Below are 60,948 nucleotides of genomic sequence, written 5' to 3' on the forward strand. Positions count from 1 at the left end.
CAGAGTTCAGGCTTTTCCTCATCAGTGAAAACGATTCCCATGTCCGCCATCCAGTGAAGGGCAGTGGAGATGAGAAGGCAGATTATGCTAAAAAATAAAGGAGAGGAGAGATTGTTTGCCGCTTTAAGGGTACGCTTCATTTCTCTTCATTTACTCTGAATTACTCCAAAGTCCCTCGGGAGGCTTGTCTTGCCGGTGCCCTTCAGTACATTCTACAAAAGCCTTGAGAAGTTCACACTTTCTTTACCTTGTAGGAAACTAAAATCTGGCTACAGCAAGCAGAGGTTAAGTTAAACAAATACGATCCCCAGCTCTTAACCTAGTAAAGGTGCGTGTGTAGTTCAGACAATAAAAGTGCATTTAATATATTTTTAATTAAATCTGCATTGCTGTTATACTCAAAATCAAATATTTGTCCAATATTTTACATTTTCTCCTAGATTATTTACAGAAAGCGTATATATTTTACCTTCAAGTGAGCACTGTTGCCATCAAGTCTATGACACCTTAAATACATCTCTTTGATGTGATCTGCCTTTGATCTTCTCTCTGCCTTCTTCTTTGAATCCTGGGATATTCACTTCTGATTCAATGCAATACATGAAAGTTTTACCATGAGTGCATACAGACTGAAAGGTCAGACAGTCACTCAATTACAGACATTTTAATTCAATGCTTGTGTATTCATAGACTTTCCCAAAGGGACTGTCACCAAAAGTTGTCACCTGAACTCAGCTTCTTCAAGATTCTACAGCGTTATGTATACCTATAATTGAATTTGTTCATGATGTCTTGCAGATTTGACTTTTTAGCCATGAACTGATGATTTAGACAGGAAGACAATATGCAGTTCTTGACATGGAAATGAATTGATTTGCTATTAAGCACATTAAACTAAATTAAATGTATTTGATGGCACTGCCCTGGCAATTATATTATTAGTTCTTCCTCAAAAGTGCTTAACCCTGTAAACATGATTTTGTTTACTACACTGTAAAAAATGATTTGTTGTTTTTTGTTGTTTCAACTTAAAAAAATAAGTTACCTTGTTGCCTTAAAATTTTAAGTTAGTTCAACTTAAAAATATTAGTCAACACAACGAGTTTGCAACAAATTCATTAAGTGAACTAATATTTTTAAGGCTACAAGGTAACTTATTTTTTTAAGTTGAAACAACAAAAAACAACAAATCATTTTTTACAGTGTATCGGACTGGTTCCTTTTCCAGCAGCTTTTGCCTTTGTATTTATTTATTTATTAATTAATTGCAAAACCCGCATCAGACGGTCTGTGGGAGCTGTTGTCTGAGGCTACAACAACTGCTCAAAGAGATGAGTAATGAACGGCAATATAAACAAAACATGCCATGACATGACAGACGTATAATAAAGATGTGAAATAGGCCTTCCACGTGTCATCATTTTATCTGCTTCATTTCCTTCTCGCTCCTAGAAAACTGAATTCAAGCGACATGGAAAGTGGCTGCTAACTGGATTTCTCCCACACACAGACCACTCAAACTTCGCAGCAGAAGAACTGTAGGTAAACTGTATTAATAAGAAAAGCAGATAGGTCTGTATGTGTGAGGAATAGAGAGGCAGCGTCTTGCCTCTGGAATAAAGATCAAACATGCCCTTCATATTTACATAGTCTGGATTACAGGGCACAATCTGTCCCTGTATTGCGTTGAAGGACAGAGTTTTCAAGCCTGTTTTCACGGGCACACACTAAGATTTTTAGCCCCGATTGGTGCACATTAACTATTCACTCCATGTAATGAAACACCTCTTTATGTTCCACAATGTCTTGTCAGCACATACTCAGCACCTGTCTATCAAAATGCGATATCTATGTGCTGTCAAAATAAATAACTGTCGTAGTGCTTCAAGAGGTTTTCGGGATTTGGAATGCGTTAGGGGGCACACTTACATTATTTCCACTTGCATTCTTAAATATAAGGTGTCCAAGAGCAACGTAGAATGCTTCTGACGAGAAAAACGTTCACTGATAGATTGAGACGCACCGAGAGAGAGAGAGAGAGAGAGAGAGAGAGAGAGAGAGAGAGAGAGAGAGAGAGAGAGAGAGAGAGAGCGAACGCGCACGCAAATGTTGGATCAGCCCTTCAGGAGGATCTGAGGAAAAGGCGGGAGGCGCGCGCTCATTTGTGGCTGCATCTCACTGTGGCGGGAGTCAGAACGCAACCTTTACGGGGCTTTTAACGGTTTTAACGGGTTTTCCCAAAGGCTGTAACGGAGGTACGTCAGAAGTATGGTGCGGAGTACTTTTCCAAACATGGGATTCCACAACTGCATCGGATTTTTTCTCCTCGCCACGTTGAGCGTATTAACTTCAGTGTTATCTGCGAGTAACTGTGAGTAGATTAATTTATTCTGCCTAATAATACTGTAAAGCAATATGTCACTTTAAACGTCCTGAGATAGGGAGACGTAAGATGCTGGTATTTAGCCATGCATCCTCGTTGAAAGTAACGTTAACGTTTAATTGCGCAATATCGACTGCTCAGGCTGCATATTGTGTCTTAATTTATAAATGTTTTTTTTAATCATACATGTGTTTATATGACTTTGGAGAATGATATACATATGAATAACTTTTTAGGCATATTTAAAATGGTATTTCTTAGGGAATGATGTTGTTTGGGGTTTTATAGGCTATAGGGAAAGTTTCTGGAAATGTCACTTTGTTTCGTATTTCGTGTGTTGCTGTTAATTTAGGCTGGTGTTATATAATTTAGGTTTAAGGCGTGTCCCTGTTCCCTCTTTAGCACTGGAAATATTTGTAGTGCAAAACTAAGTCATGAAAGTTTTCATACAGTAGTGTATACAATATTAATGTAAAATTAATATCATGCATTTACGTCATGCAGCCACACTTCAATGGGCATTTTAGTATATTATAACACTGTACAGTACACGTGGTGTTTAGGATATATGTACGGAACTCCGGTGGTCGGGACAGATTAGGCATAATGTTATTATCACAGTCGGACCTACACAGAAAAGGCAGAGGAACGAGACAGTTCTTCAATAAAGATTTTGGGGGGGGCGAGTAAAAATTATTATGTCAATTTTTTTTTACTTCACTGCTTGTGTCATTAAAGAGATTTATAGAACGTAATCCTCGTCTTTAATGTTTGAGCGCTCGTTCTCCCTCTCTCTGAACGTGACTTGTACGCTCTCTCGAGCACAAGCACACAAGGGCGTGCGCGCGCAGCAAACCACTTCTTCCTAGAAGTCACGCGCCGAGTTCCACAAGCTTGTTTCATGTGTTTAGAAGGCAGTGCGTGCGATGGGAGACTACTGGAGAAAAGTGCTAGCAAACCATATGTAGATCTGCACTAAGCGAAAAGATACGAACGTGGAAAGGTGCAGTACATGTGAATGCGGGATTGGTGCGCAAATTCACGCCAAAGCGTGTGTGTATGTGTGATTTTCTGGTGTACTGAAGAAATGTGTGAGGTTTTGGGTGCTTGTGGCGTGAAAAGTGTTATCCATGTTGTGGGTTGCAGTGGCGTTTAAATGTAGAACTAACTTTAGTTTGTAAACGCTTTAGTGTGCAGTACAAAAGTGTGCTTTAAGGTGCACTACAGGTTTTTCGAGGTTTAGTATGTTGTAGTGTAGTGCGTAAGTATGAATGGTGTGTGATTGTTTTGTGTGCATTAGAGGGTGTCCGCGTATTTGGGCGTTTAATAAAGGAGTGTGTTGGTATGAACGTGATTGATTTGTGAGTGTTGGGGTAGAATGACTGCTGTCTACAAGCAGTCAGCCCGTCCACTGTCAGGCAGAGGTGCTGCAGCTTTGCAAGATAGAGAAGTGGCGTTTAACTCACTCCCTGCTGAGAACAAAAGCCCTCTGCGGATTTCAATCTGTGTCTCACAGATTTCAGCGCCCAGGCCCCTCAAACAGGTGTGTGAGTGATTGAACTCTTGGGCCCTTGCCAGCAGAAAATAACTCTCCTTTAAACAAGTTTCACTTTCAAAAAGTGCTCTGAAATAGACAGCAGGATTGAGATCAGGGCTATATCAAGAATATCAGGCAAGCTTCTCAGTAAACAGACTTGATAATAGTTTTTTACTTTTAGAATCAAAATGGCAGACAGCAGTAGGGCTGTGACGGTGGCCGTGTTAACCGCACCACCGCGGTGGTAAAGTGCCATGACGGTGGCGAACTAGTGCACGTCACTCTGACAAATATAGGTGTAATAAATATGAGAGTTGCGATAACGATTGCTAGTTGTAGCCTTTCAGTTGTGGATGGTTTTATTTAAAAGATTTTACATTAACAGAAATTATTAGCATACGTTTCCATTGGTGCGTTCGAGCGCGGGCCTGCACGCCAAAACCCAGGTTATTCTGTGGGTTTTGCAATGGATCTTGTTGTGAAATGAACAGATACGTAAAATCAAAACTGTCTATGACCCGCTTGCTTAGTGTTGGAGCACGCGCAGGTTTTTCCGCGGTTGCGGAGTGACATCTTTTCATTTGCGCTCCTGTGCAGGGGCGTAGCCAGAACTTTTTTTTAGAGGTGGCCAGGTAAGACCCAGTGATTTTATTAGGGTGACCAAAAAATCCTTACAGACAGAAATTCTTTAACTTCTACTGTAATTTACACCAATTCTTCATTACACATAGTTTGCTGGTCAAAAACATACAAGAAGAACGTAAACAAATTATTTGCAATGCTTTCATGTGCTAGCATTATTTTAAAATAATTTGCTAGCTATCATTTGCAGTAAGTTAGCATTTTTTATAGAAAATAAACATTGCAGTACCCCAACTTAAACTTTCGCGAAAATATAATTAATGAATGAAATCCAGTTAAACAAGACTGATTTCATTACACTGGCTGCACCAGCTGTGTGTAAGTTACAACTTAGCCTACTGTAGTTTTGATTTAAACGGGCACTGTTACAGCTTACGCACTACAAAATATTTTTGAGTTGCACCATTCAACTTAGTTGAAGCATAATGTTACGTAAATATCTACGGAAGCCTCCTATCAGGAATAACTGTAGGAATAAAATAGCATACTCTCTGAACTAACGGAATAAGCTCTTGTTTCACTCGACATTGAAGAATGATTTACACATGATAAAACTGACATTTACAGCCACTTACCTTTTAAAATAGAGAACATTATGTGATGACATTTAATTTTTGTCCTAGCGTGCATCCGTGTTGTATATCTGCCTGTGTTGTGCACGTCAAAATGAAATGATTTTCTTTTTATTTAATTGGCGGTTGGCAGTAAAATGAAATCACCCATATTGCATGTCATATATTATTGCATTAAGTAGGCTGTATTGTTTTAAACAGCATTTGTTTATTAATCTACTTTTAAATATGTTATTCATGAAAGGTAGTCTATATACCGTTATTATGTGAGGTAAAATAAGTTTAAATCCAGAATGTTTTGAAATTCACAACATTTCAACACAACTTTTTCTCACGAATTTACAGGCTGCTATTGGAAAAACATCATATTATGCGACTACGCATTACTTTACAGAGAGCTTACGAACTAGCTCTGCCTTAAGACCAAATGGTGCAACCGAATAACATACAGATTTAGTTACAAACTAGCTAGTAGTAGTTACTAAGCCTCTAGTGCGGACTTTACGTTCACGTTTAAGAAAGAACTTACGAATGGCTGGTGCAACCCTACCCTGTTTGCGTCAGTGTGTAAGTGTATGACATCATATTAACGCGAGAGTGATATTCTCGCGTTACTTTCAGTGCATACTCTAAATGATCTGCACAGCACTTCGTAAACTCTGACACGCATCTTAAAACTGCTTCGCACAACAGAGGTGGCCAGATAGGTGGCCATCCATCATTCAGGGGTAGCCGTGGCCACCCATGGCCGCTACGTCCCTGCTCCTGTGCACATCTTCTGAACGCGCATTTAGTGCAGCTGTACACATTTTAATCTGGACAGTGTCAACAAGTAAGTTTCACATCAACGAGTCAGAAAAAGTAAAGTTTTTATGGCAATCTGAATAGGAAAGCCAATGTAGGTTTAAACAGTTTTTTTCAATTGGAATTGTTAAGGACTGTAAGGGTTAATACGCCACTGACTGAAGTTACTGCAACAAGAGCTTTTTTATTTAGTATTTAGCTTTCTTATATCATTTAAGTTTTCATTATTTACTCATGTTTATTTAAATGTTTTATATGCTGTAGTGTGCCGTTTCACTGATGGATTTGCGCATTAAACATTGACGGATGTTTCATCCTCATTTATTTAAGATATCATATTTAAATTTCAAGTATTTAACAATTTCAAGTATTTAAATAAGGTCTATATTTCTCTTCCACTCGTCATGTGGTTGCTACACGCAAATATAATAATATAAATATTATTTATATAAATAATATATATTTCTCAACCACCGCGGTCGATTTGTCTATTACCACCGCGGTGGTAAAAACTTTTTTAAATAGACTTTTTAAATAGAAAACATGCTTACATTGGCTTACAGCTGTTTATGTAAATTAAGGAATTTAGACAGCCAAATCAGACTGAATTATACCCTGTCTGTGCACTTCTGAGTCAACTCTACTAGTGAGCATTATGTGGGTCTTGTGGGTGTTTATGATGCTGTTTTCAGGAGGTTTTCGCAGCATTCATGATTCGCTGGAGGGATAGCATGCTATATAGCATGCAACTCAAATCAACAAAACTAGGAAGTGAAATATATAAACATATGCTGCAAAGAAATGGAGTGAACAAATACTTTCAACATAGGGCTGGGTGTGAATCATCTGGAATTAGACAGAGGTGAAATATTCCTAATCCCTGTGAGATATTTAATTGAAAGATGGCTTCACCCTTCATGCCAGGGCCTATTTTTTTATCCTTGCGCAGATCCAGCTCTCTGTGCTGGTGTGAATGAATATCAAAAAATCTGAAGTTACATAAAAGCTAAACAATAGACCTTCAACATAAGACAGGACTGTGGAAATGAAAAAGGCAGTTTTTATTTCCCTATACTTAATTAAATATAAATGTTAAATGTTAATAAATTAAACTCCATAAATCCACATCTCAAGGTTTGAAATGCCAGCAGCAGCAGAGTGCAAATAATCACAAAATGCCCTGTGAAATAACTCCTGAAATATTTGTTTTGGTGGTGCTGACAACACATGTAAAATAATGAAAATTCAGTATACGCCTGTGCGTAGGTCTGCAAGAGATCAGTGCAATTGTTTGATGCTGACCCTTAAGCTGTTGGTCCAATCAATAATTTCTGCTCAGATGGCTGACATTTGCTTAAATCCACAAGGATTTATTGTAAAACTCATACAGTTTGTGTTCAGGACATATTTGATCTCAAAATACCCAATGTGATTTTTTAATTTGACTGTCATTTATTTCCGTTTTTGCTTCTGGTGTATCATGATGAAGATAACTAGTATTATAAATAGAGATGCACTGATTGCAATTTTCTTTGCCTATTCCGGTTTCCGATTTTATTATAAGTGAAACCTGCCGATTCCGATTTTCTATCCACAAACTATAATTGACAGTATACTGTATATAAAACCATATTTACTTTTCTTAAATGCACATTTTTTTATTTTCATTACATAAATGATTGAACATTACAATTTCCCCAAATTTCCCTAAATGCCGTTCTCCAAGCTGCATTAAATTACAGAATCTTCTCTTTCCCAAACAACTCTTAAATTGAGTAACTCTGTGACTGAAAAGAAGTACAAATAATAAAATATAACTAAACATGTCACTTAATTTACCTTTTTCATTTTTGTACTCATCTCACAAAAGTCTAAGATAACAATAAAATACTTCAACTTTATTCTTGTCTGTTTCTGTTTATGAAGCTAACATTGCTTTATTTCATTTTTTCTGAAATGTAAAATAAATTGTCTTTATCTTGTGTCTGTAGTATTAAAAGAAGTGGGTTGATTTTTGCTGCAACTTCAATAAAGAAGTTAAAAATCTTATGAGTGAATTCTACTCTAAAGATGTATTTGTATTTGCAGTTTTTTTGTGTTAGTAAAGAACTCAATCAGATACATATCACATATATTGGTTGATTTATTCATTTTTTTATATTTTGGATTTTTAAAAACAAGTAGAAGTCGTGTTGAATGTCATTTTACCTAGGTGAAATTACCAGTTTTAACGTAAGACAAGGAATCAGGTTGAATGGAATTTATGTTTGTTTTACACAGAGTGAACGACTTCAATATGAGTTCAGCATGTGTCAGAGTTTAGCATCACTGTTAGCATACATACCCCATGTAGACGGAGCAGCGAGAGATGAACTACAGTGCACCTTTTTGTCTGTACAGTACATGATGCGTGTGCACGCGTGTGCAGTCAGCGGATATGAGAGATGCGCGTCAGTCAGCAGAGACTCGTGGTCCGGTGGACCCACATGCGAGTATAAACGAGCCGTGAAAGACAAGCTGTGCGCACGCACGTTTACATGTTTACTTGTGGCTTTGAGTGTACTGACGGCTGTGACGTTCTTGCCCGCATCACAGGCAACAGAAGATCGGCTTGGAATTGGTGAGACGTGCGACTAACCAGCCAGTCACCGGTCCGGCCGATCATACGAAAAACCGTCCGATTCCGGTCTCTGGCCGGTCGATCGGTGCACCTCTAATTATAAAGAAGGTTTATAAGGTTTTTTTAAGGAAAGGTTTTGTGTGTTTGATGATGATTATTTTTTGTGTATTAGGTGTATTTTGTGTATTTGTGTATTGTTTAGACTTATTGTTATTGTGAGGTATTACAATGCAGTATGAGTGACATCTTGAGAACATACCCCTGAGCAATAGAACTCATCTCATGATAGGACAGTATAATGTATGATTAAAAATGTGTATAGCCACATCTCAGCTTCCAGGTATTAAGAGTTGAGCATACGTCCCGCTGAGTCGAGGCAGACATGCTAAGTATTGCTCTTTCTTGATAGCTGGATTACCACTTGGGAGAAATCTTAGCCCACAATCTGCTGTTTACAGACTAGCCTCTTTCTGGTACAATGCCAGGATTACCCAAAGTTGTTACGTCACAGAAACTTTGACTCATAGGACAGTACTGTTCAACTCTGAACATTATAGAATGAAGGATGAATTACATCTCCTTTTTATAAGAGAGGACTGAAAATCTAAGTTTTGCTATTAAATTGTCAGTTAAACAGGCACAGAAGACAAGTTGTGTGCCTGAGCATTTCGTGTGCCTGAGCATTTCCTGGCCCACATCGCATTAGTAGAGTCAATATAAACGGCTCACAATTGCCTCATTATAAGTTGGCAGTGTTTATATTTAAAGTTCTTTGTTTGTACCAAACAACCAAGACCAGTACAGCCATATGTTGTTAAGCATGCAGTTTAATGCATTCGATTTTGACCACAGTCTCTTAAATTGCTCATCAGTGTCTATAACATCAGCTCTGTATAAAACCCTTTTTGTAATAGCCAAAGAGTTGTGGGAATTTTCTGTAGGTCAGTGAAGAGAATGGTGGTTCCTAACTGCTTACATTTACATTACATTTACGTATTTGGCAGACTGCTTAAAGAGACACGTTTATTGTCTTGTATGGAAGTATGGCTCATATCGATTGTTAGCATTGATATTTGATGTTTTAATATTCTATAAGTGGACAGTGACTCTTGTGTTATCTGAATATACAGTATACTGTATCTGAGACTTCATAAAGGGCGTTTCTTTGAAAAACCTCTTTAAACAAAGAGATCATAGCTACAGTATGATGTCGAAATAGAGTTTAACTCCTCCCACAGTAACACTGCATCTTCATACATGAAGATAAAGCTCGAAAGGTTTAGTCTGTCCACAGTGGACATGAAACTCCTGTGTGATACCACCCAGTCACACCCATCAGGAGATATTCTGTTTGATGTAGCATCATAAATAGGAGAATTTTAGACCAGTGATTATTTTTAGTGGGCCTTCTAAAGGGATGCTACAGAAATAGAAACCAGCCGATAAAAAAGAAAACTGATATTAGTCGTTTTAGTCGTTTTTTTACTTTAGATGGTATTGATAATGGGGATAAAAACATAAACAGGTGAGCTAAATGAAGTTTATCTATTTTATCTACCCATCCATCTTTGTGTTGATCTTAGAGGAATGTGCTAGATCAGTTTCTGCAAGAAACCACATTGATGATGAGAGGGGGATTTTGGCAAGAGCGACATCTTTGGGTCCTAAACCCAGTCAAACACAAATGAAGATCAAAGAAGGCAGGCAGGGATTTAACAGAGATTAAACGCAAAGTGAAGGACAAACAAAATCCTACCGAGTTTTGATGAGGAAATTAAGGCCACGGCTCAGCATCAGATGAATACAAACAAACAAGGCGGCTGCCAAACGACATCTTAGAAAGAGAAAAAAAACACACTCGCACACATTACTTATTGTCAGCTGCCCTGACAGATGAGCCTCTTAACATTTTTTTTCCTGTCAAAAGCCCAGAAGCAATGGGGTATATGCTTAGGGGTCGATGACGTACTTCCGCTAAAATCTCAGCCAGGCTGTTACATCCGGCGCCATAGGGGAACAATGACGTTTAGCTTCAAGATGCACATAGGATTACGATCAACAGCGTGCGTCTAATTATTCAAACACTTCGCCATACGTCGACAACCAAATAGGAGCTCTTCAGGCTATCCGTTTCAAGGTACATCTACAAATATGAAAAAAATAAAAGTGGACTTTTGTACTTACTAGAGGCATGATCACAGAGGCACTAAACAATGCTAACCCGTAGTGCTAGGTTCGCCGAAATTTTAATGTTTTCTTACTAAGCACATCATTATCACTTGGTGAAAAATCCCCTTAGTGCCATGAGAGCGGAAGTGACCTAGCTGGCTTAGATTTTAGTGGAAATACGTCATCATCCCGTGTGCATATAATATACCCCATTGTGAAAGGACAGAGTTTCATCACTAAAAAAACAAAAGGTAGTCGGTATAAAGGTATTTATATAGAGCTTTTCACAATGTGGATTGTTCCAAAGCAGCTTTACAGGAGAAAAAAAGAAAAACAGAAAAGGTAAAAAACAGCACAGTGCATGGTGTGTATAGAACAAGCAAGATCATTCTAGTAAATAATATCTAATAAAAGCAGTCTCCCGTTGATCAAGACAGCCAACAATGCCCTGTGGCGAGGAACCCAAACTCCAATGATAAATAAATGGATAAAAAAAACCTCGGGAGAAACCAGTCTCAGCCGAGAGAGCCAGGTCTCCTCTGACGTGTCACTGCTGCACTCAGTGACTTTGATTAAAAGTTACTGAGTAAATGTATATGAAGAATAGGAAGAGTTTATTAGTTGTGATTTAGGAAATTTCATTTGTTGAAACTGTTTGGGTCTAATTTTATATATCAGGCAACAGAGGAATGTTATAAGCAGGGAAATAATAATGGGATAATGTAACTGAGTGCAGCTATAACTTAAAACCGCTGTCATGTGATGTAAGTTTAGTATTTAATACTAATCATTGTAAATTTAGCATTAATGTGACAAGTAGTCCGTCTTTGCTCTTGGTTGGGGATGGAATTGCCTGAGCTGCAGCTGGGATGGTCAGATGGTCACTTTGCTCTTGGGTGGTGATGGAATTGCCTGAGATGGAGCTGGGATGGTCAGTCAGTCCGCAGGCTCTTGCAGGAGGATGGCACGGGATGTTCAGATGGGGCTGGCGTAAAATGGGGATGGGCATCCCGAGGCAGGGGAGGAGGGTGTTCCTTTGACCAATATCTTTTAACATGATTCTTAAGTGTTGGACGTTTTGTCTTGTGCATGATTTCTACAATTTCAGCATGACAAGCCCAAGCAGTGTTTGGAATATGGATTTTCCCCTTCTCATTTAAACATTTTCACGTACAAGCCCAACACGTAGATGCTTCCTCTGAGTTTTGTAACTCCTAAAAGTTACATCTTATCTGCTAAAACCTAAGCTAAAGGGAGTTATTTGTCAGGCAATCCCATGAAGGTTCCTATTTACACTGCAAGTACTGTCATTCTGTGGGGAGATGATTTAAACAATGTCTGGCGGAAACACTGTGGAAACCCGTTAATCTGCCATTAATCTCCCACCTTAATCAGCGCTATCGTGGCGGCCCATCAGATGGGTGATCGATCCCACAAGCTATAAATAGCTTCGAGCAGTGCGGTCTAAACAACTCTCTGACGTGATGTACGTTCATTAGACCTGGATGCTTGAGGTGTTAGCACATCTTGTTCTACCCGAGCAATCTCTGTGATATTCATATTTACTTACCCTCTTTCTTTTTAACCCTAAACTCCTCACTACTTCCTTGTTATCAACTGTTAAAGGCTAGTCCACCCAAAAATGAAAATTCTGTCATCATTTTCTCACCAATGAGCAAACCTGTATAAATGTATTTGTTCTGCTGAACACAAAGGAAGATATTTGGAAGAATGCAAACAAAACCAAACAGATCTCGTCCTCCACCATAGTAGGGAAAATACATACTATGGGAGTCAATGGGGGATGAGATCTGTTTGGTTACTGACATTCTTAAGAAGACAGAATCTTCATTTTTCAGTGAACTAGTGTATTCCTTTAGAGGTGGGGTGGTTGTTTTGGAAGGTGCTAACTTTAGCCTGCTAGCACTGAAATAATAAACCCACCCTCTATGCGATTCGCCGTCCAAGGCCACGCCTCCTCCAAACACATGAATGTATTTTGTAAATCCACATAACGAATTACAAACTAAATCCATTAAATTATTTTCAAAGCATGTACATACCTGTCCAAAAGAAAGAGAGCAACCATGGTATCGTCTTTCAGAATCTTTGCCTGCCGGAGCTGTCTCCGTGTAAAATCTGAACCGATGTTAATTCGATTGTTTCCTCTTTCATGATCCAGACGTTTTTTCGTCACTGCTTTTTCAAAAACTGACTTTCGTTTTGTAGATTTACTTGTTGTCAGTTCCACAGGAAAGTTTGATCGTTGTTTATTGTCCGCCATTCTCCCTACGTTGACACAGCGGACGTGAGCGCGCTGATGATGTATGATGTCTGCGTGAACAGGGTGCGCAGTGGTATGCAAAATACGTTGGCTGAAAATGTACACATGACCAGTCACAGCGTTCGGCCAGAACGTTTTGATTGGGCGAACGTTTTTTGGTCCAACGCCTTTCACAGATGATACATAATTATAAAAATATTATTTGACCACTATACTTCTTGATTGCTATCAGGATGTAAAGAGATTTCCAGCCAACATGACAAAAAATGTTTCTGGACAGGATCACACACCCTGCCTTTAAGCTGTTTTTTATAATATATATTTTGTGCCAATAAAATATAAAACGTAATGCATTATTTTTATAATACAGTAGACTGAAGTAACATCTGCTTTATAAATTATTGTTATAGGTGGAAAAATCAAGAAAACAAAGTGCATTTCTGCACTGCTTGGCCATGAATGGGAGTAGGACTATACGAGCCACAGGACAATGTACAGTACTTGCGGGACTCATTGTTGGTGATCCATTTTTTATGTGTTGGATTGTCTGTAGCAAACATCACTTTGCTCTCAACAGAACAGATCTGTTCTGTACTGTTCAGTGGGTCTTCCACGTAAATGGATCTGCTTTGTAGGTCTAGAAGCACGGTTTGGTTGCAGTTTCTTTAAAACGGAACAAACATAGGTGTTATTCAAAGTCTTAAGAAAAAACGAATATAAACTAAACATTTCTTTCTGTCTGATGTGTGAATGTTTAGTCTCCTGAGATGGGGACCCATGGTCTATACCAGGGTGTTCAACTACTTTTCTATGAGGGCCAGAATCCAAAAGTATAAATAGGATGCATTCCGTTATTTATTGCATTTTGTTCCTTTTATACTGTTTTTGTTGCTGTTACTTACAGGTCATATATTAAAGGAACAATACGGCATTTTTAGGAGGATCTATTGACAGAAATACAATATAATATACAAAACTATTTCTTCAGAGGTGTATAAAGACCTTACATAATGAACCATTAAGTTTGTAATACCTTAGAATAAGCTGTTTATATCTACATATAGAGCGGACCTTCCTACATTGAATTCGCCGCCATGTTTTGTACAGCAGCCCTAAACGGACAAACAACTCCACAACGCACGTTTTCTCTTCCTCTCCCCTGCGGTATCGTGGTGAAGTGGATTGCGGGAAGATCCGTGATCCGTACGAATCGTGCTCTCCGGTGCGGAATGCATCTGACCCGCGGATTAACTGAAAGTTTATTCATCATTGAGTAAATTAATAAAACGCGCTCTCGCTCGCTCTCCAGTTTCAGCTCCAACGCGCTCTCTCTCTCTCAAGTATCTGGACGAGTACAATATTAAAGCGGTTCCAGATAAACAATGATGCTCAAAACTATTCCGTCACACAGCTAATATTACAACAACAACATATGTTAGTATGTTACTCACATACTGATCTGAATCAAAGCAACCTCCTCGGAGGTCTCTCTCTGCTGGAAAGTATCTCCATAGATATCTATGAGAGTATCTCTGTTAAAAGCCTTAGTACCGCGGGTCTTAACGCGTCTCTGCTAGAAAGTCTTTATAATATTAACACATGTCCTAGCTCCTGCCTGACTTTTATCCTTCTTTTTAAACTTGAAATCCACAAACCTTTTATTTTATGTAATACATAAGACATCACTCTTTCTACAGTCTTTCTAATGCCCGCAAAATCTCTTCCCTGCGTCAACATGAGAACGACATCTTTTTGTACTGTGGTGGCCACCGTCGTGTTTGGACTGACCGATTCGTGGCAAATCTATAATACAACGCTAGTGGCCGCTGTTAATTAAGAACTGCGCCTTTAAAACATGCACACAAATATTTCATCCAGTACCTTTTCATGATATTTAATTAAATATCAATTTATATTCCCTTATACGTTGAATGAAATTGCTGTTAACTTACTCATCTCCAGTCCCCCAGTTCTTCCAAGTTTTTTTTCAAGAATATATTTATGAAGATATTGAATTAATGGAATGCATAAGCAATAGGACTGATCATGTGCTCATCAGCTCATTCTAGTTCGTCTTCATCCATTTCAAAACAAGTGCGTATTCCAAAAGTAAGGAAATGCTTGTTTTTCTTCACTGCTCAGTTGCTCGGATAATTTTGCAATGTAGCGAACCAACCCGGTGATGTCACATGCCGTGGCGCTGCAAGATGGTGGTGCCCTTGCTCCAAAAGGCATAACAAAACATCACGTTTTTTCTTAAATGGTTACATGTATCGAATCTGTTATATGTTTTTTTTTATTTAAGTGAAAGTAAGTTTACTCAGTAATGTACATTTGATTGAATGCTTCATTTCCGCTTTAAGGGCAGATCCTTTGAAGTGAAAGTTCTGGAGGGAGATGAACAGCTGTTTTCATAAATATAGCTGTTTAAATCATACATAATGAATGCAGTAATAAAAACAACATTGTTTTGTCCTTATCTGAGATGGCCGTCAGTTGACTAGCCCTGGTCTATACTCTTCTTCCTCTATCACTATTTCTTCACATTCTTGTCTTTTCTTTTCATTCTCCTCTGCTGTTTCCACTCTTTCTGTGACCACATGATTATAGCACTTCTGCTTTCCTCTTGGTACACCAGGCCTCAGTGAGGCAGCGCAGTAATAATAACTGACCTTTTGAACAATAGCCATGTGAACAGACTCGAGCAGGTCAAAATGAAGAGTCCTTCAGAGACACGGACCTGCCCAAGATGTCACAGACTCAAGACCACCTTTCTAACAGCTTATAATTCCATATAATGTCCGTCATTCAGCTAGTTCAAAATGGGCATGCTCCGTGCGTTGTTTGATGTTGGAAAAATATATATATTTTTGTTGCTAGATAAACACTTTACTTTGCTGACTTTGTGGTCTCTGTCTTCATGGTATGTGTGTGTGTGCATGCTTGTTTGCGTGTGTGTGTGTGTGTGTGTGTGCGTGTGTGTGCGTGTGTGTGTGTGTATGGGTGCATAAAAGATTTTTGGAAATGTAGAAAGGTCAATGAGATCCTCATACTGTAAAGTGGCTTGACTGTTGTGTTGATAAGAGAAGCTTTTGTTGTGGGCTGTAAATGTGTTTAACCGTGGAGGACTTTTTTTTTAAATGGCAGATCTAGAGCTGTGTGGTTGAAGTGTTCCTGGACAATGATTTTTTCTTTTTACTGTGTGAATAGTAAATCGCAGTAGAATTGCACTAGATGTCAAATACACCAAATCCAATGAATGTCTTATATTCACAGTGTCAGTAATCACTGTTAAGAATGTTTTTGAGTGACATATTTATTGTTGGGCTTAGAGCTAAATTCAGAGGAGACAGTTCAGTTTTTTTAAGTGAAACACAGTTACGTCAACAAGTGGCACACTTGCTCTGTCGGTACCTGTCAATACAATCCGTGAATGAGTTGTGATAAAACAAAAATGTTTTCTGCAGGGGTGATCTGCCTTGGGTTTGCATTCTAACATCTGTATTTGTTGGCAGAACAAAAAAGTAACCGAGTTTACGCAAGTATAGTCTGTGACTAAAATAAAACTACACTTGTAGCAGACTGCAGTACTCATTAATACCTTATGGAGATGTCAGTCATAGGTTATGAAATATAAAGCCAGGAACTTCCTGAAATGGGTTAAAGTAGTATTACATTATATTTGAAAGTATCTGTAAAAAATGAATATTTCTCAGGTTTTGTAGTCTTTTTGTGGTTTCACAATGATTATAACACCACCCTCAATGAATTTTTAGAGCTCTCAAAGTGGGTCAACAAGCAACACAAGTTGAATCATGCCCTATTCCGAGGCCTTGTTGTTTGTTTACTTCAAATATAATGTTTCAAAATATAATGTCTTGGTGGGATTATTATGAGTAAGTCCATCCCAAATCTGTGCTTATAGTAATTAAACATTAGTCCAATTTTATGTGCCCATATCATCTGTAACATCTTTAGGTCTAGACACTCCATTGGGAAATTAACTTTGCTTAATGAAAGAAATCTTGTTTGAAATATTACTAGAGCCAGTAAGAGTGTATTTAAAATCCTGACACTGCCTGTTTATGAATTTCCTACTGAAAAAAGGTTTTGCTTGATTAAATTCAGGGCACACAGAACTTTAAAACCTAAATTTAATAGGTCCTCCAGAACTTTCTCTCAGAAAATTCAGCTGTGAAATATTTTGGTGTCACCCTCAAATGATGTCAAAATGTTGTCACACCCTTGAGGGTGTCACAGAAACCTGGTTCATCATTTGCAGTCTCTGAGGCTGATTTTCAACCTCAAATGAACTCTGCAGAACCTCGAGGAACTGTTTTAATTTGACAAGTCATCACAGCTAATTTTTGCTCTGTGTAAAGATGAGAGAGGTGTTGTGTGTCATTTTTGCTCAGCTGAGAGAGAAAGACAGATGTTGCAGCTGTTCTGTGTGATGCAGTGAAGAGCATTGCTGACTCAGATTATAGCTCCCTTATGGTGACAATAACGCATGTGAGCCCCCTCACACCTGCCAGACTTCTCTGTTTTCTCATTAAGGTGAAGAGAAAGTGGGCGTGTGTATGTGTGAGTAGATTGAGAGGAGGAGAAATAAAGAAAGCGGGTGGAGGAAAACAGAAAAAGAAGAGTGGGTAAAGAGAGATAGAGAGAGAGAGAGAGGGTGGAAGAGATGGATGGGGAGTGCTGAGAGATATTAAAAAAATGGGGAGTAGGCAATTCAATGTCAAGTGAATGATTGTCAGGCAAAATGTTGCCACAAACGCAAAGGCCCACTAAATAAGAATATATTTTTACCCCGGTCCGTAGAGAGTGCAGCAAAGTGCTTACGCTGCTAAAACGGGAGAGAGCTTTAAAATGCTCCCTGGACGCAGCTAATGGCTCCCTAACCTGCTGTTCATTGTTTTGTTATTGTGACGATACATGCATATTTTGGAGGTTCGACACTAATGTGTTTAGGCTGCTGAGCTTTGGCTCATTAGAGTTCTTTAGATCTGCGTGTTTCCTTTGAAAAGACCAATGAAAGGTGCATGAAAAGCAAATGAAATGTTATATGATGTACAATGAATTTGTACTTCATTTAGACATGCATGTTATTCAGAATGTACATATCTGTTAAAAGCAGTCTGTAGTCACGAATCACGAAGGATTATCTGTAGAGTTATCTGTAAATGTATTTATATGGGTGATATGAAAAAGTAATTGGTTGTACATTCTTCTCTATAAAAGCATGCTGAAGAACACAGATGTTTTTTCTGTCTCTTTCATGCGAGCATTAAGGGCCTTGACCTTTCTCTAATGAAATTTTTTGTAGTCCGCATTGAGCAAATGTTGTCAAAAGACTAAATCATCATTGCTGTATTGGACAAGCAAGACTTGAATGGACTGACTGATTCAAACTTTGTACAGTCACATACTGTACTAGACATCAAAATTTCTCTTTGTCTGTTTTAAGAAACTCTTGGATTTGAATCTTTCATATTTTGATGCTCAACATATTAGAATAGTGTAACTTTACCTAGACATCTTTAAACTAAACTTTTAAGAAGTCTGAGGTCAGTGACATGCCGGCATTGAAAATACAGTCAGATGCAATACTACAAAAGACTGCGAGACTTTAATCAACTGTCACAAACTGTCCTTAGACAGAATGTAATTTCTTTACACTCCGTATTATCTTCACTATCACAATGCAAAGACAGTTTAACTTGTTTTATTTCAAGCACATTAAGTTTTAAACCCCATTAAGGAGCTTTCTAGTGAATTGTGTCCAACGGAAAATCCATAAATGCAAGCTCTGTGTTTACCCCACTAAGGATATGAGTTACTGTTTAGCTCTTGCAAACCTGTTTGAAGTGAACAAATGTTTCCTATTTCTGGTTGAGCCAATGATGATCTTTAATCTTTAATAATATTACTGAATCCTAAAATCCCATTAAACTGAATGGATTAGTTTAATCAATCTATTCCTTATCTGGTTTTCATTTCAAAGAAGGAATCACGTATGTTTGATATTTTTTCTTTTTTTTCTTTTCATCTAGATTACTGTGAAGAACCGCTGGTGGCATCACTACCCCCAACTTCTTTCCAGAGCTCATCAAAATCCTCTGACAAAGCGGCACCATACTTTGCTAAACTCAACAGACGAGATGGTATGAGCTTGTGTTTTTCTGCTTCCCTGTCCTGTTTGTACAAAATAACAACCTCTGTTGTCTGTGTTTATGTGACTAGAGAATTAAGCTGAAAGGAAATTTGTCCTTGTCAGAAAAGTGTCGACGGAAAGCTTTTTTATGAATACCTAACATAATGCGATTTAGGTTCTATAAACAGTGCTTGTCTGCAAAAAAAAGTATTAGTACATTTTATACTTTCATTTGAAATATGGAATATTGGAATATACCAGTCTGCTGGTGTCCGTCAGATGCTGTAAAAGCTCTGGTGATGGGAGTTGTCTCTGACATGATAATTTAAGACTGTAGACTCAATCCTCAAGTGTGACAGGAACATAAATACATTTCTAATGACAATGGACAACAAGAGTTATGCATATTGCAGTGAGAAGTGAAGGAACAAAGCAGTTCAGAAACTTAAACTTATCCGTTATTTAGAGTAAAATGGATATGCATTTAGCAGACATTTACATTTATGAATTTGGTAGATGCTTTTATCCAAAGTGACTCAATTCAGTCTGTACTTTTTTATTGTAATGTGTGTTTTCAAGGAACCCATGACATTGGAATGACAGGAATACACATAATTTACAAGATATGATTTTCCCTAATCTATTATTTCATTGAGCATTCAGATATTTATTATTGGCTGCATGTTGACAATGATAATGCGTTCACGGATTTTAAACAAAAAGGTAAAAAAGCCCTTTGTTGTAACTGCCTGCTTATTTCAGTGCTTTGAATAAAGAGGGTTTTATGCATTTCATTCTTCCTTGCTTAACAACAATTTTGACAATGCCACTTAATACTTTTGCTCTGAAGAGCACAGAAAGCATCATAAAACAAACTTAGAGGGTAATGTATTTAATGTCTGCTCTTTATTTGCTTAATGATCCTAAAACACCCAGGCTGAGCATTGTGCCTGGCGGAGCATCACCCAAGAATGGGGTGTAAAGAGAGGACCGTATAAATTATGACTAGGCAAACGTGTTGTGGTTTTTACTTCAGGGAGGTGGAGACCAGTTTGATTAATGCAACGGTACAATCAGCTGCTGATTACAGTCTGTAGAAGCACTTGAGAAATCCCCCCAGCCAATTATGCAGTTAAGCATAGATATGCCATAAATACCAGCTTATGCCGAGATGTTCGACCTCGTGGCGTGAGCACACACACACACCAAGCACTTCTTTATGATGCTGTGTGGGACTCGCCCTTGATTACAAAACCTAAAACAACTGTAGAATTGTCACTTTGGAATATTGGTGTCTTTAAGTACTCAGTAGGACAACAGTATGTCGGCTCGCCCCTGTCACCCCTCAAGGCATATCATTTTTCTTGTGATGCTTCTTGCTTAGTAACAGCAGGAGGTTTCCTTTGTGAGCTGTGAGATACAGACAGGCAGCCCGTTCCCAGTCACTGTCGTCCTGATCCAAACGTGAACAGACACCAAATGTTGTTGTCTTTAGATCCATCCACCTGTTTTATTCTCTAGTCATTAAATCATAAGTCTTGTAAGTCGTAAATTATGTCTGCGCCTGAAGTCAATTAGACATCACCTTATTACTTTGTTGCTCATGCTAGACTATATTTTCCAGATGCACGTATAAAAATGTGTTATATGCCTCGGTCTGATGGAGTCGGCAGTAGAATCTAATGAGCTTAGAGTGTTAGTTCTGACCTTTGTAATTTCTCTGAAGCCAAAGCCTTCACAGATGATATGCACCTTGTGGCTGAAAAGCATTGATGAAGCATTCATTATCTGACCGTCTTGTTCTGACTCGCCCTAGGGCAACCCTGTCACACATGACCTTGAGGGCTTTCTGTTTCTGCTCTGTGTTCTCTTTTAAAAGGGCTTTAGCTTGAGCCTTTTCCTTTAGTAGACTCGGCTTAAAGTTACTGGCTGCACTTGCTGAAGCTCTTCTCCAATCACATCAAGAATTAAGATAAAAGCCCAAACAAATCATGGCATTTGTAAATATCATGGCAACGTTCTTTATATTGTTGTTTAAAGAATATTTAATTGCTCATATGTCATTGCATCACTAATGCTCTGATGGAAGTTGCAGACGATCAAAACACCTTTAATGTACCACTTGCTCAAATCACTTTATTAGTTATTTATTCGTTTATTTTTGAGGGAAATAAACCTGTTTGAGTATGTGTGGGTGTCTAAATAGTGTTGCAGGTGAATGGACATAATGTTTGTTGTTAATTTTGTGTTTGTGGACAAACATATCCAAGGGTTTTGTGAAAATATTGTACAATAGATCACTGATGGGAAACAGAAAATAAGAGTGTTTCAGGACACCAATGTGTCTGCTTTTATTTCCAGCCATTTATACAACCGTAAAGCCATTTAACAAGGAAAACCAAGACATACAAATGTGGAAATACGCTGTGTAATTTTCAAATAGCCTTTCTTTAAACACTGTAATATTAAACTGCTCTGAGGTCTGGCTTCTGTCCTCCAGGGATAGGTTGGAGATTTCTATCTAAAAAAAATGGAGGCTGAGCCAGAAAACTACTGTAACAAATTTAAATCATTTTTTCATCTGACCACTGAGCCTCAGCCCTGTCAGTATGATGAACAAGAGCATGAAATCTTGGTGAGGGTTGAATTGGGGAGAATTACTCTGACTTCCGTTTCATTTCTTTTCAAAGTGCTGACTTGTAATCTCTTTCGCTCTATCCCCATAGGTGGTGGAGGTTGGTCTCCGAATCGAGAAGACCACCAACCCTGGCTACAGTTGGACCTACGGGATAGGTTGAAGGTCACAGCCATTGCTACCCAAGGTCGCTGGGGAAGCTCTGATTGGGTGTCTCGATACCAGCTTCAGTATAGTGACTCTGGTCAGACCTGGAGGCCATACAGACAAGAGGATGTGATATGGGTGAGTAGCAACTATTAGGATGAGTAAGAAAAATATGAGAAGAAACTCGTAACAAAAAAATACATAAACGCTGTGTGTTATAAAAATATATATTTGGGTTAAAAATAAAACAAAGAGTATAATGTAATGGATAAGACTGAAAGACAAAAACACACACTAACATAAAACTCTGCTGTAACAGGCCCAAATAACCTGAAATGTCCAAATTGCACTACAGAGAATGCTCTTTATGTTTCCATTCTATCTGTTATATATACGGCACAAAAAACTAAAATCAGTTTTAGTACACTCAGTACCAGCCTGAAGTCTCAAGGGTTCTTTATTTCTGAATGTGAGTTTTATGTTTGTTAATCTTCAGTATTGTTAAATATTGCAGTGGAGAATAAATGCATGTTGAGAAGGATGAAAAAGGGTTTCTGAAAGCAACCAGTATTTAGCAGATGTTTTCAAAGCAATGTACAGAAAACTTCGGTTCCAGACTTCAGTTGGAATTGTCATGCTTGTGATCAGAAATAAAGCAAAACATTCAGTCATGGCTATTATTACCTTGTTCCTGGGTCACCCCGTTTCAGAATGATCTTGCATTTTTATTATTTGAATCCCAAACTATTTGACTGTCAAATTTCGCATCCCATTTTTGTACAAATCACAAAGATGTATGTGTGATCCTATTGTCTGCAATGAAGCATGGGCTGTTATTATTTAATTGCATTGCATTGATGGAATTTTGCTTGAAATATGTTGATAAATTACAGTCTGAGCTCAATAAAACTGACTTCAGGTCAAAACCTGTCAGTATATGCGGCAAATACAAATGATGTATTAGATTGTTAATTCATCTTGCAGTTATGTACACTTTTTAGTTTAGTTCCAAATCTTTGATACATTTTGGTGAAATTATAGTTTCTCTGTTTAACAGAATAGAAATTATGGAAAAGAATTTAAATGGATTGAAAATCTAAACTTGAACAAACTTGCATAGCATTCCATAGTATGTTTCGTTCTTATTTGGATTATTACAGTATAAGAAATGCAGTTTATTGTTAGTTATTAAATGGCAGTCATTTTATTCTTGATTGCTTTAGGGTCTTTGTTGCTACTGCTGAACTGCCTGTTTAAAGTTGTGTATAACCACCAGATGCGTTTTCTCTAATGAACCAATGGAATGAAGCTATTAATTATAAGTGAAATCTTAAGCCTTCGTTTTCTGCCCTGGAATACGCCATGACAGTGATTACACATTAATTGTCTTGAAGGACTCCTTGCTAATTTCATTAATTATTTCAGACATATTAATTATTCAGATGATTATTTGTCCTTTGGGATGACTTAATGGTAATTTGACCGGGAAGAAAGTTTACAAGGAATTGTACGGCATGCAAAGCCCTGTGGAATTCTTTGTGTACATAATACTTGTTTCGGTGATGAGTAGTAAAGATGTCTCACCAGAATTCAGCATGGAAGTGTAAAATCAAAACGTTCAGACCTCAGTCTGGCTAAAATCAGCAGGATGCTTTTCAACTTTAAATACCAAGTCCATCACCTACTGAGATTTTTCGTGGCCAGAAGGATGGGGGAACTGAGCTTCCCTTCGCTGTTGCGCACACACTGGCAGACAGACCTTGAATTTTGCTTGTTTACCCATTCAGTGGAGAAAACCATCTCACAGAGGTGCCAGACTGTGCCAAGGTGAGCTGCCATGCCAGCTGGAGCAGATGCCAGTGAGTCAGACAAGCGGAATCTGATGCCATCTGTTTAATGCCAGAATATAGTCACTCGCTCCAAATAAACCAAAACACACTTCCCATTAGATAAGGGTTTTCACATTGCTGCTGCTCACCAGCTACTTGCCACTAATCAAGTTAAACATGTTTACAAGTCAATAAATAATTTAAAACCCAAGTGGAGTGATGTGGCCTCTTACATCATATTTGTGACCTAGTCATTTTGTTGTGATTTGCTGTTTCTTCATAAAACCATCCTTCGTAATGTAAAGAACATTCTGTCAAGTCTTGATCTCTTTAATATTGATTGAGTAATGCCATGTTAAAAATGAAAGCATGGTGAAATTAATGGTTGAAATCCATCTTGTTATATATTTTTCTAGTTTTCACAGACTGGGTCACATTTATGTTAATAGAGTGTTAAAATGTACGTGAAATATGACAATTTGATTATATTTAGCCATTGATGGAGCGAGTCTTATAGACAAGTGAGAACAGAAAAATGCAAAAAAGTGTTTCTGCAAAATGATAAGTTCACCATGATTCATTCAGCCTTTCAGAAGGGCTTGCTGAACTTTTCCATTTTCACCACCCGTTTTTTAAATCAGAGTTTTTTGTGACTCAGACATCCTTGCCTCATTCCCACCATCTGTGTGAGAGCTTCCTGGGGCCTGGAGTACAGCTGAGGTTTTTTATTCCTGCTGGCACAAAGCATTTTATTCTCACCACAGCATGAAGGTGGTGCGCTTTGACAATTAAATCCTACATTAGCCAGCATCTCCTCCACCTGCCTCGCCCCATTCTTTCACCGTCTCACTGCATGTTCCTGCTGGCTTTCATCTATATCTATACTTATGCCTTCACTGTGAATGTGAGAAAGGGGAAAGAAGAGGAAAGAGATTGATAACCATTAGAAAGGCATCCATAATCCAAGCAAAGAACCAGAGACACTTTGTCCTAAAGCCTAGTGAGATGCCAAAGGAGGAAGCATTTTAAGGGATCATGTGGAAAAAATTGAGCTAAAACTATCAAAAAATAGTTTTAGCCAAATTCTAAGGCAGCACTGCGCTGCATGTAGCCTTCAAGGAAAAAGCAATCCCAGAACAGACTTTGACAACTTTATTGAAAAAAATTGAGATGGTGAATAAAGTGAGAATAAAAACGAAATATAACATTCTATTTCAGTCAGTAATGAAAAAAAAGGTTTAGTGTAATTAAAAATGGATTATTTTACACAATTTTAGTTTTTTTAATACATTCTGTGTTTATTACAGCATCACATCATTAGTGTGGCAACATATGCCAAACTCTACTGAAATCAATTAAGTCGTGTCTTCCTTGCAGAGCCGTATATGTGTAGCATGTAGAGTTGCAGTCTAAAGGGTTTCAGATTAGTATTTAATGGGGTTTGATGAAATTTAAGGTGTTAAGCTACTTCTTTGCTGCCTACTAAGCTTTTGGAGCAGAGCTGTATGTTCTTAATGACAGAAAGAGCAAAACTGTGCACAAGGACATAACGTGCATGTGTGTGCGCTTCATAGCATACTGCAGATACCCTTTCCTCGACTATACTGTCAGTTTAATGAGGCGTGACACGGAGCAGCGTGACAATACAGGAAACCGTGAATCCTCTTTCGCTCTCTCTTTCTGTCTTATTCTCCATATCATTATTCAGTATCCTTCTCAGCCCGGGCTTGTTTGTCCTTAAGTGAGCCATGCAAAAACATACAGAGTACATGAGGCAATAGCTGAAATGTGACACCCCGTCTTCTCCCGGTTCTAATGGTCACGTCCAGGCAGAGGTGACTGAAGGGACTCTACTGTTTAATGGCCATATCCTGTGCACAGCGACAGCTAGGAAAAGTAAACACAGCTTGGCCTGGCACGCAGTACATTTGGGCATCATGTGAGATAAATGGTTTCAGTCAGATGCAGAGGCAATACCTGATATGCTCCAGTCCAATATTGTTGAACACAATTTACCGCCTCATTGTCCCTGTGTATGCAGACCCTAGTTTGGGTGTTTTTCCTGGCAAGGTGACGCTACATATGTTTGCAGGCTGATATGAACTGCTACACAAAAAATTGCAACCTTGTGTATCTCAAATGTGATTACATTTACATACAGGATTTGTGCAGTTAGTGTAAATGAGTTGCATGTGTTTGTAGTGGCAATGTTTACATTTATTTGTATTTAAATTTATGAGAAGGATTTTTCTGGTTTACATTCTTTGTTATCAATCGAAACAGAATTGTTATTCTGATATATTAATTTCAGACAATTTCAAATATTAATTTCATTGCAAAACACTACGAAAAAGCAGCCATTAAGGAATATATGGGAATTCCTTTAATACTGTTTAAACATTTTGTCAATACATTTCTAAAACTTTCGAGTTCGAATCCCGGCTTGTGGTCTTTTCCTGGGTCCTGGACCATTATATGTCTCTCTATAAAAATGCCAAAAAATTGTGCAAAAATGTATAATTATTTGTATTATTTTTATCTAGGATTTTCTGTGACTTATTAGTGTGCATAATATGGAAAAATATCAATAATGAGTGAGAGTAACTTGGCATCAAAGAACCTCTTGAAGCACTTTTTTTTGGTATGCCGATTTTGCCATCCAAAAATATGGTACATATGAATTGGTTTTATATTCTGTTCCTTAATGTGTCTGCTATGTTTTAACAGTGCTGTGAGAAATACTGATAGTTTTCTTTTTGAGGGGCGAATAGAGAGTTTTAAGATTGGATCTGCTTTTCTGTGAGATACAGAGCGGTGCAATATTACAATGTATTGGCTCCTCGGTGGATTGGCTGCTGATGGAGGAACAGGTATATGTGTATATTAAGGAGACTCTTCAGGTTTAAAGCCGTTAAAGAGCACAGTGATAGTAAAGACAGCGCTGAGATACTCCTCTATAATTTTGAAGTAGTTTACCTACAGTCAAGTTACCCTTGTGAAAAGTTGCCCTACAAGCTGCTAATAAAAAGTGTAAGTATACACACTAAATTGTGATGTTGGATTTTATCACACTGTTTGGCATTATTAGTATACGTTCAGTTTGTTACTCTTTAGCACTGCAGAGATCTATAAACCTCAGTCAACTGTGTTCATGCAAATGTAGCGTGACACACTTGCAGTATATATTAACTTAAGGCAGTGCTCTTTTTTGATCCTGTGTTTCTTTGACTACTTGAACATAAAATAAAAATAGATTCATGTTTTAGATCCCCAGTTTTAATAGCCCACATTAAAGATATTTGGATAAGTTCGCAGGCTAATCTTTAAACATGGTGGGGAAAGATAAAGCAGTGAGGCGTAAGAGAAGCCACTTATTTCTTGCTGAATCATCGTATGGTGATTTATGACCAGTTGATGTGTCTTCTGCTCCTTGGGGGTGCATTATTTAGAAATGCACCAAATGAAAAAGATTTGCTACTTCATTATTAGAGAGAAAGCTATGAGGAACACAGAGGAGGTCTTGATGTCATTTAAAATAATATGCAAAACTTGAATATTCAAACACACAACCTGCAATTTTGAAAATGTCAAATGATAGAAAATTACAATAGAGAATGGCTAAAACCTATACTTGTAACGTAATGATCCCTATAATTTAATGCTCTCAAATTTTATGTCAGGTTTTAGAGGTGGATTTTCCATAGCCGAGAGTCCTTGTGGTGTCCTATTCAGTTGTAGAGAAGAACAGAGAACTCTCTGCAAATTAAGATAGATTTTCGTAGTGCCTCTCATTGACTCAAGTTGTCTCCTGTTTAGTTTGGGTTTATTGCGACATCTCTGAAATCGATTGCCTCAGCCTCTTTCCACCACACTGCTGTTTTGTGTGTGCCTGATCCACCAAGTGCAAAGCCCCCTTAACCCACAACCCCTGACTCCTGCGGAGCCGCATATACAGTATACACACAAAATCAATATATTTCATTTCAGAACACTCTCTTATCTGTGTTAGGATTGGTAAAAGCAGATTATCCTAGACAACGTTTTCAGCTCTGACTAAAACAATAACACAGCAAAACGCTATGTGAAAATATGAAGATCCCTCATCTTGTAAAATAGCTGTCTCACCTTTGACATCTAGAGTATTAAAGGCTGTTTGCACAATGTCTGTGTGAAGTTTGAAAACTCTTCATGCGATTTATAATATTTACTTAACAAAGAACTTTGTGAGTAGTGGTTCGGAAGGAAGGATATTAATTTTAATGAAATGTCTGCAATCTCTAAATACTGTAAGTAGGACCCATGGTGGTGTTATTAAAATTTTCATGAATTTTATTATTATCTTCTATTTACCATCTGAATAAAGTATTTAAATTAAACAATTAAGTGCAATATTTAAAGGCGCAGTTCTTGAAAATCAGCGGCCACCAGCGTTGTATTATAGTTTTGCAACGAATCTCTGAGTCATTTGCTCACCCCTCCCTTTCGAAGTACGACGGTGGCCGCAACAGTAAAAAAAGATGTCGTCTACTGAGACAGCGGATAGCAGTGATACAAGCAACGATGTTTCTTTACAAAGGTAAGGCAATATATAAACGTAATTAATCATTTAACATGTATTCTATTGCTAAAGTTACTGTTACGATTCTATAATTAGATATATTTCTTGCGTGCTATCTAGTACACGCTGAGAGTAGTGAAGTAACTAAAGTTAGCTAATCGTAAGTAGCAATGCTGTTCAAAGCGTTTGATCTGACAGTGACATAGGCAGTTGTGTAATTTAGTAGACGTTTGTCTCCCCCTTTGTAAATTCATGAACAACCGGAGTACGTACCGCAGGGACGGAAAAACATTATTATTCGGAGGTTATATGGCCATTGGTATAAAATGCTAACGTTAACGTTTCAACAAAACAGTTGTTTGGTAAACATTGAAAAAGTGGAAACATTGAAAATGTTGAATTATCTTACCAGTCTAGCAGAAAACAGGAAAACTTCGGCGTCGCCTTGAAAACATTTGTCTTTCAACAGTGCCTTCCATCTGGTAATAGATACACCGATGTTTATCCTGGATTTCTGCCGCCGTTTGTCTCTAATTCGTCTGGCAGCATCACGTGTGCGCTTCTTTGACGACGGAGATTCACGCTCTGTCTGCTCTTGTGCACAATACGCATGGTCCTCCATTTTATCAAAACTTCTAACTGTCTAACTAAGACAGAACAATCAATTGCTTCAGCTAGACGACGACTACTCCTCCTTCTCTCCGTACTACGACTTACTACTTTGTGTGTCTTTAACTCAGTGATGACGCAAGCTGTTTCTAAAAAAACACACGAAGACCAACATATATACGAAACGCGCTCTGTAGAGCTGTTTGTCCGTTAGAGCTTACTGTACAAAACTTGGCTGCGCAACATAACAAATTCTATGTAGATAGGCCCGCTCTCTATGTAGATACAAATGTTTTTATTACCTTAGAATAAACCAGAACTTTTCATTACGTAAGGTTTTTATACACATCTAAAGACACAGTTTTGTATGTTATATTGCATTTCTGTTAATAGATCATACAAAACATCCCGCATTGTACCTTTAAGGTTTGATTGCAAATGTATTCATCAGCAACATGAAAATTTCAAAGCAGTTTTTTGTGTTCTGACTACAGAACCTTTTCAGGCTTTTCATAATGTTTCTTTTTTCCATCAAATACTACAATGCCTTTGCAAAACGCCCACTTTATATCCCACATAATAAGATTTTGGTGTCCGAATCAGCGCCTGTTTAAAATCAATGGCTATGACTGGGAGGAGCAGGGGTGGCGTGAGCTACTAATGTGGCAAGGAGGATTCATCACATTGTGACAGATTCCATTACGCCACTCTAAAAAGGTCAATCAGATCAGAAACGTGTTTATAGATATTTTCTCTCTGCCTTTCACATATGCTGTATCTGTCTGGTTGTAAAGTTGTTTGTGCACTCGTCAGGTGTGGCACAACACATCTTTGTGTTTCTTTAGAGCTGGAGGTGGAATGACAAGTATCGATTATGTTGCACTAAAGCCCCTAAAGGCTCAAATTAGTTTATCTTATACAGTTCTAGAAAATGGAAAGGGCTTTGATGGCAACATGTTACTTTTATATTTTTGTCTAACAATTATTGTTATTTTTGATATGTCATCTGAAAAAACATCCTTACAATTTTTGATAAGAGAGCGTTGACACTCTAAACTGCATCCCGCACCCACAGGACCTTCATACCTCCGCTTTAAATCGAGGTTCGATAGCTCAAAGTTAATTGACCTATCTATTGAACTTTAGATGCAACGCAAAATGTCAACATCAGTAGCTTGAAAATGCAAAATAATAATGATTATAATTTAAAAATCGATACTTGGCGTCTGTGTATTGATTCTATATCTAGATGAAAGAGCGTCACTGTGTTGTGCTGTATTGATTTTTTCCCCTCAGCCTAGTTCAGAGTATTCAAATGCCATCACATAGGCCAAATAAAGAAACAAGGAAGTTGCTCGACAACATTTCAACTATAAACTTAACCCCTACAAACAGACAGTAAGCAATGTTTTGCAGCATTAAAGTGATAAAGATTAGGAACCACCTTAACAACAGCACTCTCAACATTATATAAATCCCAGTGGGAGAATTTTGTGCACTCAAAGATAGCACTGAAGCCTGAATATGCCATGGCCTTTTCATTTTTATAAAAGACGGACAATTGTGTGATATCTAACTTCACAGTTAATTCCTCATTGTTGATTATGCAAAAAAAGATGTGTGTGGGGATTAAGCCTTGGGAATTAAATTTCAGTTTGAATAAATGATATTTACAGCGAGTTGCTTAGTCCTCTCTTCTTAGTGTATCTCACTAATGAACATCTCTGGAAAGCTATTGTCTATCTCTCTCTCTCGCTTGGTCTTTCTCTGTCTCTCTTTGCCTATGCTAAGTGAAGAAATAAGTTCTTCAGTTTGAGGATTAAACACCTAGGCCTTCATCCTTGGGTTGAGAAGTTGAATTACTTGTAAATTAAGTTTTCTTTTTATCGTCCACTGGGATGTTGGGGGAAGTTCAATTCTTCCTCTCTCCAATGAATAAAACATATAGAAAGTATTGTTGAATTATAGATAGAATTTTTGCACTGCACTATTTTTCATGCTTATTCCCCTGTGAGAAGTTGTGAGCGTGGAGATGAGATCATGGAAGTCAATAGAAAAATGTCTTGGAGTCTTTCAGTATTGGTCATTCACATAAAACCAATTTGTGTATACTGAAATCAGTATGTCAGAACAGACTATCTAGATCAACTTTTTAAATATGCTTTAATGTAAGCGGCAGATGCTTTTAGATAGACTTGTATGACTTTTGTGTTTTATGGTGAAATTGGTTAAAGGATTTTCGGTTACACTTTATTTTACCTAAGAAAGTACTGGGTAATTTAAAGTAACTACATGGGATAAGGTTAGGTTTAGGAGTGGGTTCAGGTTTAATACCTAGTTCTTACCCAGTTATAATATTTAATAATAACTATAATAAGTACACAGTATGTACATATGAAACAGGACTGCAAAATAAAGTGCTACCGGATTTTCTATGAAATACATACAATAATTTACCAATACAGTTTTAAAAAGGGTTGCTAAATAAGCATTCTTTCATTTGGTGAACTTTTGTCTGACACAATTTTCTATTCTGAAAACTGTTGGTCTGTTTTATAAATCATTGCATCACCCTAGTTTGTTTTACATTTCCACTCTCTTTTTCTCTTTTTCGTTTTGGCTCACTGTTGTATTCTCACTGAATGAATTATTAATATCAAATTTAACAACCTCAAAGACACTAGAACACAAGGAGATCAAAATCAATCACATTTCACTCACTTTTAATTAAGAATTAAATCTCAAAAGAAATTCTGAAAGAAATTAAATTCTTAAAGCCTTTTCTCGTGACATTTTTGATAGTTGCCAGTATGTTTTTCTTTTATTATTTAAAGTTGATTATTGAATTTTGTAGTTCACTTGATTTTTTTTCTTGAGCAAGGGCATGAAATTCACTTGGCAATGAACACACATGTCAGTGAACCCCGCCACCCTCCTCTAAATTTTCTCAAACCTTACCATTGTTTCATCACACTCTTGATCTTCCATTAACTTTAATGAAGGAGACGGCATGATGAAAATGAGTTTATTCTGGTCTGGATTCTGTCTGTGAAAGATAAACAGCTCGGCTGCCATTTTGCGAACGTGTGCCATCTTCCACCAAGCTCGAGGGTGATTTATCTCCCAGGATTCTGTTATAAAAATAACCAAACAAAGCAACCTAGTAGAGATGAATCAGCACACAGTAGAAAGATCAAGAAGGTCAAAATTCATCAGAAAACAATTTGGTCTAATTTGATCATCACTGGAGAACAAAGAACCAAACTTGGAGTGGATGATTTGTGTTAATATAGCGTTTGCATCTTACAAAGCATTGTATACTAAATGGTTTCTAGGGGGCCGGTTTAATATGGCAGTTCTGTCAGTTGTTTTCTTGAAGAAGCTCTAATAAACTGTCAGTGAAATTAGCATCGATCCACAGAAATACTGAGAAAAGCATTTGAAAACTTAATCTCAGTATTGACAGTGATATCTTTTAAGCACCGTCTAACCAAGATCCTTATGTGTGTATATGCGCAGACTTTCACAGGGAATACTGACGCAGACACGGTGGTCCAACACAAACTGCCACACTCAATCAGAACTCGATATTTGCGGCTTCTACCCCTTGAGAAAAGCCCCAAAGGAGAAGCAGGACTAAGGCTGGAAGTCTATGGCTGCACATACAGTGAGTGATAACATTCTTATAGGCATGCTTGCACATGCACAAAACAAGAATGCATTTCAATATCATTATCGAAGTTCTGTAAGCTTTTTTTTCTTGCACACTTTAAGATCTGAAGAAGTCATCTGCCGTCTACTGTTCCCATCTAAGCACTGAAGTGTTGTTTAAATCCATTCAGCTCGGCTTCGTTTTCAAATTGACAGAAAGTGTCGGAGTGTCTTTAGAGGTCAAAGAAAGTGCAGAGAATACAGAGGAGTGGGTCCTCTAACATTCTTCTTGATTCTTTTTCTGTCCTCCAGAGTCTGACGTGGCTGACTTCGATGGTCGCAGCGCCTTGCTATACCGGTTCAACCAGAAGTCCACCAGCACCGTGAAAGACGTGATATCTCTGAGATTCAGGAGCCATCAGGCGGAAGGGGTTCTGGTTCACGGAGAGGGACAGAGAGGAGATTTTCTCACTCTCGAACTTCAGAAAGGAAGACTCCTTTTGCATCTCAATTTAGGTGAGAGAAAGTACAATTATGAAAAGTGAGAATAGGAGAGGAGTGGATTTTTTTTCATGCTGTAAACTGCAGAATGACCTTCTGTCCTTTTATTCACATCCTTGTTGAAGTGTCATTTTATGGGCAAGAGAATAAAATGAAAGATTCAAGAGGTATACCTGAAAAGTAGAGAGAACTGTGAGGAAATAGGAGCTTGTGTGGTGAAGTGAGGCACTAATGGCCCCCCAACATTAACACTGGGGGGTGGCTGCTATAGCAACGTATTTTCATTCAGACCTGGCCTGCTCTAACACCTGTACACTCAAAGAGAAGCATCTGAAGGTCTGAATGTGCAATGTGTGACATCACCTGTTGCTCTTGTGGAGTCGCGACCTTCATTCGGGAGCTGTGCTTCAGTGCCGCTGAATCAAATCTTTGCTTTCACCGCCTGGCTGATGTGATTTATGTGCTCTTAAGTCTCCGTGATGCTATTTCTGTACAGATGATGCCAAGCTTCAGTCTAGCGGTCGGTCAACCTCACTCATGTTAGGAAGCCTGCTGGATGACCACCATTGGCATTCTGTTCAGATTGAGCGCTTTAACAAACACGTCAACTTCACCGTGGATGGACACACACAACATTTCCGCAGTCCGGGCCAAGAGGACACACTGGAGATAGATTATGAGGTGAGTTCAAAGCTTGGCAGGAAATGGGGGGTCTTGGAGGGGATGGAGCTCCAGCTCAAAATGTAAAGAAATGTCATCCTTTATCCATGTAGTAGCATTCAAACACTATGCAAATGTCATACATAAATATAGTGGGACTTTCTTTACATCTATGGCTTAAAAATTTGAAATATTTTCCCAACTAGCCATTTTCACCACATGTTCTGATTGTATATTATTCTCAAACCAGTTGTCTGACTATTATTTCAAAGAATGCTTTTTGTTTTAGGCTAGGCAGAAAATATGACTAGAAACTATCCCTAATAACCATTTCAGATATAAACACAACACCAAAGAACAAAAGATAAGAAGCCAATCCATTACTCTGTTGTACAAAAAGATATCAAACATTCTCCTTATCCAATGACTTTTTTACAACATTTTATTCAATCACTGTCACTGAGCGCTTATTAAAGTTTAAACCCAAGTACCATAGACATCACATGCACTGCTTTCAGGTATTATCACAAATGTAGATGTTCCGATCAATATAGGTTCATAGATTCACTTATATTGTTACATAATTCTGTCATAATCTATATAATTTGCTCCCAGGTTGTGACTGTAGATACACATGAAGTTATCAAGATGAGAAATATGTGTAAATGTATCTTGTGTATATTTGAGTAAATATTGAACAGAAACGTATCTTAATGATTAGGTTATTTTTATGTGAAATGTCACAGACTTTTATATTGATTAAAAAACTGCCTGAAAAGGGAGGAGCTAAATTGCAAATAGCTGCCATGTATTGCAGTCAATACTTCATGCTGTTTGGATGTTGTGAAAAAACACAAAGTTGTTCTGGAGGTTTGCCTTGTTTTTGGACCTGTTGTTCACCTCCTTCTCTAGCTTGTAAGATTCTGAATGTCTTACAAATGAATAAGCAAGAGCAGGTGTTTTGATGTTTTGTGTTATATAAATTGTTTATTCCTAAATGTTTTCTCCCCACTAGACATTGCCTTTATTTTATATATCACTATTAGTTCTGTAGTTTCCTAAACTCTTAAGTCATACGTTTTGTTTGTTTGTAAGCCAATGTGAGTGTTTGTATCTTTTTTAATTGTCTGACCTTGTTCTCTTCAATTTTGTTGACTTCCTTATGCACCCCAAACTCTTTCCTCTATTTTCTCCTTTGTGTGTGTAGGTGATGTATTTCAAACACGAGCACACATTCCTTGTATTTTATTACTCTTCCTTGCTTAAATGATTAATAGGTTCAATACTGAATGAAAATTGATACCATTTATTATAGATTAACCTTGTTACAAACAGCTGAAATATTTACCATTTCTCTCTTGCAATTTTTTCTGTCTAATTTTTTCTGTTTGCTTTTTTATAAGCATTTTCTGTCTGTTCTAGAAAGCAAAGTGTATAATTTACTCCATGCCTGTTTGATACTTTGTACCATTGCTTCAACACAAAAAACAACAAGCAAAAATTCACCTTTACCTCTATCACAGGCAAACAAGACACATGGAAATAGACAAATGCACACACAAAACCAGTACAAAAATATTCTTAGCATATTGATTTTGGTGAAGTCCAAATCTTGTGTTGGTTCTATTAATGTAGTCCAGTCTTTGCTGTGCAAATAATATTGGTTTATTACTGATCTCTGGGATCTGTGGTTGTTTTGTGGTTGTTTGGTTGGTTGGTTGGTTGTTTGTATGTGTGTGCGCATGTGTTTGTGTGTCCTTATTCAAGCTCAGCTTTGGAGGAATTCCTTTGCCCGGTAAACCTGGGACGTTTCTCCATGAAAATTTTCATGGCTGCATAGAGAACCTCAACTACAATGGCGTCAATGTCATCGACATGGCCAAGAGACGTAAGCCACAGATCTATACAGTGGTAAGATCAATTGCTGTTACTGTGAATACACCTTTTCAATATGTCTTGGCAACTCAGCTAGATACTAGCATAGTAGTGATGTTTTGTGTCTTTTATGTAAAAACTGTACATGTATTCATTCAGCACATTCCATTTATACACAGCAACATAGTTCGTTCATTTGATCACTATATGCCAAAGATATTGAACCAATGACCTTGGCCTTAGCTAGAGAAGCATACTAATACCATTTACTACAGAAACTGTTGCGTTTGCTTTTTCATTCCAGTGATCTTGTAGCTAAACAGTTTAAATGCAGTACGCTATTTTGTTAGTAGCTAGTAGTGTAGCTATATAGTTTTTAAAGTGTTGTGTTACTAGTTTACTATATGTGACCCTGGACAACAAAACCAGTCTTAAGTAGCAAGGGAACATTTTTAGTAATCGCCAAAAATACATTGTAGGGATAAAAATTACAGATTTTTCTTTTTACCAAAAATCATTAGGATATTAAATTAAGATCATGTTCCATGAAGATATTTTATAAATTTCCTACCGTAAATGTATAAAAACTTTCTTTTTGTAAGTGGATGGCCTGCTACAGTTGCCTCAGATGAACAACTTCAAAGGCGATTTTCTCAATATTTTGATTTTTTAGCACCCTCAGATTCCAGCTTTGTAAACCGTTGTTGTTCCGCCAGATAGTGTCCTATTCTAACAAACCATACATCAATAGAAAGCTTATTTCTTCAGCTTTCAGATGATGTAAAAATCTCAATTTCAAAAAATTGACCCTTAAGACTGGTTTTGTCGTCCAGGGTCACATATTTAGATTTAGTTACTTGTAGATTGGCAAACTGTAGTTTTCAATGTACTGTAGCTTTCCCATACTGGCGTGGGTGTATTTAAAGGGACAGGCACAGTGTGCTTCCGCACTTGAAGTTGCTATGTGTATCTGTCGAAATGTAAAAACTCTCTTTCCCTGATTAGCAATGAAGTCTCTCTCCTCTTGTCCTCCTCCATCTCTGCATGTGGTCTGATATACTTTTGTGCAAATCGTAATAGCTGTATCGATTATCACAGAGTGGTGGTCTTCATTTTGTCTCTCCCTCCCACTTATCAGAAGCATTTTTAAGAAAAAGCACTTAAAGTGCACCAAAGTCCATGCATAAATTAAAGTGTAGCCCACCATCATCACTGACTGAATATTGTGATACTAAAGGATTGTTTAATCATAGTTTTGCATGTATTAGTTTTTGTCGTAAAGTCAAATCTAGATGAAAAGATATTTGTTGATTACTTGCCATGATATTGTTATCGTTATTTTTCATTTTAATAATGAAGTTACATTACATGAAAATGCATATTCTTTGAGGAGTGTGAACCCTGGTGTGCATACGGATTGGTTGTCATTACTGACAGACCAGTAGTCTAATTTAAATGTATCTGCAGTAAGGGCATGTTGACATTGCTTGTTAAAGACATGTTTATATAGAAAATGTGAAGTAGATCTAAATGGAATGCAGTAATCAGCCCTTTTCATGTTAAGTGAATCGCAGCAGCCGTAATCATAACCTTGATTATTTATTCAGTTACTTGTGCCACCATCGAGTGTTGAAATGTGAAAAGTATATGCTTGAGGACACACACAGAAAATGACTGACAGTTTTTATATTTGATCTCTTCTACCATAATACCATCATGTCCCTCAATTTGCTTACTTGGCATGAATGCTGTATCTCAGCCCCACCCTGTTGTTTTCTTCATTTTTTTCCATTACTCCTTTTTTAAATATGCTCTTCACAATGGCATTCTTGTCTTTTTCCTCTCTCTTTTTTTTATTATAAGGGGAATGTGACGTTCTCCTGCTCCGAGAGTGCCTCAGTCGCTGTGACGTTCCTCAGTTCTTCAGGCAGCTTCCTGGCACTCCCAGTGGAATACAGAACAGATGATCTGTCCATACGTCTCCAGTTTCGCACATGGAACCAGGAAGGGCTGCTATTCTCAGTCCAGCTCTCTCGTGATCCAGACCTTGTTAACCTGCTTCTGCAACTTAGACAGGCTCGACTGCTCCTCACCCTCTCTAGAGAACAACTTCACTCTGCTCAGGTTTTCAGCGGTAAGAAGTGTAGGATCATACGGCATTTTATGACAAGACATCTCACAGCATCTAAAGAATGAATGTGTACACATGTATATACTGTATGTGCATATTTTTGTCTGTGAATATGCCTTAATCTCACAGCATTTTTATAAATATACAAAGAAGGATAAATATATTACCGCCACATCAAGGGATGTGTAAGTTTATTATAATCTTGTGTACTGTAGTTTCACATTTTAAATGTGCAAGCTGTTTAAATTTGGATTTTGATTGTCTGTCAATGTTTTATTGTTTATCATCTGGAAAAAAGTCACTCTGACAGTCATCGCAATAATATTGTCTCCCATGTATTGTTATTGATAAAGTTGTGGTGTGGACTCTGCTTTTCTCTTAAATTCTGAAAGAATTTGCTTTGAGTCTGATGCCCTCACAAATTAACACAAAGTGTTGCAGAGTGTCTTGTTGATGGCTAGTATGCATTCCTAACACCAGGATTCCAGCGATAAGCAATTTGCGTCTCTGAACGTGAAAAGGGGCGTCATGTGACAATTAATCACAAAACACAACCAGTCAGAACAGTTTATCTCTGTTGCACTGCAGCTGAGAAGAGCTTAAACATACATAAAGAGACACCTCTCTTGTGTAGAGTACCGCCGAGATTACGTATTTGTGTATGCAAAACCCAGAAGCGAGTTAGCATTTTGGTACTTCTGGTTCCATCCCCCCAAAATCAGTGTTTTTTTGGGGGGGGGTTGGTTAAATGCCTAAAATAATGTGTGTGGTTAACAAAACTTTCACTTCACTTTTTCACTTTCACTTTTTTCACTTTCAAACCTCTGAATATTTTCATGTTTTTATCTATCACATAAAACACACCAGTTATAACCCGCTTGTGATTTTTAAAGCTTTATCGTGTCTTAAAAACGGCGATTGCTAACAAGTTGCTAAGAGCGACTACATCCTTTGGCTGGGACATAAAACGTCATAACGCATACAAATATCACAAATAATGCAACATGGGCACAAATCTCTTAAAACGTGGATGTATATTCATTCACAGAGGGATGAAAAAGTTGTCGGAGGCTTGCTGGTGGTGACGTTGATATCGAGCGACTGTAGTGTAGTTTGTTTATAGCCTCATGTTAACTCTGGCAATTGTATTAACGATCCAAAAATGGCAAATATTGGAATGAGGAAAAATGCATAGGCTTTCGGTTGAGGGAACCAGTGCAGCGCTAACTTTCATCCCTTGAGTCAATTCTCAACTCAATTCTGAAGTCTTTGATGTCTCACCGCATCTGCCTCTTAGGGCTTTCCTTGTGAAACTTGTCATATATTTTCTGAATGTAATCTTCCGGAATTAGTCTCTTCTCACTCATGTATGTTTGAGGGAAATAAAAACTACACTCTATGAAGAGGGAACATATTTCCATTATTTCCCTCATATTTCCGTTTAAAAGCATTAAGGTGGGTCTTGAGATTATTACCTGTCTAGGTGCGTCCTGGAATTAAAAAGTTTGTGAACCGCTGGTTTATGTCACTGGAATGAAGACACCTCTTCTGCTTGTGTTTCAGGTCAGAATTTGAGTGATGGACAGTGGCACTCCATTGTGGTCCAGGTCAAGGGTCAGAAGCTGTCTTTAAATGTCGACAACCAAAAGCCAGTTACTATGGAAACCCGTGGCCTTAGCAGCAGTGTTCAAAAAACAACTATCTATTTTGGAGGTATGGCATTACAAATGTTAATTCACCTTTTTGATTGTTACTGGCTGTCGCAATGCAGTAAATTAACGGCTTCAAATTCAGGATTTTGATATTCATTGCTTATTATTAGGCTGTTATCCACAAAGCTCAGTTCAACTGAACTAACCTAATCGCTCCTGGCAAAAAGTGGTTATTACCCAAAACATTTATCTGAATGCAAGGGACGATTTTCTTCCAGCTCCTACCTTATTAAGTCCAACATTCATCAACCTGATGTTCCCCATATCCTTGCTAAAATACAAGCTTAGCAGGCAGAGAGCTATGTTAATGTCTGTTCATTTCATACAGTACATATAACTGTTGTTCTCAACACACTTCCTTTTTTCTTGGAGGGGTTTTCTTTTTAGTTCATTCAGGCAGCTCTAAACGCATTCAATTACTGTAGAGGATAAATGCTTTTTGCTTTAAAGCTGTAATTCAAATCTCTGACTCAAATTTTCAATGTTTTAACTAAGACCTTTAAATCTCTCATTTCGCTTACTTCTGAGACAATGCAGTCCTGCAGAGATTTCATAAGCTGCTTTGCCGGAAACAGAGATTTGTCTTTGAGCGACTTGGTATTAGTTGCGGTGGTTGTTTTCAATTTTAAAAGATTTTTTAATTATTCTAGGCTGTCCTGTATCTCAGAGCGGTTTCATCTGCGAGAACCCCAATAGAGGATATCAGGGCTGCTTTCGTCTCCTTTTCATCAACAACCATCCGGTCAACTTTCTTCAAGTTCAACAGGAAAGCTTGGCCAACTTCAGTCAGATTAGCTTTGACGTTTGCAATATTCAAGACAGGTCAGTTTTTGTCCACATTGATTTCGTGTGTATGGCGTTATTGTTTTACATTAATAATAGATCAAGTTAAGATCAATGTATGGCTCACAATATAGAGAGATCAAGTATATTTGTCTGAAACCATAATACGTAGTTTCAGTTTGATGTCAGACTGCACTGAAAAATAAACCACTTTAACAAACCAGTTGTGATGCTTTATCACAATGTTTTACTTTATTTTCTCAAATCAGACAAAACCTGAAATGTACACATTTTGAAAAAAGCATTACTAAGGTTGATAGGGGGTCGCTGAGACGTTTTGAGTGTTTTTGCAAGATTGGTATGATGATGCTCAGGTGGTTGCTTGATAGCTCAAGTTAAGTCTCTATGGTCTCTAAATTTGACTCTGGTCCCTCCTTCAAAGAAATTATAATCCAGATCACTCAGAATACTAATGGCACACCTTTTCTTCAGGAAGCCACATGATTTAACTTTACATTTATCCATAGCACAAACTGCAGATGGAGTTACACGGTTACACAAACCGCTAACCCACAGTATGAACTGTAATAACAGTGCAGCTTGCTTCAGCCAGCACTATTAAAATAATAAGTATGTTTATCCCAACAGGTGTTTGCCTAATCTGTGTGAACATGGCGGTCAGTGCATCCAATCATGGGACCAGTTTTACTGTGACTGCACTGGAACAGCATACACAGGAGCCACCTGCCACAACTGTGAGTTATACACAGTTCCCAAAACAGCTCAACGGTGTTTTATGAGTCAACAGCGAGCATGATTTCACTGTTTTGCAGAGAAATGATGGTGGAGTTTTTCTAATATCTAAATAATAGATTTATGTGTGTATAAGTAAAACAAACTGCAAAATACACAATAGAAAAGAAGGCGAGGACAGAGTGTTAATCTGGAGAACGGCATGCAATGTTAAGTATACTTGCCAGTATCAAATGTTACAAGTCCAAAACTTTCAAATGTTTTACAACCTGATCTTAATAATATCAAGAAGTTAAATTTGCACGTTAGTGGGTTTTTTGCTTTTTGTTGGCTGTGTCTTGTTGAGTTATATTTAATCTATCTTGCCAATATGCAGTATGTCCCATCCACATTCACTGTCAGTTTTTCTGTAATAGAATGCAATATTTTAATATCTTTTCTTAAAATAATTATTAATATATATTTTCAAATGGATAGTCTTTGAAATAAACCATTGCTGCTTATCTTTTCAAATCTTTATCATTAAGTGGGACATTCACAATTTATTTCTAGACAGTTGCAAATCTACCCGTCTTTGAAACTATTATTTGATGTTTGTCTATTTAACGCTGGCATCTGTGATTTAGCCGAATATTTGATTAAGCTGTAATTACTTTCGCCAGATATATTTTTACGGTTCCTCGCTGTAATCAAATTTGTTGGATCAATATGTTCTAATCTGTCACCACATGCACCGTTTCATCATATGCTTATGTATATGTGTATGTGTATGACTGTACGTGTTCTGTGGTGGAGAGCAAGGCACGACGAAGCCCATCTGTTAGTCTCATTGAATTAAAAGAACGAGAGGGAGGACAAAAATAAGATTTTCTGTTTCAACTCCTGCTGTGTGATACACCGTCAGCAAAACAACACGTGCAACAAATTAGCTCACTGTGCCGTACAGAAGACTTCTCTCTCGTGACAGACGGGTCCCAAATAAACACTAATTATATCTGTTTGCTAAATTAACTGTTTGTATCTGCAGTTTAGTTAAGTTATTGTTGACATTCATTTAAACTTATTTTTTTTACTTATTTGATATGTAGGAATTATTCTTGTCAAGCTAAAAAGCCCTGTACTAGGGCTTGAACGACCTCAGATTTTTTGAAGTCGACTATTGTGTGATAAAAGATGTGTTGATGTCGACTAGTCGATGACGTCTTTAATTAATAAAATAAGAGCTAGGGAATGTTTTGCAACAAGATTTGATGGGTGTGGGCAGTGCAGGCGGGCTGCGCAAGAATGGCTGGACTCCCGTAAAATAGCCTCTAAATACAGTATATAGTATCTCAAAACAATAAACTGTTGTTCATCTATTGCACAAGAGCAACAACAACTAAACTAAAATAAAACTATTTTAAAGTACCTTCTGGAAGGTACAGTGTCAAAAAATCACATCACCCGCGACTAGAGTCAGAGTAGAGAAGGCTGATACAAAAAATGTTAGTTTACACGATTACACTGTAAACCTTTGAGATACAAGACATTGTTTTGTCATCGCCATGAAGTCCCAGGCTGCGCTAATGTGCCAAAATGTAAGCATACTGTAGCTAACCAGAGTGAACACAAACATCCCAGTGTTGCTTTACTATCAAATTTGGGAACTGGAATTACACAGCAACACAGCATGGATACTGTATGTGTTACTATTTACTTTTGTCGTTTATCATCATTTTCAGCAATATACGAGCGATCCTGTGAGGCCTTCAGGAAAACAGGAAGCCAGACGGGGGTGTTTACAATCGACCTTGACGGCAGCGGTCCGCTCGAGCACACTCAAGTCAACTGCACTGTGGCAGGTAAGCTGGCAATGGACTGAACTACATATTACCCAATTACGCATACTCAGCTCTGCATATTTGTAGACGTATTTGACACTAACGTTCATCATGTTTCACATTATTGAATGATGAAACTAACAGCCCAGCGATTTTCATTTACAAATCCGATTCAGTGCACGAGCAGGTGTGACCTCAGCATGTGTGGGGGAATGCCTGGAGAAATCACACAGCTCATTAAGTGAGTGCAGCATCTCCTCCTGAGGCTGTCTAGTTCAGCAGGTTGGATCAGGGTTGGCCAACCTTCCTCCCAGGCAGCCTCTGGTGATTTTTGTGCTCAAGTCCCGCACAACATCCCTGATTCAGCTAGACAGGATCCAACGAAGCAGTTGATAAGTGTTACCTAGACTTCGGCTGGATGGTATGATATTGCTGTGGTTTGAATGTTTCCATTCTACTTTAAAGGGACAGTTCACCCAAAATTAAATTTCTGTCATTTCAAACCTGTATGACTTGCACTTGCAGAACACAAAAGTATAATATACTGTAATGAGTGTTCATACTATTTATCTATTATCTACATTTCAAATGTAGTACACTTGTTAGAATACATTAAAGACTATTTTGATTGTATACTGGGGTCAAAGGGCATCTTTTATATTTTATTACCTGTTTTATACTGTATATCAGTGGTTCTCAAACTTTTTTTGTTGTAAGGCCCCCTTTGTGTAGTGTGCATCGCTTTGCGGCCCCCCAAATAAAGACTTATAATCTCAAACTTAGAAATGTAATTCAACCAAAAACATATTCAGTTATACAATGCTGGAACATCAATTCTTTTGGTTTGTGGTCTTATTTTTGTATTCAATATATGATACATTCCTATAATTCATAAAATACCACAATATCTGGGACCCCCAGTTTGAGAACCACTGCTGTATTTTACACAGTTCTCTTGATATATAGAAGTTGACATAGATCTGAGTGCCGAGTTGTCTTTACCCTTTCTGAAAATCTGCTGGGAAAAGAAGATGCATTCTCTTCTACTTTGAACCATGTGCTTTTCACATCCCCTGTCAGGATTCATCACCACTTTCAGCGGTCATGGTGTTTGGCCTCTGACTCTCCGCTGTCCGCATCACACAGCGGCTTGATTTGTCTCTCAGATGAGACTGTAATACATTATGTCATCACACAAGGAAATTCAGACCCCGTTATGTCAGCAGCAGGGAGGAATGGAGGTGACGGAAGAAAAAAGCGTGTCATCAGGGAGCGTGTCATCCTGCAGAGACTGGCAGCGCATAGTAGCCGAGACTGATGGCTCCATTTTTCTTAGGTTCGTAGGAAGCTGGCTTTGGCTTTAAGGTTACTGAAGCTGCAAACCGAGTGAGTGCCAAGGATGCTGTCGTACGCTGTGATCGTATGCTGTGACCACCCGCCGCACATTGGCAAGGCTAAGCGGGCTTAATTTACAAAGTTAGCTTTGATTGAGCTTCAGCCATCTTGCAAAGTCAGATTTGCCGTTTTGCATACATTAGAAGAGTGCTAATACAAATAGACGTTTCTTTCAGGCGCCTCCAACAAGCACTGGCAAGAAAATCGTTTGAAACTGACCTCAATTACTGGAGCTATTAGCTATGCTAATTTCGCAAGACACGGCAAACAGGCACCTTTGGACGCCACGTGTGGGAATTTCAATTTGGCTTGCGAAAGGTGTTAGCGTGGCGTAGTCATTTCGCAATCTCCTGAATGAACGGCCTTCTGTTCGCTGCATAATATTCATCAGGTACTTGCATGCGACTTCATCACTCCGTTAATCTCTCATTTTCATTCGCAGGCACATGCGGTCGATTGAGTACAGGCTTGAAAGGGTTGATGACAGACGGTAGGAGTCAATGGGGATTTCAGTATGTTCTGGATTCTGGTTTTTCACGCATACACTGTCTTTGTGTGTGTTTCTTGCGCAGAAGACAGAGTCTGGACAGTGGTGGGTCACGATCACACGAGGCCCATAGACATTCAAGGATCCACTCCACGCAGCCCTTTCGCTCTCATCTTCAACTACACCATATCACAATACCACCTCCGTTCCCTCGTGGCATCCTCAGAACACTGCCAACAGGAAGTGATATATCTCTGCAGGAAGTCACGGCTTTTTGACACCTGGGGTTTGTCTTGTTTTCTCAATACTCCATACTGGATTTAACAGAGTTTATGTTATTATTGTGTCGGCAGAATCCATGCATTGCGGTAATGTTGTCGCTCCTTTATACTTCATGATTTATGTTACCTCAGGAATTCCAATCCTCTAAATATGGCTAATATGTTCCAAAGGAACAAAAAATTACCTCACAGCTAAAGATTCACAACAGAAGGTTATTACCACAGATATTAAAGGGGCTGAGGTGTGATATGACGACGATGTGTTGTGAATGATGATGTTCACTTAAAAACCGGTTAGGATGTAATGCTCTTGATGCGGAGATGGTTATGCAACGTGACGAGATCGTATTAGTTGCAAAGGCATGCATTAAAAAGATTATAAGCTGGTACGTTAAATTATTCTATGCGTTTTTTGCACGCTGCTTTAATACTTTCGAATTTGTTGGATTGGTATGCTTTTTTGCTAGTTCCGACTCAACTTATCCTCTTTGCACATATTTTTATGTGCCAGAATGAGAGACCCAACTAAGCCCCCGAGCAACCTTTGATGGTTCTGCACACAAACATTTCTTAAAATCCACACAAACGGTGAACCTCCAGCGCTAGACATCTTGCGTATATGATTGCCGTTTGTCAGGGGTTTAGCTCTTGGCCGGATTGCAACACCGCAGTGATAGCAGATGCCTAGTCACGCACATTCTTGTTGTACTATAAAGGTTGACTGACAGGAGGATTTCGAGCTCATTACGGATCAGCAGGGGCAGACCAGATGTCGTCATGCATGCCTAAATTACATTAGACACCAAACTGTGCTGTCATTATTTGCATAATTATTTATTTATGAGAAAAAAAACTATCCTTATCCGTTGGGCATTTCTTTGATTTTTTTTAGATGGAACACCCCTGTCTTGGTGGTTGGATAGAGATGGTGTGAAGAGGACATATTGGGGGGGATATTTGCCCGGGGTCCAGCAGTGCTCCTGTAGCTTGGATGGCAACTGCAGAGACATGAATTATTTCTGCAACTGCGATGCAGACCAAGACACCTGGTAAATCAATGTCATTCATCTCAATTTCACAGTCACTGAGCAGTTTTTCCACTTTTGCAGGTAATAGGATCGTTTTTTTTAATAGAAAACGAAAGACTTGGTCAATTAAAAGGCACACTGAATAGCAGTTTCTGAGTATAGCCGTTATATTGAACGAGACATTTCCACAAGGCTTAACATTCGCCACAGGGCAAATATTACCATTTTTTAAGCAACAAGTGAAGCATGCACACTGCTCGGTAGGCCATCGTATACCTCAGAGACAGATTAAAAAGACTCTCTCTCAGCTGCCGTCTCATTCCGCCTGTTCGCTCATTACATCTCCTCTCTTCTCCCACAACGTCTCATTTTCTTTCTCTTTTCACAGGGCAAATGATACCGGCGTACTGTCCTACAAAGACCATTTACCTCTGAGTGAGATCGCCATCGGAGACACAAACAGGACAAGCTCGCAGGCTGTGCTCCAAATTGGACCGCTGCGTTGCTATGGCGACCGTGGGTGTTTTGTTTACCAAATTTAAAAGGGGAACGGGGGGTAATACCGCTCTGTAATGAATTCATTTTCATATTTCAAAAGACTGGAGCGATGGGCCTTTTTTATCTAATTCAATGCACAATTTGCTTTTCAACACGCTGCCTGCTTTCTTGCCTGTCCCTCTGCTACAGGGTTCTTCTGGAACTCTGCGTCTTTTTACCAGGAATCTTCATATCTGCACTTCCCAACTCTGCAAGCTGAACTCAGCGTCGATATCTCACTCTTTTTCAAAACCAGCGCTCTCTCAGGGGTCTTCTTGGAAAATTTAGGAGTCCTAGACTTTCTCAGACTGGAACTTAGTTGTGAGTGCCTAGGCATGAGTAATGATCAGATTTCACCAGTCAAAATTTCTGTTACTATTTTTGTTATTTATTTGTAGATATTTTCTTTTTAAAATAATTACTACTATTAAAATGTTTAAAAATCATTGCTGTTTAGTGGAAATCTTCTACCTCCAAAACTGCTTTTCAGAAAATGGGAAAAACAATTAAAGGTCCAGTGTGTTATTTTTTAGAGGATCTATTGACAAAAATGCAATATAATATACATAACTATGTGTTCAGAGGTGTATAAAAAGACCTTACATAATGAAGTGTTATGTTTTTATTACCTTAGAATGAGTTATTTCTATTTACATACTCCGCGGGTCCCCTTGCATGGAATTCGTCATGTCGTTTCTACAGTAGCCCTAAATGGACAAACTGCTGAACAGATCCCGTTTCGTAAATACGTTATCTCCTTTGACAAAGAAGCGAAAACGTGACGACATCTTTGTCCTGTGTCAGCCACCGTAGTGCTTCGAAAGGAAGGGGCGAGCAGTGAAGTGAGCCGTTGGGTGCAGTTCATAACCTCACCGCTAGATGCCACTAAATTTCGTACACTGGACCTTTAAACGCTTGTTGTCAATGTTTACAAGCTCTTTTCAATACTTTTTATTGATTAAATATTTTCCAAACCCAAATACAAATATAGGGGCATGTTTGTATTTTCAGGTAGTAATGATTTAAAAAAGATGAAGAATAAAATCATAAAAAATGGAGAAACAAGGTTCCCATCCAACAGTGACAATATGTTTGTTTGTTATCCGTAGCTCCCTCAACAGTGAACTTCACCTTTGATTTGGGGGATGGACCGGTAATTCTCACCGTTCGCTCACCTGTGGCCTTAAATGATCGTCAGTGGCATTACGTTCGTGTCGAGCGAAACGTGAGAGAAGCTTCTCTACAGGTTGACTCGCTGCCTCTGGAACTAAATGAAGCACCATCTGAAAGACCTTACCGGCTTCAGCTCAGCAGCCAGCTCTTTGTGGGTATGGAATCTACGGCCAACAATCAACAAAACATCACTAACAATGTTAAAAAATTGTATTATAGATTGTAAAGGGTTTTGCTTAATAGACAATTAATCATTGTAATCTCCCCATTAGGTGGAACAGCTTCTAGACAGTGGGGATTTCTGGGTTGCTTGCGTGCCCTCACCATCAATGGCGTTACCCTTGACCTTTATGAGCGAGCAAAGACCACCCCCGGGGTAAATTCAGGCTGTCCAGGTCACTGCAGCAGTGACAGCGCCTGCCATAATGGAGGAAGATGTGTAGAGGAAAGAAGTGGATATACCTGCGACTGCACGCAGACGGCATTTGATGGACCACACTGCAGAACAGGTAAGGCTGCAGTTTTTACGATGACCTCTGGCTGAACTCTCTACTTCAGACGCTTGTTGTTTAAATGCCCTAATATTGACACTGTGTATGTTTAATTGATTTTACTGTATTGGAGTTTTAATATTTAATATTAATTTTAGCGGAGGCTTTGGCGTTATTGTTGTAGTAGTGGACTTGGAGCTGTACTGCTCGGGAGGAACTTGATCGAAAATGTGTAGGCATTGAAGTCCATCCTGCGCTGTATATAGTTCATGGAAATTACTCAATGGCTTCCATCTTAGACAACTTTTCAAAGTCATTTCCTGTTAGATCAGAAGATCAGCGACCTCCGGAGATTGACAACGCGTCCTTGATGGCGTATTCAACTCAAATTCTTTGAGGCGGGCTTGACAGGACTTGGCAGAAATGCTTTAACTGACAAATGGAATTTAATTACAGTGGCCATTGCTCCTACGCGTACCCATCCAGCAGCCCGTCAGTCAAATTAGTGATGTAATGGCTTTGTTTCTTTTCAATGCCGTGTCACAATGGGTGCCGCTCACGCCACTGCTGCTTACCGCTAACTAGAATAGATGACCGGAAAATGTGTAGAGACAGAAAGAATCAGTAGGACCACGGGTCTCAGCTGTGGTAGGGGAGGAAACAATGCTAATGTTGTTGTTTTTTATAGCTCTAATAATGACAGATGAGATGTGGAGTTTATTCTCTCTTGCCTCGCAGTTCGCATTTGCATAGAGATTATGATGTCCTCCATAATGCAATAGCTCGGTTTCAAGGGAATGCTCTGTCTCCCTGTGTCCATCACAGCTCTGGCAGCATCCTTTGAAAGCGGATCCTCAGTCTTGTACACTCTCCAGGAGCCATTTTCCGGAATACTGAATGAGGAAGCCAGACGATCTCCGGCTGGAGTCCATGACACAGAAGTTACCAACTCTCAAGAGGAAGTGTCGTTCGGGTTCCTGACGCATCACGCGCCAGCCTCAATCCTGATGGCTCACATTCTTGACCTGCACTATATGGCTATTATGTTGGCATCAAACGGTACCAAGTCATAGATTACTATACAGTACACCACATTACTGTTTAGTCTTTTTTACTCGCATTGAACATCTAGAAACTGCTCTTTTATGTACAAGCAAAACTTTATCTGTCCTACTTTGTGATTTAGAAATGAAAGCAAAATGTTTAGCTATGCAGAATACATTTGAACAAAGTGTCGAAAAGGCATTCATCCGAATTGCTATTTCTATACAAAAAGCTAAGAACAGCTTGACCAAGTTTTTTATCTCACATCCCGCAAATGTCCTGCTGGCACCCATTCATGCATTTCTACTAAAACAAAAAATCTTTAGCACATGTCGCACACACCTCTTAAATAAAGAGCACATGCCATCTGAAAGCTGCTGCTATTGTCACCACTCACTCTTTGGATTTCACGTCTCTCATGGTTCACATCATCAAATCAGTTCGTAGAAAAGAATATGATGCCATCTTATCAATAGAGCGCATGACACTGTAACGTGTCTTCAGCGTGCGTCATTTTTGACATACAGGGACAAAAGATGGAAAGAGCTAGAAGCTTTGAGTAGAAGAAAATTTGAGGAGATAAAGAGAAGAGGGGAAAGTAGTTCATGAGTAAGAAAATACTGGAAATGAAAATCAATCAATGGATGCTAGGAAACAAGCAAAAGCTATAAAGAGGGAGTAATGACAAGAGAGGACGAGCGCAGGGAGAAAACACATTAAAGCCACAACGAAAACCATAACTCACATGAGAGAAGAACTTTGAGTGCAGAAATGTTTAAGACTTTAGTGGTTATTCCAAATGACTGCTAGATGTATTGAACTTAAAGGAAAATCAGAATAATTCTTAATTCACATACAGAGGACTATTTTTATTAGATCAATGTAATGACTGTAATCCGCTTTATGTTGAGGTCCCAAACACCCTATTAGGTTAATTTTGCAGTAATGTGCATTTTCCCTGTCTTTTTCTCAAAAATATGACTAATAAAAATATGACATATGACTAAGTCGAAAGCTTTGCTCTGATTTCCCAGGCAGCTTGCAAATACGATACATGTTGAACCAGGCAAAAGGTCCAGAAGTGTTCAGCCCAAAATCAGCCAGTCTAGCAGATGGGAGGTTCCACTGGGTCAAAATCAACAGAAGAGGACAGGAACTTCTTGTCCAGGTGAGTCTGTTTCTATAGTTACAGGTGTTAACACGACAGATTCTGTTTTGTACTGAAATGTGTTTTTATGGAACCTTGGCTTGCACACATTTGCTGGATGTTATGCACATCTGGTGTTATGCTACTGGTTTTACTGGAACAGAGATCTTTAAATGTACACATTGGCCTCTCGGATGCATTGTCCTATTGTTTTACATAATTGATTTAAATCCAATATTGGTACAAATCATTTCCAAATCATCTGTCTTCACATCTCTGCCCTTCCAGATTGACAACACAATAACCCAGCAGTACAGTCTGTCTCCCAGCCCCGCTCTCAGCCCAGTAAGGACAGTGATTCTGGGCAGAATTCAAGGTGAGTTCCAGACAGGCGTTTGAAGAGGGCTCCTCGTCTGCTGTTCTACACCTTTCTATTTCACTGATGTGCCGTCAGGTGTTAGAATCCGGGCAGGTTAGGGCAAGGCGGGTGGTTGGCTGGGCAGAGCAGAGCGGCAGGGGTAAAAAGAGCAGGAGGTTGTACGGTGCGTGCACATCTGACAGCGCTGTGACAGGTGAGTTGCCAAGTGAAAGCCAAATGGTATTGCTCAGCGTTGCCTAGGAGACCGCTTATTTTTTCCAAAAAAATTGATAAAAACAGCATTTAGGCTGCATTTCCTCTTATGCACTGGCACAACTATTACAAATCGCTATTAGACTCAGAATTAGTCAATTCAAACTCAAAATAGAACACTTATGATTTTTTCCATTTTAAACAGGCTTTCTACATATTTAAAGAGAAAGCCATGGAATATAATAATAAAACTTAGCAAAGTGTTTATAAAGCAAATTAGAGAGTGCTATAGTAATTTTTCCATTGTTGCACAAAAACGAGTGTACTTCTTAGAACTAAGACATCATGATGATTTTGTTTTTTATTTTTGCAGGTGGTGATGTCACTGATAAGGTATTGGCTGGATGGAGAGGGTTTATCGGATGCTTGTCCTCGGTGCAATTTAATCAGGTTTACCCGCTGAAGGAAGCCCTACAAAACAGCCAAAGCCCGTTAGTCACTGTTATCGGCCGTCTGGAAGCATCAAGTTGTGGGACAATATCCAGCCCAAACACTTTGACAGATACACACACACTGTCAGGTGAGCAATCTTTAAAAGGGACAGTTCACCAAAAAACATGATTGTTCACATTGTTGCTTACATGACATTGATGTTAGACATGTTTATAATATACATTTTATAAACATATTTTAGATATCACCGCTGTCCTTCTGAAAACGTGCATCTTCATGTTGTTTTTATTTTATTTTTTGGCATAAATCATTATTATTAGTCCCCCTTAATGTTTGTCACTGGGTTTTATAATATCTAATAAATAAAAACGTATTAAAAAGTGCTTGTCAACTTTGACAACACAGTATTTTTCCATTTCCTGAGAAACAGCAAATTTGGACATCCAAGGTTTCTGAAGGACAATGACAATATCTTATTTTATAACTAATCAATTAAATGTATAATCATCTTCTTTTTATTGGTTCATATAGGTAAGGTTAGCTAAGTAGAGTTATCTACCTTTATTTCTGAACTGAAGGTGTTAACAAGAAATGTTTTATTCCAAAAAAGAGCCTAAATGGTCACTCTCCTTATTTACTTGCAGATGATTCAGCAAAATCAAGCAGAGGCAATGGCCCGCTGAAGAAGGCAGATCAAAATGACTTGGCACTAATCGGAGGTATAGATCCATATGATATTGTGCTCGGAGGAAACACTTTTTAGAGTTAGACCTAGGGCTGACAAATAATAGACCTTCCTTCCATATAGGGCTGTATATATATACTTAGTATATTTTGATGTTCTTATTTGCACCAGCACTGTGTGAAGAGGAGATCAAAATATAAACACATTTCCTGTGCATTCTCAAACTAGAATGGGATCACCTGTGTTAATAACATAATACACCTTTACATTATTAATATGTATTATGTTTTCCTTTATCCATTTTTTTAAAAATCACTAATGTTGCACTTCCTGATTATTTTAATAAACAGGACTAGTGGCTGCAGTAGTGTTCATAACCCTCTGTGCGCTGGCCATAATCATTCGCTTCCTGTACCGACACCGACAGACTCCACCGCCCTCCTGTATCACAGGAAAAACGCACCGTCCCAGCATGGAGCGCCCACAATACCGGACTGAACTGGACCTTCATAAACCCCACCACGACAGCAAAGAATACTACATTTGACCTCTCTGTGCATTATAAACACACGCATCGCCCTTCTGCACTATATCATCACCGCTGAGCAGCCAATCAGAAGCCGTTTTGTTCTAGCTGCAGGTGTGATGACCTGACAGAGGCCGGCTGCCTCACAGAGATTACTTTCATGGGTGGGGTACACAAAATTACTGAGACTTTCGTTTGTGTTTTATGAAGAAAGTAACGCTTGTGTGAAAATGCCTCTTGGATGATCTGAGAGCTGTATATTGTCATTTAAAGGCATAATAGTAGGTTAAACATGCACAGCACACACTTTACAAGCACAGCGGGAGGGTTGACGCATCACTCTGATTGGTCTTTTCCCAGCCTGCTCAAACGTGTCTATCTCATAGCCCGGGATATGGAGTGGGTTTAAGATAATGGACTGAAATCCCAGCAGAGAGGGTTCTGAGGGAGTGGTTTTGTGGCAGGATGGTGGACCTTCCCAGACATTGTTTTTAAAGGATCGATCATCGCTCAGTGTTCCCCGCCACCTCCCCAACAAAAAGACGTTCGCATCTGACAAGCCTGCATTTGATGTTGAAACTATTGACTGGCACTAGGAGCCACTAAACGCTGGGATTAGCCGCCAAAGGACTATATGCATATATCTGTAGCGACTGAGGAATGGGAGTCATTTGTGTGTATCCCAATTACCAAGGACCAACTAGATTCAGGCAATTTTAATTCTCTTTCCCACCACAATCGAGCCGGTCTCGCAACTCGGCGTACGCATTGTGACCCGGAACGAAACTCCTTATTGAAGTGCGTTTAAACTCCTGACAAAACAAAAACACCTGCTTTCTATCGAGAATGAATTCGATGGCTTTTTTCTTTTCTATATGACTATTGTAAATGAGTGTTGTACATACGTTTCATAATTCTATTTAATAAATGAAGCTTTCTAAGAGCTTATGAGTGCAGATGGCCTTTTAAATGAAATTAATCAGTTTGTTTTTGTGTGTAGCGGAAGGACAGAGTTGAGAGAAAAACCTTGAAATGTTTATTTTGAATTCTAATTCTCAGCCCTGAGGAAGATACACTCTTGAAGTAATGATAGAGAGGGAAAGAGAGAGAGAAAATCGATCGAGAGACCCTTAGGATACAGTGGTAATGAAACAGCTTCTCGTGGTCATCTGCTGTAACAGGTAGGATGTGGACAAAGCAGACAACACATCCCCACTGTCAGAGACATCTTATTTTTACAACACTGACTACAATCACACTGGATCACACTTTTAAAACAAGCCCTCGGTAATATACAGCTCCACAATAAAGGTTTGACACACTGTACTGTTTTCATGAATTGAATTTCAAAAATATATGGAAAGATAAATTGAAATTGTGCCTATGTATAAAATGCCATCGCAGCTTGCACACAAACACCACGAAAAGAACACAAGAAACCTGCGAACGCAGAGCATCTATACATAAGCCGACGTTTCACATGACTAACTTGCTCTGCTATTTTCTCCGAGCTAGATAAAGGGAAAACATTGCGGGTGAAAAGGGAGCTCGGAGATTGAATTATCAATAAGTCCAAATTCAATTCAGCCCAAATATGACTGAATATCTTGAGACGCATGAACCCGAAAACGCAGCAGCGCTAACCTGGAAGAGTGTTTTCGAATGTGTTTTTAATCAAAGATGAACACGTCAACCTTTTCAAGCAAGAAGATGGGGGAAAGCAACGTGAAAGGGAGATAAAGAGAATTGAATTACTTTGTCTTCTTTTTAGGGATATTTGGCCTTGAAACAAAAGAATCGGTGGACATGATTTAATGACACCCAGACACATTTTATGTGCGATTATACTCAATTCAACCTCTCATTTTGTGAATGGTGTGATTATTTGCTCTCTCCAAACTAAAAATAATCTAGAAAAATACAAGGAGACAAAATACCTAAACCTAAATGGATTTCTAAAGACTTTAAGCAATGAAATGGCTTAATTGTGTCATTTTTCATTTTTTTATGCATTCGTGTCGGAAGCACATTTGCCATTATCTCCATGCAGAATGAAAGCTGTAGGCAGCATTCCCAAACACAATTTGAACAGGCAAGTCCCAGTCTGATTGAATATGAACAAGCCTATTACTATAAAATACAATTATATGGTTCACATTGATTTTAATTGGATGCACAGTGGACAGTCGAACACCAGGGCACAGACTAAATCACTGGTGGGGACTAAATCTCTTTTACTTAATGCCTTGATTAAACCCATCACCCTCTGCACTCAACAAAAGCAAAACAATTTTGATACTGTCGATCAGCCTCCAGGGAGTCCAGAGAAGCTAATTAACCTTGCTTGCCATTTATTTTGGGATGAGATTCAAGGGAACTCTAACCCTGTGTGTCTATTGCGTGTCATCAATCTGTGACGTGATCTCTTGGGAAAAGCTGGCATAAACTCATAATTAATTGTTCTCGGATTTGGCAGTGTTTTCTAAAACTCAGCTGGACAAATGGACCTTTGGGGCTGATGGTATATGAGCTGGACTCTGGCCAGTGTCCGTAAAGCTCAGAAACTTTGAACATGTGTTGCATTTCTGTGGCTTTTAATTGGTGGGGTTGGCAACTTCGTCTGTATTTGCTTGGAAAAAAAGACAAAAAAAGTCATTGCAGAGAACTGCTGGTGAATTTTTAATTACACTGTGTCTGGAAGCAGAATCACAGTCACATTAGGGGCACAGCTTTACTTTGCACTATGTAAATGCAACTGTGGAAGGCTGGAAAGCTGTAGAAATTGGATGAACCCCATTTTCCAAAATATCTGTGAAGAAGATAGCTATGATTTTGATCGTCAAAATGGCACAATTATTAGATGTATTAGACTCTTGTGTAGTTGTGTAAGATCAGTTGACTGTCACAATATCTAAAAGTTGTGGCAATTCATGATAACAATATTATTGCAATTTCTATCGATTATTTTTTAGAAATAATGCTATCATTCAAATTTATCTTTAATTATATTTATTTCGTATTTTTTTGCATTATTTGGCCAATGATTCATACTTTATGTCAGTGGCTCTTAAAGGTCCAGTGTGTAATTTTTTGGAGGATCTACTGATAAAAATGCAATATAATATACATAATTATGTCTTCAGAGGTGTATAAAGACCTTACATAATGAAGCGTTATGTATTTATTATCTTAGAATGAGCTTCTATCTACATACATCAGGGGTCCCCTTGCATGGAATTCGTCATGTTGTTTCTACGGTATCCCAACGCAGACAAACTGCTCAACAGAGCGCGTTTTGTAAATGCGTTATCTCCTTTAGAATGACTTTATGTTTGTCCTGTGTCAGTTGCCGTAGTGCTTCGAAAAGGAGGGGTGGAGTGAGCCGTTGGTTGCAATTTGCAACCTTACCACTAGATGCAACTAAAATATCCACATTGCTCCTTTAAAGAGATAGTTCACCCCAAAATAAAAATTCTGCCATCATTTATTTACCCTCACGTGGTTCATGTGGTATGTGACTGTGGAACACAAAATAAGTTATTTTGAGAAATGTCTTTGTGGTTTTGTGTCCATACAATGGAGGTTAATGGTGGTCAGTAGGGATGTAACCATTCACCGTGAGCCGGTTGAAAATCGATTATAATATGTGTTGATTCAAGTCGGTTGAGACGTTAAAAGAATCGCAGTACAGTCGGAGCCAGGTGGTTGAGTGGTTCGTGCTCCGACATGTGGCGCCGGTGCTTCCTGGGCGACCCGAGTTCGAATCCTGGCTCGTGGTCCTTTCCTGATCCTACCCCCTCTCTCTCATCCACTTCGCTTCCTGTCCTCTCTGAAAAGAGTCACTCTCTCTGTCAAATTAAAAAAGGCAAAAAAAAAAGAATCGCAGTACTTGTTTTGAACATCAGGAGCTGTTCGGTAAACTTGGATGTGCTGATATTTCTTAAAAAAGTAAATGTTAGAAAAAGCACAGACAAAGTCTTAGTTTGTTTATATTAAAGAGACTTTTGTATAATTCATTTTTTATTTGATTTGGATTTTTTTTAACTGCAAAATACTGTAGTTTTGTTATTTGGCATAAATTATATTGTTATTTTACAAAGAATTGTGCAGCAATAGAGAAATAATAAAAGGGCAGTTGTTCATTTTAAATTTGCCTCAACTCATTCTGTAAAAAAAATCATAAATAAAATCGCATTGTGAGATCAGAATTGTGAATCGCATCACATCTTCAAAATTGATTTTGTGTTCCACAGAAGCAAGTCATACAGTACATGTTTGGAATGACATGAGGGAGAGTAAATGATAAAAATATATTTTGGGGTGAACTATCTCACCTACTGTGTACTGGCACTGAATTATTTACAAAATATCTGTGTAATATTAACAATATCAATAATCATGGTTATTAATTTTACAATTATTGTCTATAGTGAAAGCAATAATGCAACACCCTTAGTAAACTTCCGACTGTATAGTATACTGTAAATGTACAAAAAGTACGGTTACAAGGATTAAAACGCTAATACAGCGGTTTATTGTAGATCCGCTAACTATCAAGAGACATAAAGGGAAGGTGTTGGTCATCATACATCAGAAACACAAGTGGCACATTTGTCACAAAAAGCTGCTTGGTATTCCTAAAGGGTTAGTTCACCCAACAATTGTGATCCAGGTCTTGTTTTCTAAAAACAAGTGAATAAAAGTCTCCGTACCATTCTGGGTAAATGACAGAATCTACATTTTTGGGCAAACTACAGTATCACTTTAAGGCTGCAATTGAGCCTCAAATTGTCGCCACATTATCTGAGTTGCTGCACGCTTCAATTTGCAAACTTGGCAGGGTGTGGGACTCAACGATAGCGCAGAAGGGTACAGTCACACCTGTTTTCACATGCGCACACTTTACATCTGGGGCCTTCCCTCTTCTCTGCCAGTCATTGATTACTCAAGCAGGATAATTGTGTAAATGTACTGCAAAATTGGTTCCACCTGTGCACTTGCGTTACGGGAGCTTGACATTTTTTTATGCTGCTGATAAGCTACAGGCTCAACGTGTCTTTGAAATGGCTTGGTGTCCCGGACAACATATTTTCTCATCAGGCCTTCCTGCTGATCGCCCACCCGCAGGCGTACACAGATGAACGCATCCGCAAAGTGTTTTCGACGGCCTCTGCTGCATCTGGTGCATGCTGGTTAAAAAATATTTATCTCAGACATTTGTCCAAACTTTGGGTTTAGGGTGTAAATATTCATAATCGACAGTGTTACGAAATTGCCTGAGGATATGGGCTTCACCATCAGGGTGGTCGAAAAGTTTCTGTTGGATGTAATGTCTGAGGCAATTGTCGCGTCTTATTTGAAACGTTGCTTTTGACATAAACCACATACTATCATCTATCTATCAGACTGTGACTTGCGCGTCTCTCTTTCTCTTTTTCCATGAAGTTTACACACGCAGGTGGCTGCGTGTAAATAAAGCACATTATTTATATATTTCTGAAATTGGACAGCTGTTGAAAGTTGTTTAAGATGTAAAGCTCTCAATCGACATGTAAAAGATGCACAATTGCGTCTCTAAGTGATCTGCTCGCATTATCAAAGAAGCGTGCCTCTGGAGCATAGCTGTAATGTGAGGCTTTGACAACAGACAAGAAAGAGCTGCAACAGTAAAAGTGTGAGGGAGACAAAATTATAAGTGCAGTATGAAAATTGAGGATGCAACACATCTGTATTGTGATATTCAATCGTTGACATGATAATCGTAATCAAATTGGGTGAGACCTTGCCGAGAAACCATTAAAGAAGTTGCAATGGTTTTAATGCTTTTAAAGGGATTTGTATTGGTTTTAATAGAAGCTGTAATGGTGTCTACTGGTATGTGATGGAATCAATTGGTGGGATGATTAAATCCCACTTGAATGCCCGAATAAAACCCTGCTGAAAAAAAACAATAGAACCCCAACAGAACCCATCACAGAAATTCTAATGGTTTCCTTTAGTATACTTCCTATAGTATAGCTTTTTCCATTAAAACCATAACAAAATTCCTTTGTGTAGTGTGTTTTGGGCATTATTGCAGTAACATCCCACCAATAGAATCCATCACATACCAGTAGACCCCTATCAGACAGGGAGCAAAAATGTATTTGAAATGTATTTGATTCAAATTGGTCTAATTACTAAATAAATGGATTTGATTTTAATCACACAAAATCCATTTCTCTCAGTTAACACTAAAGATATAGATTTGCGTACAGTCAGACATCTCCAGTTTCTTGTTTTCTTCTGTATTGTCAACATTTTGCTTGGCAGAAAGGCATTATGGTTATTTTTGCACTGAAAAGAAAAAAAACATGTTATGCCATGGCATTTTTGTGTTCAACAGTTTCATTTGCTTTTGCTCATTGTGGTATCTGCTTGTTTGAGACAGCTTAGTTGACCACAGTAGGTTTCAGACAAGTTTATTGCAGAATGTAGTCTACTGTCAGCGTGTTTTGCAAGTGTGCTTCGGGTTTAATAGGATCATGTCACTGACCTAAAACACAAAAGGCAGATGAGCTCCATCCTGTAGACTTAAAAAGCGCAAACAGCAAGTACAGTCATTAGGGCACGAGTGTCCATATTACCAAGATCGAGTATGTGCTTTTGTGCACAAACATGCAGCCATGGACAGATCAATAGCTCAATTTAAATTTAATTTCCAACTGCAATCAAGGAGCAAAAGTGCTTCCCTCGGTTGGATGGTTTCCACAACAACTGGTGCCAAGTGTGTTTTGTCGTCACAGGCTGCTCATTCCGGTAAAGAAGAGATCAGCGAACAGTACAAGGTCAGTGTTCTTAGAGGTGGAAAAAAACATACTTCAAAGTCCATTGAACAAAGCCATCAGCGAGAGGTCTAATGGTGCTTTCACACAAAGCAATGTATCCAGAAGCTTCTCAGCTGGAAGTGTTCCCAGAATGCATTGCCAGTTTCAGCCAGGCTCAATTTAAAATGCCAAAAACAAAGCAATCGCGGTAACTGAACATGTATTGACTGACGTGTCGACTGTTGCCAAGTATATGATCACGTTAGTAGTTGTTTGACAGCTTGCCCTGGAAGATGAATGCATTTGAAAATAGTTGAAATGCTTGGAATCAATCTATGTAACCTTTTCAGTATCACTTAGATGTGAAGAGTGTCGATTTTTGTATGAAATACTGTTTTAGTAAGAAATTAGTTCATTCCGTTAGAGAGTATATTAGAGATGATATTCTACACTATATATTACATTACATATAATACTATACTACTACTATGAATGCTATCTATAATAATCTTAATTTTTATATGATCAATGCTACAATTTTGTATAAACATTTTTCAAAATGCAAATATTTTTGAATACTATTGGACCTTACTGTATATTCATTTTGTAATGCTTATATACCTGCATGATGTCCATGATAATTCAATGTTCTCTTTTTCTTTAACAGCATCTGCACAATGCAGTTTCTGTTCCAAAAATCTACACAAGCTTAATGGACCATATAAAACGCAATAAATACTGAACTATTTAAAGTTAATACTTTTTAAAATTGCTCAAAATCAGCCACTTAAGGTTTGATGGGGTGAACTGTGTGTTTTGTGTGAACTGTTGATTGAACGTCTCCAAGGCTTGTAGTTGACATAATGGGTTTCTGGGAATTTAGGCCATTTCAAAAGCTTGGTTATGCCTCCGGGGAAATAAAATCAATACACAATTAAAGTATTACTGGAAATGGAAACTCTATTAAAGTGTACTTTAAACCTGAAACTGCAGTCATGATACTTTTAACTGACCATCAACATCTAGTTTTGGCTGACCATTTTATGTACATGTCAGACCTCAATTATACTGGTTAGCACTATTGCTTTCAGTGTAAATTAGTTAGGATTAAATTACAATGGTTGTAATCGGTTTCATGCCATAGCTATTTAATGTCACTTTTGCACACAAATAATATACAATTATACATCAAATTGAGTATTCATTTATCATGCTTTTCATTACTTATTATTATTCTCTTGTTTCTGCTTTGTTGTTGAAAACATAGAATGTACTGGCTTGGCTTCCTCTCACAAGCTCAACAAGCTTATACTTGATGACTTCACTCAAAAAATGAAAAATCTAATTTCCTTTTTATGTTGTTCCAAACCTGTATGATTTTTCTGTCCTCTGTGGAACAAACCCATTCTCATCAATTGCGTATAAATAACATGCGCTGTTGCAACATCGTGTAATACGTATGCTTATGTCCAATTTTGCATGCATACAATAT

The 60,948-nt window shown here is 38.3% G+C and overlaps 1 protein-coding gene across 1 annotated transcript; it reads left to right on the plus strand.

The window, feature by feature from the left end:
* Positions 1-2,116: 2,116 nt before the first annotated feature.
* Positions 2,117-53,963, plus strand: cntnap5l (contactin associated protein family member 5 like). Its single transcript, XM_057362300.1, has 24 exons — positions 2,117-2,371; positions 19,068-19,178; positions 21,895-22,088; positions 32,466-32,613; positions 32,910-33,113; positions 33,595-33,779; positions 35,526-35,669; positions 37,497-37,767; positions 39,328-39,477; positions 40,127-40,298; positions 40,908-41,014; positions 42,734-42,853; positions 44,800-45,000; positions 45,888-46,044; positions 46,412-46,539; positions 46,711-46,881; positions 47,670-47,888; positions 48,006-48,242; positions 49,050-49,283; positions 50,303-50,436; positions 50,704-50,791; positions 51,360-51,566; positions 52,084-52,158; positions 52,475-53,963. Exons 1-24 carry the CDS (start codon positions 2,269-2,271, stop codon positions 52,669-52,671), a joined length of 3,957 nt encoding a protein of 1,318 aa, XP_057218283.1. The 5' UTR covers positions 2,117-2,268; the 3' UTR covers positions 52,672-53,963.
* Positions 53,964-60,948: the final 6,985 nt, after the last annotated feature.

This window comes from Triplophysa rosa, linkage group LG20, assembly GCF_024868665.1.
Source record: "Triplophysa rosa linkage group LG20, Trosa_1v2, whole genome shotgun sequence".
Lineage (NCBI taxonomy): Eukaryota > Metazoa > Chordata > Actinopteri > Cypriniformes > Nemacheilidae > Triplophysa > Triplophysa rosa.

Coding starts and splice junctions, on each gene's coding strand:
- cntnap5l (XM_057362300.1), top strand. CDS start 2,269: ATGGTGCGGAGTACTTTTCCAAACATGGGATTCCACAACTGCATCGGA. Junction 39,478..40,126: donor AACAACTATCTATTTTGGAG/GTATGGCATTAC, acceptor TAATTATTCTAG/GCTGTCCTGTATCTCAGAGC. Junction 40,299..40,907: donor GTTTGCAATATTCAAGACAG/GTCAGTTTTTGT, acceptor TTATCCCAACAG/GTGTTTGCCTAATCTGTGTG.